The sequence below is a fragment of the Phaenicophaeus curvirostris genome, chromosome 1 (genome assembly GCF_032191515.1).
Source record: "Phaenicophaeus curvirostris isolate KB17595 chromosome 1, BPBGC_Pcur_1.0, whole genome shotgun sequence".
Taxonomy (NCBI): Eukaryota; Metazoa; Chordata; class Aves; order Cuculiformes; family Cuculidae; genus Phaenicophaeus; species Phaenicophaeus curvirostris.
Genome location: NC_091392.1, coordinates 32,834,101 through 32,906,189, shown reverse-complemented (window position 1 = coordinate 32,906,189; position 72,089 = coordinate 32,834,101). Strand labels below are relative to the sequence as shown.

The 72,089-nt window shown below is 38.5% G+C and overlaps 2 protein-coding genes across 3 annotated transcripts; one reads left to right on the top strand and one right to left on the bottom strand.

The window, feature by feature from the left end:
* Positions 1 to 31,383: 31,383 nt before the first annotated feature.
* ATP23 (ATP23 metallopeptidase and ATP synthase assembly factor homolog) lies at positions 31,384 to 37,363 on the bottom strand. 2 transcript variants are annotated; one of them, XM_069852184.1, is made up of 6 exons: positions 37,177 to 37,363; positions 36,612 to 36,657; positions 36,425 to 36,506; positions 36,024 to 36,161; positions 33,034 to 33,117; positions 31,384 to 32,077 (listed from the first exon to the last, which is right to left on the bottom strand). In XM_069852184.1, the coding sequence occupies exons 1-6, from the start codon at positions 37,328 to 37,330 to the stop codon at positions 31,874 to 31,876; spliced, it is 708 nt and encodes a 235-aa protein (XP_069708285.1). In that variant the 5' UTR covers positions 37,331 to 37,363; the 3' UTR covers positions 31,384 to 31,873. The 2 variants fall into 2 exon arrangements, with proteins under 2 accessions (XP_069708285.1, XP_069708292.1); XM_069852191.1 differs by lacking the exon at positions 36,612 to 36,657 and having other exon boundaries at positions 37,177 to 37,215.
* Positions 37,364 to 37,552: 189 nt separating this feature from the next.
* On the top strand, positions 37,553 to 57,663 carry RPAP3 (RNA polymerase II associated protein 3). Its single transcript, XM_069852205.1, has 17 exons — positions 37,553 to 37,666; positions 39,154 to 39,312; positions 39,931 to 40,071; positions 40,553 to 40,675; positions 41,844 to 41,971; positions 42,534 to 42,655; positions 43,025 to 43,095; positions 43,974 to 44,105; positions 45,442 to 45,569; positions 47,127 to 47,248; positions 47,659 to 47,729; positions 47,881 to 47,997; positions 49,410 to 49,621; positions 51,943 to 52,138; positions 52,782 to 52,879; positions 53,858 to 53,958; positions 55,052 to 57,663. The coding sequence occupies exons 2-17, from the start codon at positions 39,160 to 39,162 to the stop codon at positions 55,144 to 55,146; spliced, it is 2,010 nt and encodes a 669-aa protein (XP_069708306.1). The 5' UTR covers positions 37,553 to 37,666; positions 39,154 to 39,159; the 3' UTR covers positions 55,147 to 57,663.
* Positions 57,664 to 72,089: the final 14,426 nt, after the last annotated feature.

The following is a 72,089-nucleotide window of genomic DNA, read 5'->3' as shown; positions in this document are numbered from 1 at the left end:
CTATTAGAGTGAGTCCTGAGGAGGGTGACACAGATGATCAGAAGGCTGAAACACCTTGCATACAAGGACAGGCTGAGAGATCTGGGGTTGTTCAATCTAGAGAAGAGAAGGGTCCAGGGGACCTTATAGCAACCTTCCAGAACTTAAAGGGGGCCTATAGGGAAGCTGAGGAGGGTCTTTTTATCAGGGGATGCAGTGATAGGATGAAGGGGAATGGTTTCAAGTTGAAAGAAGGTAGATTTACATTAGATATTATGAAGAAATTTTTTACCATGAGGGTGGTGACACACCAAAACAAGTTTCCTAGAGAAGTTGTGGAACACCCATCCCTGGAGGTGTTCAAGGTCAGGTTGGATGAGGCTTCAAGCAACATGATGAGGGAAGGTGTGCTTGCCCATGGCGAGCGGGTTGGAACTGGATGATCCTTAGGGTCCCCTACAACACTAACCAACCATTCTATGATTCTGTGATTCTAAAAGGAAATCTTAGTTTAAATGAGTTTAAAACAAACAAATAAAAAAGAATCAAAACTTTCTCAAGGTGTAATGAGAAGAGAAAATGAGAAATGTATTATTTCGCTAAGCTGAAACTCGAATGAAAAATCTAATTGTGTTATTTTTTTTTCAATTTGTAAATACCTTTCATTTAGCAAATTAGCTTAAAATTAATCGAATAGTTTGTATGCTACTAACATAATGTCCTGTAGTTATACAGCCAAATCTATCCTTAAAATAATGGATAGATTTTAAATTAGAGTCTGAGACAACACAAATTTCAGCAGATGGAGAATGTTATTGTTAATCATCAAAACAATTAACAAGGAGAATGAAATCAATGCCTGAGCACTTATCTTGTAGAGATTTATGCACCTTTTTCATTTGTTGTGATGTACCCAAATGACACAATCAAAGACTATGACTTCATTTTTTCAGTAAATGGGAGATTAGTAAATGCAAGAAAAACCTCAGACAAAATAGTAGTTGTCTAACTGGCTAGAAACTGGAAATCCGCCTCTACTGGGAATGCCAGTTACATTTTTTTTAAATTTGTCCTAAGGCAAAAAGAAAACCAAAATCTTTTATTTCCCTTCCCTCTGTTGTATGGCATTTTGAACTGTCTTTAGAAAAAAAGTGAAAAAAAAAATGTTTTACTCCAGGTTTTCTTGATTATTCAAAAGCTGTAGTGGACCACAAAGGTTAGAAGCTGGGAACAGATTTTTCTGGAATTAGCAGCAAAGTTTTGGACCCTGGCTCTGGGCACTTTATTGCAGGACACCCTGGAGTCTGTCAGGCACAAGAGCCTGTCTCCAGGTAGCACAACAGCCAGGGATTTGAGAACAGTTATTTGACTGAATAACATTTTCTGGGGAAAAAAAATAATTTAGCTTATTTTTTCCAGCTGGCAGAAAATGAAATTTCCAATGCCATGTAACACTTGATCACGATATCAGTTCATTATTTACTTCAAATGTTTAATTTTGGCTCCTTCTAATGAGGATTCAGGATGATAACATTGATCCCTTCCTAACAAGGCATGTTTCTCTTTGGATAAACTACCCCTTATCATCTCCTTTATATAAACCGGGAGACTTTAAAAATATTGTTCTCACTTTGGTCAAGATAGATAGGGCCTGCTATGAAAATGCTCATTCTAAAATGTCCAATCCAAATTTCAGCTAAATAGATACCAAATCTTTACTGTAATCTAGCATAGATTCAGGAATAAATGTCAACATGAATTCTAGCTGCTGAGTGCATTGCAACAACGTTTAGATGATTTCAGCATTACATAATGCTTACAAGTACTGAGATGTTAAGGAAATAGTTATTATGCTCTTTAAATCACCTTGTCGTTTAGCACCCATATATAATCTTGACGTTCTTGTATCTTCCAATATTTCTTTTTTTTCTTTGCAAAACCCTAACTGTCCTTCTCTGGAAATTCACACCACCTCAGGACGTCTCTAGTGCAACCTCTTGATCAAAGCAGAGCTGCATCTGATGAGGTTGCTAAGAGCTTTTCAAGCTGGATCTTGAAAACCTCCAGGAAAAGAAACTGCACAGACTCTCTGGGCAACCTCTAACTCTCCCCAGCTGTTGTTGTGGTGATTTTCATGTCATCCCTCCATTCTGACATCAAGTCAGAATGTCAGGTGTTTCAATTTATAATCCCAGTCTTTCAACCTCCTTCCATATTAAGAGATTGGTTCTGTCTTCTCAAAAAACTCCTCTTAGTTATTGGAAATGTGTTAATCCCTCCCTGTCGTCTCTTCTCCAGTTTTAATGAGTCCTCATATTCAGTAACTCTGCTACCAGATGTTTAACATCAAAAATCTAATAGAAAAGATGTTGTATTAATTTTATCAGCATTACAATGAAACATCTGCTTTTCATAAATCCTTCAGATATTACTGAATTATTTTTCCTGTCAAATATTAGGAATAAGATAAAGCAAACAAGTGCATCTTTAAGTTGCTTTTCATGCCTGAACTTGAAAATATGATGCACCAATGAAGATGAAAGAAATGTGTGTCTGTTTCACTGATGCAAGTATTATTGTCTCTTAGTAGACTGCTAAATCCTTTTTAGCATGAGTATGTATTTGTTTATTTGTCACTTATACTTCTGGTATTTCTTTCCACAAGGTACAGGGTCCAGGTATGAAATCCTGGTCCTTTAGATGCTAACAGGAGTTCCGCTGCTGACAAAGGGGAATCCACAACTGAGCCCACACATTTCTTAAAAAAAAATAATACTGGATATTTTTGTGCTCTTGTCTCCTTTTACATATCAGAGTGATTTTTTTGTTTCTATTCTACTTGGAATCCTTGCAGGAAAGGCTGCACCTTAAAACATTTAACTTGAAAAACATAGTATGTAGATAGAGCTTAGGTTATATGTGTGTGTTTTTGATGAATTAGAATAACTTCTCATAATTGTTTGCTTGAGCTTCCCTGGTTTTTTTCAGACAGGGACTTACCAGGAATTCATTTCTCTATGTCTGAAATAATTGCAAGAGTTGATGTGCCAACATTAGTTTTATTGGCAGGAATTCTGGGGAATGGTGTTGCTGGATGACAGAAGAGGTGCTGGTTTTGAAACAGCACAGGTATATGCACGTTTGCACAATTTTGATATTCAGTCACACTGTATTAAGATATGTAACTTTGGTAAAAGCCTAGATGTCTATTTTAAGTTAAATAGGACAGACCTGAATGCATGACACTGAATGCAATGGAATATGCACATATTCACAACATAGTGATTTATCTTTCCAGCTAATCAAAATACCTCTTACAAGAAAATCACCATTCCATTTTCCAAAGTCATTTTTTGCATCTTATTTCCTTAGTTACTTTTATCCCATTACTTTTTTCTCGTCTTGTTATATTTGAGTAAATCTGGAAGTTTATCAAGAATAATTTTTATTTCCTAGTGTCAGACACATTACAAAGCTGATACTAAATCTTTCTTATCTCTTTATGTGCAGTCATTCCTCTTTTCATTATCACATTGCTAGCTTATCTGACTTATTTATAGTGCATTCAAGAAATTTATAAACATAAGAAATGGCAGAAGTAATTTGGAAGCCTGCCGACATCCCACATGGTAGAACTTAAAATGGATGCATCTTCTTCCTGTCAAATAAACTCTTACAATACATACACAATTTCTTTTGCAGTCCTTGATTTTATTTAACTCCTCACTTCTGGATGAGTCAATGTGGAGATCTTTGTCAATCAGCCAGTTATTCCATCATTGCTGATGTCCTGCTCTCCAAAAGAAACCATCTTCAGGGAGAAAAAAATAAATTAAAATAAAAAATTACTTAAGTGCATCAGATGATGAAAAAAAAGGCAAGATATGGATAAAGTTTAAAATCTGATTAGGAAAAGCCCATTCTGTGACAGAAATAAATTTCATATGGGAGAGTTAGCTTCAGTACGTGACCTAGAACCAAATGAGACAGACAATACAATGAACACACAGCAAAAATTGTACCACATCGAAGCTTACAAATGCATCTGAGAACCGTGTGTGGTTTTCTCCTGTTTCCCCTAAGCCAGCCCATTACAAATTCCTCACTGTCAATGTTGCTTGTAAATTGAAGACCAATGAAGGAAGAGCAAGCTCCTTAAAGGTGACCTCAAATACTTTGGCAAGTCAGTAGGTCCACAGACAGGTTTTTCTGTCTTAGAACTAAGCAGATAGCAGGCCATAGCAAAGTAATAATGAGTAACTGCTGCTGTGCTAATTAGAAGTCAAGTTGGAGTTTAATGCTTTAATCAGACTGTAAATAAGTGAAGAAATATGTAGAAAAGCCACCAATAGCTCTTGTGGTGACACTTGTACAGATGGTTTGGGTACTGAGAATGGCATATTTATACATATTTATGTGCATATTGTCCTGATGTGAAGAATAAAATATTTTCTGCACTTCTCTTTGCCTCTGAGATATTACCTTGCCCAGAGGCAAAGAAGGAAATCAGAGAATGCTGCTAGAGGAGCAGCTGAACCTCTCTGAGTAACCTCCCAGCAAGTGACTCAACACAGCAGCCAGGTTATTCCCCAAGAGGAAGGCCTAGTACTCAGTTGTATTAGAGAGGTTCTTTAATACCCTGGTTTGAAAATGTGGGAAGAGAGCATTAAAATCCACCTTAAACGTTCAAGACAAATCCCTGGCAGGCAGAGAAAAAGAGGCAGCAGCTGCTCTTAGCAGGTTTTCTCTCTCAACTCATGCATGGAACTAATCTGGATCTACTAGGGCTGTAGACATAGGCTATAAAGAAAGGCATGGTCTAGTCTTTTAATAAATTTATGTAGATTACTTGTTCTATATGGCTAGGAAATCTTACCAGCAAACAGTTTGGGATACTTTAAATTACTCTTGCAAGTGATCAGGAACATGTTGTGTTAAGAGAAGGGAGTGATTCCAGGACAAACCCTCCTCTAGGTGGCTTGGGAGAGAGTTTCCAATTGGAACTTAAGATATAGTCCTGGCTTCTTTACCAACTACTCTAATTAATAATAAGGAAAAGATAAAAGATGGAGTTTCTGCAGGCAGCATTGAAAGAAGTTAATACGTTTTTCTTAGCCAATTATCATAGGGATATATGAACTGTCCAAACAACTGGGCAGAAGAAGGATGTTGCATAGATCAGACAAAATCTTAACTTAAAAGAAAAAAAAAAGAATCATATGAAATTTTGATAGGAATGGTTGGACTCGATGATCCTGTGGGTCTCTTCCAACCTGGTGATTCTATGATTCTATGATTCTAAATTATCATCGTAATGATCCATCTTTCAATAGTTTCAACAGACTGCTAAACCTGAACCAGGGTTTTTCTGTGATATTTTTGTACAAAAGAACTTTTTCATAATATGTCATGATAACTTTGTTTACATGTATATGTGCGTTTGAGTCCTTTGAAATTAAGGCTCAGGTTCACAGACCATAGGCTTGGGAAATCCCTTATCATTTGTAGGAAACTAGGCATACAAACTCCTGCCTGACAAAAGAGATGCAAGTTTAGGAAAGTCCTCATGGGGATCTCTTCACTAGGATCAGGATGGAATGGTAAAGTCAGGATTTAGAAGGATGGGCACTGAGAAACCTCTGGTGCTGACAACGGTTTCCTTTGTCATCCTTTATGGGGATGTGTGTGCATAGAGAGTAATAAATCCTGAAGGAGTAGATAAGCACTGTAAATTGCTTCTTGCTGTAGCTTTTTCCATCACCCCTTAACAGGTGCTCATCACTATTTTGGACTTATTTACAAAACAAAATTAGACACAGGAAAGAGTTGTGCCTGAATGCAGTTTTATGCAGCCGTCCTCAACCAGCAATTTTACTGGCTTGTAATTCCATTTTAGTAGTACTATACATAGCAAATATCTAACAAGTCAGGTTTCAGTCTATCACTCATTTTTTGATTCAGTTAATGGAATTTAACCTCATTTTGCAGCACATTTTTGGTCAGTTTTCAAAACATACATTTGGTAGTCACTAGACAATAACAATTGTTTAATAACATAATTAGTTAGGCTTTGATTTGCAAGACATATGACTTGAGACCATATGATTTCCACTATTCCAGTAATTATTTTTAATTTAGGGTATAAAACTTCCCTGTCATATTAATCAGTAAGGCTGGGAAAGAAGCCAAAGACACAGTTTAACTTTTTATGATTAAAAGAATATTTTTTCCAAACTCTGTCCAACTCCTGTTTTTGTAGACCATTTTCTATGCAGCTACTTCAGTGTTAAGTCTGTGAAACCTAATTAGTTCATGTTTAAAATGAAACAGTATCTAGGAAGTAATGTCTAGACCATGTCTTCCATGGACCAGCTGCTCCATGGACACAGTCTGAGAAGGTTTAAAAGGCTCCAGTTCCATTTAAAAGGAAAGGAAAAAGGCTCCAGTTCCTTTTGCCTAGGGAGTCGGCAAAGCAAGGCATTGTAAACAGCCAGCTTTGAAAGAGTTAGTTGAATTCAGTAGGTATCAACAAAACCAAGATTTGTAGTATTTCATGTCCTGCTTTTAAAAGTGTGTTTGAATATCTTTCTCAGCTAAGGAGCATTCCCTTACATTTATTGCACACACCTACTTCACCAATGTTTGCTGCTCTTAATCTTATTGCACCTCAGCTTTGGCTTCCCTCAGCTAAATAGTAATTAAAACCCCTGTAACTACTTTTTATTATTATTTACATGAATAACATCTGTTTTTCAGGAAATATTAAAAACCAAGGACTGAACTTTTGGTTTTAAGTGGGCAGCTCCTCAAGTGTTACTTCAGGATGTACAGATGACGGACTTTTCCTTCAGCTCATTCAAACACAGCATTCAGAGAGGCTATTTCTTCTGTCCAAGAGAAATTTGATGTGTTGAGATGAGAATTTTTATGTCAGCCAACACTGTTTGTTTTAAACAACCCACAGGAAGCAACTACTCTGGATCTGGATCAGAACTGTTCAATTTACTTTGTGAGGTTTTCAGCACTTAAAGTATGTAAAGGGAGACTCCAATTCTTTGCACAGGAAGAAAGCTCCGCTTTTGATGTATAATGATTTATCAAATTTGTAAAAATATAATCATAAATACATTTTGAGGTAAACAACTATTTTCTTAGTGCTAAACTTAAAGAAAACAATAAGTGGTTATTTGCACAGGTATGGATCCTGACCAGAAGCTAGGTAAAATCAATTGATTCATGCGGAGTAAATTTGAAAATTGAGCAGAATTCTACCTACGAATGCATCATTCCCATCCATTCCCACACTGCTCAGCTGCAATTTTTCTGAGCCCACTGCATAGGAACAGGAAAGTGTTACTCACTCCTGAAAAGTTTAAGGAAGTCGGTTTGATGTACTGACACTCCCTCATTCACTCACACACTAACACCTACTTACAAGCAGCATAAGTGTACTCCCAGGTAGTTTGCAGGCAATTGCATTTAAGATGTCTCTGGGGCTTTTCTTGATTGGTAATGAGGAACTAGTGTTTGGATAGATCTTTAATTTCCTTTAGGAATTGTTGGCTCTGATGAGGTCTCCCTTAACAATTTTGCTTAGGCCATAAATATTAGAATCACAGAATCATAGAATCATAGAATAACCAGGTTGCAAGAGACCCACTGGATCATCGAGTCCAACCATTCCTATCAAACACCAAACCATGCCCCTCAGCACCTTGTCCACCCGTGCCTTAAACACCTCCAGGGAAGGTGACTCAACCACCTCCCTGGGCAGCCTGTTCCAGTGCCCAGTGACCCTTTCTGTGAAAATTTTTTTCCTAATGTTCAGCCTGAACTTCCCCTGGTGGAGCTTGAGGCCATTCCCTCTTACAAGGGAAGAAGAATTAGAAGATATTGCAGCATATTGTCTGCTTTCCCTTGTTAGAAATATATGTTTAAAATGTTGGCTCACAGTTAATTTTCATGTTGGTCTAGAGTGAAAAAGAAACAGTAAACAGGACATGTAGCAATCTTGTCACCATCCTCCTGGTGCGGGAGTACAAGGATTCCTGTTGGCAAGACATCAGTGCTAGGATTTTATTGGAATGCAACCTGTGTGACCTCAACATAAACATCATTCTACTCAATCTTACTGCTGGGAATAGGGTGCTGACAATAGGGTCCTGGGGGCAAGGCCCCTCCGTGTCAACACAGGCCATTCTTTCCACCTTTATTCTGCTTGGTTTTCTGCTGCGTTCACACATGTTCCTAATTCCATTCATACTTCATTCATATTAAACTTAATATTTGTCTCAGAAATCTCTCCATCTTTACACAATTTGACAAATATGACTTATAAAATGGGAAAGTTTTCTATGGACTAAAGTCCATTGAAATACTAGCCAACACCTAAAATGAGGAGATTGATGATGGCTAGAAGAGCATCCCTTATTCTACCTATCTTGCAATAAGGCTACCTATTTTATTTTATTTTATTTTATTTTATTTTGTTTTATTTTATTTTATTTTGTTTTATTTTATTTTATTTCTATCTTACTGGAACCTACTTTTCAGTTCAAATTGAATTTAACATATATCTTATTTATTTAAGTTTAATTTCCCATGTTACTATTTTATTTTTGAATTCACACTAAGACCTAACCTTTTATAGTCTAAAACACAGATTTATACCTCACTTTTCATCAGCAAAAATATTATGCATTTCCAACTTCAGTTTTTTTCTCTTAATTATTAACAACTGAGGGTCAACACTACCAAAATGCATGTAATCTGTTGTCAGGTGCTTTGGCTTTGATGATGATGAGAGGGTACATCAAATCTCTTGATGAATTTGCATGCTAAAGCACAGTACTGATACAAGTCTTGATGATGATCAGCATCAGCAGACTTCACTGAATCATGTAAGCTGGCAGTCCAAGACATGTTACATACACTAGATTCTTTCTTCTCTGTAACATAAGCTTGAAAAATCTCTATAAGGCAGACTTTGAGCATGGTATTTTTCGTTGTATGATTCTGTCTTGCTCCCTCAACTTCAGGTAGCCAAACTGTCTTTAACTTATCCTCTTTAATTTTTCCAGTGTGACAAAAGCCTTCATAGCTGATTTCTCTCCACTTTTTCCCAGTTTAGATAGTACCTGCCTATCTCTTACTATATTTGCTGAGCAGAATTGAGCAAAAGTTCTTGAATTTATGCACAGAAATTTTCAAAATGTTTTTTTGCAATAAAGAGCTTTATGTTATTAAGAATTGCAAAATTATTACTGTACATAAGTTTTCTTATGTAGCATATTTTAAATGGGGCAAAGTATTTTTATATTTAAGGAAAACATATTTTATAACTTAGAACTGGAGATATATCTGTAATTTTTTCCAAAATATATGCATGAGTAATTTTCAGCTCCATTTAACTAATATGTTTTGGTAAGTCTTTGCAATAGCAAATGCAATAAATCACAGGCAATGTTGGAAGTAATGTTCAAGTGTGGTTAAGAGTAACTTTTTTTTTTCATTTTGGACCAAGTATTTCTTATATAGATAGCCTCAGTATTATTTTATTCTGGAATGTGACAGAGTTATCACCAGTATAAAAATGCAAACTATGTCATAAAATAAAAATGTCCAAACATAATAAACTACTCACAATTTATTTGGTAATGGAAAAAGAAGTGTTTCCGTCCTTGAATTGGCTAGAAGACCCTCTGGGAACAGATTATCAGCAGCTTCACAGGCGGATACAAAAAACTGTGTTGTCCTGAGTGGAATTCTACTAAACGTGGGATGAAAGATAGCAGAAGTCACTGAGAAGAAGCAGCGCATAGCTGGTACTTCCCAGTGCAAATCAGAGTAGTCTATGGTCTGTTAAAGTCTCAGAATCCACAATGCCTCTGGGCATGCAATAGTACGCTGCCCTCAGCCAGTCTTCCACATATCCACAGTGCAAAGTACGTCACATCTTTCCTGTGATGCTATCTAGACAGAGATCAGCTGTGCAGGGGTCTGGAGATTTGTCTCTAGACTTTCTCAAGTCAGCAGGAACAAGTCTGGTTCCTAAAACTGAACATAGAACAACAAATGTAACTTTGCAAATAATTGATGAGATCCACCAAAAGAACCTTAAAGATGCTGTTTGTAACTATCTGCTCCTAACAGGGAAAGTTTTCACGTCAGAAGCATATGGCTAAGGTTTCAAAACTGCAAATAAAAGTCCTGAACCCAGAGTCATCCCACTTAAAATGTATAACTCAATGAAACCAGCTCAGGAAATGAGCATCCCAAATTCTCCGTTTTGACCAATGTCTAGAGCTAATCACCTCCATGGAGCAATTCAGCACACCTGAAAACTTAGCCTCCCAGCATCAGGCTTCCTGGAAGATAAGTGATTTTTACAATAGACCATAGAAAAAAAATTAACCCTGTTCCAGAAAGAGGGAACAGAACCCCTGCTCTGCTCCATCTATAGTGAATTTATAAACATTCACTGAGAAATAAGCCCTCTTTCTCATTTTTCCAGGCCTGTGATTTTTTTCACTTGTGACTACTCAGAAGATTAATTTCAAGAGGCAGAATGATGCTTATTTTTGCTCTGGATACAGTAGGTTTTGTTATTAGGACATACTTCTGGGACTTGATACAGCTAACCCTGGAAAACATTTCTAGGTACATTAAGGACAAAAAAATCATCAGGAGTAGTCAGCCTTTGGAGGGGGACTTCTCCACCAAGGAGAAGTCACATTTCACCAACTTGATAAACTTCTAAGATCAAATGACTGGCCGGGTAGGTGAGGGGAGAGCCATGGAATTTGTTTACCTGGACTTCAATAAGGCCTTTGACACTGTCTCCTATAAGACCATCATAGAGAATCTATTGAAGCATGGGTTGGATAAGCAAGCAGTGATGCGGACCGAAATGTGACTGAATGGCTGGGCCCAGGGGGTGGTGATCAGCAGTGCAAAGTCTAGTTGAAGGCCAGTCACCAGCAGCGTGCCCCAGGGATCTCTACTGGGTCCACTCCTGTTTAACATGATGGGGCATGTTTAATAATATAATTTAATAACATAATTTAATCTATGAGTTACTGTACAAAAAAGTGACGTAATGTTACTGGTAAAAGGGACTGCTACTGTTAATGCTGAACAGAATTTGAGGCTTCTCTGGCAACTAGTGCAAAGTCCACTGGGAGAGTAGCAGCAGTATTTTAAGTAGGGAGAAGGCACCCACCTTTGCAGAACAGGTTGTTCTTGCTGTTCACAGGTTAACTACTGCAAACAGGCTTATCAGGTTTAGGAGATATGTCCTAAGGAGTAGACTGTTCTTACCAGTAACTGTTCATACATAGGACTGAGACCACATCTGCAATTAGCTAACTTAGCAAGTAATGGACTGTCAAAAGATGTCACCATTCAGCTCAGTTCTATGGCCAAATACTGCTCAGTGTTCTCGAGAGAAAGTCTATGAGCTTAAATAAAAGTCTTATGTATTAGTTGTGAAGTTTACTCTTCTGTGTTTCAGTCAGCAACATTTTTATCATCAAGTGCTGTGTAACTGCCTCGCAGAATTTGTATATCTGCAAATATTGTCAGTATATAGTTTTTTTCAATGTTTGAAAGGCTGTGTTGATATATTCTGTTTTCAGATGTTATAACAAAAAAAAATTGAAAAAAATGGATGAGAAGTATAATATTATACTTTACACGATTGGTAGTTTTGAAGTAAAAACATACAGTCATCTTACTTCACTTTAAAAGCCAAACATTACTATTCATGGAAAGGTGGAATTGAAATTACAGGAAACTGAAGTCCAGATAGTAAAAGAAATATTACACACACAGAGGCAATGCACTATTTATTACTTGTTAAATTGCCCCATTGACATGACTTTTTCTGACCTTGAAATGTCACACTGAAGATAAAAGAGTAGTTCTGCCTCGATGTTTGTTGGTTTTTGCATTTTATGTGGAAAATGACAAGATATCTGGAATATCTGGCTATTATAAGTGTATCTATTGCAATTCCTTGTCACAAACATTCAGCATAATCTTCAGATAAGTAATGTGTGAAAGAAAGGTCAACTAAATTAAACAATATTTGAACAAGTGTAGACTACAGATTCATCAAAAATTCAGTTTCCGAGATGAGGAAAACATATGAGGATTAAAGAATTGTAAAGTAGGTGTGTAAGTTATTTGTCACTCCTGCATTTAACAGAAGATTTAAGATGCAAAATTAAAAGTCACCATTACCTAGAACATAGACCTACACATGGTTTCTTGTAGCAATGGGAGATCGGGCTAGTATGTATCACAAAGCCTGTTTGTTCCTCAAAAAAAAACCCAACCAAACAAAAAAAAACCACAACCAAAAAACCCCAAATAAAAAAAACCCACAAATATTAAAATTTACCTCTTTTTTAAATGCCTCAGCTATAATTGATTGTTGACCTCCACCCCATCCAATTTTTAATCCATACAGTATTATCCACCTTAGTATTTCCAAATTAGCTATTTATTCCAGTGTGAATAAATTAAGTGACTAACAATTAGATCAATAATGTTAATTATTTCAGTGCTCTTGAATGGAATAAAATTATGGAAATATTTTGAATCTAATAATTAATTTTATTACCATGGATGATGGATGGTGGTGGTTGATAATTTCTTTTTTTCTTTCCACACGGTAGGCAGTGAAATCCAAGAAAAGTAGCAGAGTCTTGAGGAGCATTTGGCTGATTCCCCCATGTTACCCTCCTCTAAAGACAAAATCAACATTGAGAATTTAAATATAGTGTATGGCAACCACTGGGATGGAGCCAAGGCAAATGTTCTAGGCACATTGCCTAGATATATTCAGATTTCAAGGAGGTAATGTCAACTTCACTGAGTATTTAGTCAGATGCTTATAGTATATTAACAATTTACTCAAATGTAGCAGACACAGAAATAGTATTTTTTTTTAACTATTAAAGCTATCAACAAAAATATTGTTTCATGACAAAACTAAAAAATTCAAAAGTACTTACTCAAATTCCTGCAGTATTACTACTACAAGTTAAAGCTTCAGTCCAACCTCCCTTTCAGTGTAATAAGGATCTTATGTGGGTATGGATATTTATTTGTATCTTGGGGGGGGGGGAGGGATACAGGGTCTGTATACATGCATACATGTGCCTGCATATAAAATAAAAGGTAGATATAACATAGCACTGAACATTTAAAAAATGGGGACACTGAGCTATTGATTTGAAACTCTGAATCTTGCATATAAATATCTTTGGTACCAGAAGAGAGACAATATTTTATTCTGGACCAAAAAGACATACAAGATAATGCCAGTAACAAGACAATTTATTTAAATGTGTATTGTATGCATTCTCTCCCACAAAGGAATTATTTTAATAAGGAAAATATTTGAAAATAGTAGTGGAAAGTAGTTTGCAAATGATATTTTGATATTTTAGAAGTTTTTTTCACAGTGAGAATGAAATGAATGAGGGAGGTTATTCTCCCTCTGTACTCGGCACTGGTGAGACCGCTCCTCGAATCCTGTGTTCAGTTCTGGGCCCCTCACCACAAGAAGGATATTGAGGCTCTGGAGTGAGTCCAGAGAAGAGCAACAAAGCTGGTGAAGGGGCTGGAGAACAGGCCTTATGAGGAGCAGCTGAGAGAGCTGGGGTTGTTTAGCCTGGAGAAGAGGAGGCTGAGGGGAGACCTCATTGCTCTCTACAACTACCTGAAAGGAGGTTGTAGAGAGGAGGGTGCTGGCCTCTTCTCCCAAGTGATGGGGGACAGGATGAGAGGGAATGGCCTTAAGCTCCGCCAGGGGAGGTTTAGGCTGGACATTAGGAAAAAATTCTTCACAGAAAGGGTCATTGGGCACTGGAACAGGCTGCCCAGGGAGGTGGTTGAGTCACCTTCCCTGGAGGTGTTTAAGGCACAGGTGGACGAGGTGCTGAGGGGCATGGTTTAGTGTTTGATAGGAATGGTTGGACTCGATGATCCGGTGGGTCTCTTCCAACCTGGTTATTATATGATTCTGTGATTCTATGAAAGGTATTAAAGACATTAATTATCCTCAGATTAAGATATGGATTTATAAAGGATACAAAATTCAGCTTAGTGAGAAAATGCAAAGAAAATGTGATTGTTGGATATGTACCTTAAATAACTTTTTTCTGCTACCTTACTTATTATTCTAACTTGTAAGAATGGTGATTATTTTCTAATATGAAATTGGCATATTGTTATTCATAAAGTGAATTATTTGGCTTCACTGAAATCCTTGAGAATTTTTATTTCTGACTTGAATAAGGTCATCTCTTCACCTTTGACTTTTCTAACTAAGATACATCTGACCTACAGAGTTACAAGAAGTACTCATTTCACTTAGCAAGTATGTTAATATGTCAATAATGAATTGAATATGAGAGAGGTAGTTTTCTCTCATCTCCCCTATAATATTCAAAAAGAATTAGTTCATCATTCTACACTTAATGAACCACATGAGTAACTTTCTTCTCTTACCATGCTCTACTGACACCCCTGAGTTTTGTACATTTCTTGGACCTAAGAGGTGATAAGATGAAAATAAATTCTTGGCATACTATCACAACAATGAATGAGTTCGGATTCACTAGTTACCTGATGTTTGCATGAAGTAGGAATATTAGCATATTCCTTATAGTAATAGTAAAAGGTTTTGGAAATGGTAAGCATGAGTTTGTCATTTCACTTTTATCCATAAACACCTCAGCTTGAAGCAATTTGTAAACACATCATTGTTCAAATGTCACTAACTGAGATTTGGTGCCACATCTCACATAAATGACTGAGCCTCAGAGCCTCAAAATGCTTGATTTGTGGCAGAAAAGGATCAGCTTGCTCTTTGATTATGTTTCAAACTGCAACATACATATATGAGGGTATTTATACACATATATATGCACACATATTAACTTGTTTATAAGCAAATACTTCTTATAACATGAATATTTCCACTCTCCAAGTCCACTGTTCCCAGCTACACCTCAGAGTCCAGTCACAGATCCAGTTCCTCCAGAAGCATCTTCAACATGCTGAAGCTCTCAGTACAGCCACACCAGGTAATGCACCACCTGAAAATTCAAAGTTCAGTATGTGCATCTTGCACACCTGATGGCACAGCCCTCCTCTTGTCCATATAGACTTATAAATTCCTTTCAAATAAGTGTATGGCAATCAAATCTGGCGTTACTTGCAATGTCCTACTATTCACAACATAAACCAGGGGAAAGACTGAAGTAGAAAACCAGACTAAATTGCACCATAACATTAATGGTGTGGCCAGCAGGTCCAGGGAGGTTATTCTCCCTCTGTACTCGGCACTGGTGAGACCGCTTCTTGAATCCTGTGTTCAGTTCTGGGCCCCTCACCACAAGAAGGATGTTGAGGCTCTGGAACGAGTCCAGAGAAGAGCAACAAAGCTGGTGAAGGGGCTGGAGAACGGGTCTTATGAGGAGCGGCTGAGAGAGCTGGGGTTGTTTAGCCTTGAGAAGAGGAGGCTGAGGGGAGATCTCATTGCTCTCTACAACTACCTGAAAGGAGTTTGTGGAGAGGAGGGTGCTGGCCTCTTCTCCCAAGTGACAGGGGACAGGATGAGAGGGAATGGCCTCAAGCTCCACCAGGGGAAGTTCAGGCTGAACATTAGGAAAATTTTTTTCATGGAAAGGGTCATTGGGCACTGGAACAGGCTTCCCGGGGAGGTGGTTGAGTCACCTTCCCTGGAGGTATTTAAGGGACAGGTGGATGAGGTGCTGAGGGTCATGGTTTAGTGTTTGATACAAATGGCTGGACTCGATGATTCGATGGGTCTTTTCCAACCTGGTGATTCTATGATTCTATGATTCAATTAAGGAACAGATTTGTCCACTTCCTCTCTGACTTGTTGCACAAGTAGAATTATGGCTATTCTGGGACATATCTGCGGGTGCTCTTTGCTGCTAATCAGTACATGCCTAGCAAGACTAGTTAAATGCAATTTTAGGAGATCCACGATGTGAGAGCAGGTGGTCTCTGCAACACCTACACACCAGTCAGCACGTTCACAACGCAAGTACGTACCCAAGGGCTGTCAATGGGACTAACTGAGCATGCAAAATGTAGATGACCTGGACATAGACAGCTGTCCTTTGTCCTGCTACTGTTTTGAATGGACTGCTGGGCACCCAGAAATCCCAGAGAAAATGGTTAAAGCTGATAGGAGAGCAGGAGGTGAGACATAGAAGCAATCAGCTACTGCCAAAAGCAGTAACACTAACAGGTGCATATTCCCTCATCTGTTCCTAATGCAACCTGGATGAGCTCATTGTAAAGTTATAGACATGACTCACTATGAAGCTGTAGCACAGTAATTACTGTACAATACAAAATCTTGTATTCAGTCATTGTCTCAGGCTCCTGTGGTTCTCACTACAAAGTGAAAAAGTAGTTAAAAGTTAAAGTAGATATTAGAAACATTATCATTAATTCTCTTTTGTGGCAAAAATTACTACATAGTATTTACCTAGAGCTCTTCGTGGCTGTCTAAGAGAAGAATTTGGCCTATTATGTCTCTCACAAGTATTTGTCTTATGTGCTCTATGCTTATTGTTTCACCTTTTCTGATTGATTTTACCATTTTATTTAGTGTTCACCCCTAGATAAGTCTTAATAACAACCTCCTGGCACAGTACGGCCATAAAATATTTCTCAGAATTTGTTTTGTTAGATTAAATTTTAAGGTCACTATAATGCTTCCTATTTTCTTTATCAGAAGGAGAACTGGGATGGCAAACCCCGTAACACGCAAGCATACATGACTCCAGTATTTATGTAGATATTAATGTATTTTCCAAATAAATGACATATTGAAATGTAACAGAGCACACAAAAATATGGTAACATAATAAAAGACGTAGTATCTATTTTTTAAAACATTCAAATTGCATGTTTGTCTCAATAGGCTGCAAACAGGTGTTCTTCAGAGTTTCTAAATCTACCTGATGGGAATTCCATTACCTGCACCAGCTGTACAGGTGACCTCTTTGACTTCTGCTTGCCATGCTCTGAATATATGAGGCAGTGTTGGCATGCTTTTAAAATAAAGTATATGCAAATATGGACATATTTGACATGTTGTTGTAGCATCTATTTAAAATGTGTGGTATCTAGTTTAACCCTTGAACCCATAATTATAAAGTGTTCCAAACTGTCTATGCAATCAAATGTTTTTATGTCTTTCTCTTAGTTAATCAACCTTACTTTTTTCCTTAATCAGAAACAATTAAGGTTTCTTTTCACATGTAATTAGTATTTTTTGTTTCACTTAACTATGGAAAGCTACTTCTGCACTCCCAAGGCTGAATTTTCCAGGCAATGAATATCTACTTTCCACCCTAGGTGGCAAATGGTTAGGATGATCTTGAAAGCCTTCCATAATATGAGCCTTATTATACAAGAAATAAGATATATTTCTTGTTTTGATACAATCATAGCACATGAAATATTCCTTCAGTTTCTCTCTCATTTATTTCAAAATACCAAAGTGAACACATCCATTACATATCATTAAAAAGATGCACTAAATCCCATATTGAAAAATGTCCAGTAGTTGTGTTGATTTATAGTTATTTTCCAGCTGAGAGTGACCATACACTTGCAACATTCAAGCTATTGCACAAAAGACAAAATGTTTCTTTCCTAGGAGTATGAATAACTTGCATAAGACAATAAGCCTAATTTTAAGAAATAATATACCTAAATCCAGGTGATTTCCTTGTGTTTCAGTTGCTCACATGAGCATGGTGTTGAATGAGGTTGTATGGACCCAGTGAGGTTATGGTTGATAAATAACATAAAAGTTAGTGAAAACGTGTGCCTCAGCAAATGGACCAGCCCATGGGAAAAGACTCTGTTCCTCCACTTGAAGCTGGTCTGTGAAAGGGCTTCTGAAAGCTAAGCAAGCTCAGTCATTTATGTGAGATGTGGAACTAAATCTCAGTTACTGAGATTGGAACAATGATGTGTTTACAAAATGCTTCAAGCTGAGGTGTTTATGGATAAAAGTGAAATGACAAACTCATGCTTACCATTTCCAAAACCTTTTACTATTACTATAAACTTCTTTAGTTCTTTGAATTATGCCTGGGATCTTTTTCCATATCCAGTAATTAGTGTATCTGTGCTCAAAATTTTATCTGAAACTAAAAGGAAAACATATTTTAAATATAAAGCCAAGAATTTCATCAAAACCATAACTGTGTAATCCAAGAGACGTTATTTGGTTTAAATCTAATTATTGCAGAAGCAGACAGGCTACTTTTCTATTGGGAAAGGTATCTGTAATAACACTACTAACAATAACAATAAAAATAATGTTTTTATATACTTGGTTTCTATCCCTTCTCCTAGTACTATCCCCTCTCCTTGCTGCTGCAGGTCCAGAGGTCAGGAGCTTCAGCCTAGTGACAGTGGTGAATGCTATAATGAGTGTCAGTATCTGCAGTCTTTCACCAGGAGGAATATGATGTTCATGTCAATAGTGTCGTCTTCTTCCAGTATACCTGGGGACATTTTTATATGTTTGCTGACACATTTTTACACTTTATTCTTTCGCCACCAATCTGAAGATCTACGTTACAACCAAATTTACTATATAACAATGATTTTACTTATGTTAGATACTATTTATTTGTTGTCTTTGTTATCCCTAAAAGCAGCTTTGTTCAGCTTCAGGTCTTCCTTTGTTTAGCTGACCATGGGTGAGCTACTTATAGTCCTAGGGTCTCCAGTACCAGCCTGTCCTCATCTCTTAATATCTCACGTCTGCCCTCCTCTGTGCTGCAACCTGCATCTCCAATACTCAACGACATTGCTGTTCTACTAGGCTGATATTTCTGACTACTACATCTTTATGGCAAAAATACATCATTCTACAGAGAAAAACTGCTTATTATTGTTATCTCAATAAAACTATGATCATACTCTACAAAGATAAAGGGAAGTAGAACAAATTAGCCACAGCCACCTAGTCACTAGGAAAATTCCTGTTAAAGCTAACCCAAATAAAAGTAAAAATCCCTGCTCAGACAGGATAAGCCTGACAAACCTCTGTCCTGGGCCCTGCAAGCTCAGTGCAAAACCTGTGTCCAGATACTAGAAATGTCAATAGTGAATTGAAAGCCTACAAAGTCACAGAGTTGAGCATGTTTTGTAACTACAAACATACCTCATGAAAACCCACTGCAGCTTATTTTCATTTTGTGTCATGGCAGTTTCCTCAGATCATTCTGCATTGTATCAAATTCCCCTGCTGAATTATTGTCTGACAGACTTTCATGCTCTGGATGCTAACAGAGCTCTTCTGATCAGTGTGCAAAATGCATCCTGACCCAACACACCCCCTTGCTGCCTGGAGTCCTCTTCTACCTCCAATATGCTGTATGTCAGAGACTGCTGCTGCACCAGGTCGGACTAGAAATTTGCACAGTAAAGTGAAGACAGGTACTATAGGCAACTTTAGGATAGAATTAAAAAGGAACTGATGCAAGGCAGAAATAGGATAGAATTAGGGATTAAGCAGGTTTTAGGTATGGAATACTGGAAACAGTTGGAGGTGGAAAAGATTCTGTGCTTTCAGGAGAGGAAAAGACATGATCAGCAACAAAGCAACTTGGTGTTATATACCTGGAAGAGAACTCATAAATGCAGAATTAGCAACATGTTTACCTTCAGCTTCACAAACTATATCACTGTGAGAAGTACAGGGTTAATTTACATACCAGATGGCAAATAATCTTCATGAAGAGGCTAGATGAAATGTCAGATTTATTTTCTACTAACTACAACAAATTCTACAGACCTACCCAAGACCTGAAACATAATACATTTCCCCTGGCTAACACTAACCGTCTCTTTATATTTTTCAGCACTGGTGAATTTAAAAACTGTATTTACTTTCAATCTTAAAACTGTCTGGCAGTAATAACTCTAATGTGAATTTACAAGGATCGAGTAACTACTTATGGAAAGTGTTCTACAGGTATTGCAGAAACCGTTCATAGTTTACAATGATCTAACAAATGCAACAAGAGGCTATGCCTGCACACCATAAAAATGAAGTAAAAACTTAAGATTGCTACCATGAATTTGAACTGTTGATATCAAATCAGTCCTTAGCCATCTAGAAAAGTGATTGCAACATTTTTATTATAAAGTCAAGATATAGCAAAAGTTTTGCAGAGTTTGATATCTAAAAGTGAAAACCATAACTCTTTAATTTACTTTGAAAATTATTTTTATTTTTCTGTCAAAAAATCAGCTGAAATGTGCAAGGATTTATTTGCCTTTAAAAGCAGCTTTGAGCATCAGCAGTAATCCCTTCTTAGATGGAGAACGCTGAAGCTACCTGTAAACCAAATTGCATTTTCCACACATGACAAGGCAACTCAGTATAATGGAACCCAGGTGTTAGACTAATTTCTAATTTAACCATAAATGAAGAAAAGAGAAATATTAATCCTCAATGCAAGTTGTTGTGGTATTACAGAATCCATCATAATGAAGAAATGACCCCTCTTTGCACAGAGGTCAAGTGTACAAATGGTACTGCATTGACAAAAATGTTAATGAGTTTGTGTGGCAGCAGGTAAGTAAAAGCTGGCAAAAGGAAGCTGTTGTGATAGGCAGGTAATTACAATGGAAGTCATGTCTTTGGTAATGACTAGGATTCACATCACATATCTTTTCAGTCACAGTACAATTTCACTACCATTGTTTATGATAATCTATGGGATTATTTGACAGCAAGGTGACACTTCGACTTTGGAACAAATTTCTTTCATAGACAGCACAATTACTGATAATGTGACATACAATTAGATATCTCTCTGCTGTATAATTTTGATTTTAGAAAACATACAAGCATAAGGTGCATTTTTCATTACTGTGTGAAGTTCTTTGGTTCTCAATTTGGGTTTTGTCATGCTAAACATTTTGATCTTACTAATGTGTAGAAGTTGGGAGAAATTTAACAGCTGTGAGTTTTTAACCATTCAACTGCAGGATTAAAAAAGAAAAAGGGAAATTCATGTATTTGAAATATATTATTGTCTTAAAGAGACAGAATATTAGTTTCCAAGCAAAACTAATATCATAGTTTAGGCTCAGCCAACAACTAAGTACCCCACAGCTGATTACTCACTCCTTCCCCACTTGGAGGATGAGGAGGAAAATCAGAAAGACAAAAGCAAAACTCATGGGTTGGGATACAGACAGTTTAGGAGAACAGCAAAGGGAGAGGAAAAAAAATAACAAGAACAAGAATACGCAAAGCAGGTAATACACAGTTCTATTTCTCACCATCTGGAAAACAATGCACAGTCTATTCCCAAGTAGCAATCCCCCATCTCCCAGCCAACTCCCCCAGTTTATATACTGAGTATAATGTCATAATTATCAAATACTCTCTTGGCCACCCTGGGTCAGCTGTCCTGGCTGTGTCCTCTCCCAACTTCTTGTGCATTGATATGGCATATAGAAACTGTAGTGATTATGTCATACAGTGGCAGGGCTATTTAGTAACTAAGTAACACCATACAAGCTAATTCAGCAAGTAATACATGGTGCAATTTCTCATCACCTGGAAACCAACACTCAGCCTATTCTTGAGCAGTGATACCCCCCACCTCCTGGCCAACTTCCTCAGTTTATACTCTAAAATACACTGATCATGACATCATATGTTATCAAATACCCTCTTGTCCACCCTGCACTCCCCATCCTCTCATTGACCGGCCAGTATGAGAGGCTGAAGAAAATTAACTCTCTCCCAGCCAAATCTAGGACAGCTAATCTGTTATAAATTCTACTATATAACAACAACTCTGCAATATGCTTTCTTAAAGGCAATTTCCTGACAGTAGATACATGTTACATCATATTCTAGGCCAAATCCCCAGCTAATCTATTTATCTCAATCTCACAATTTCAGATGAAGTATCAAATCTATGTCACACATTCTTCCTTTTGTGGAAAGAATGTGAAATAACAGGGAAAGGACAAGACTGACAGCAAACGTGGTGAGTAGCTCCCAAAGTTCCACCATATCCTTGGCCCATGACAACAAGCAATGTCTTAAAGTGAGCATTTCGCTGGAAGACCAGAGACTAGAGCACCCTGCCAGCACCTGTATATAAGTAAAAAGTCTCCTACATTCACAAGTGATAAAAGATGTACTTGGGCAATCAGACAGCAGTTTTTAAGGAAAAAGTTTTCCTATTGAAATTCTTCAAGAAATTTTTTGTGTGAGCAAACTTTGGCTCCTGGGACCCCCATCAACAGTTTCTCCTTGTATCTCATGTGCATTCTTCTGTGCCTGAACTTGTGAGACTGGTTACCTAAAGCACATTTTGTTACTTGGCTGACTTTAACATCCACCTCACCTAAAATTTCTCTTGTTTCATAAAGATACATCTTCACAAATACAGCATTATAAATATTAATTTTATGGAAAAATGAAACAAAGGAGATTATAAAAGGGGTATGAATATATTGGAAGCAAAAACTCATCTAGAAGACAAAATACTTTCTAAAAATACATTGCCTTACTGTTATCATGGCTTTTATCATACTAGTGATTTTTTCCCCCTTGATTTAGGTTTTATAATCTAAAGTTTATGTATCTGCCTTCTTTGTAACTCTGAAACTATGCGAAATGTTCTTTATTTTAAGATCTGGGATCTAAGCATTAATCAAAGAGCAGTGTTAAGGAACAATAACTACTCTTACTCTGCATGATGTCTGAATCATTCCTTCCATTGAACTTAGGTGTAAACTTGTCTATAGAAAGTGGATTAGAAAAGTTGGCTTAGGTAACTTATTTACAGTCATGATGTGGAAAAAACCAATTTGCTATCAGTATCCTATTATTTCTACTTCTGCTTAGTAATTTGTGACTTGAATGAACAAACCCAAAGGCTTAAATGGGATGAGAATGCTGCTAAGATTTGTTGGAGCAGTCACATTTTCTCTCTCCAAGGAGACAAGTTGCAATCATAATGATCTCACATTTGCAGAGTGGTTTTCATGCCAAAGGACCCTCAAAATGCTTTAAAAACTTGACAAATTACAAACAGGATTCTTAATATTCACCATTGAATTTCAGCAGCCTCTGTTGTGAAAGGTTTTTAACAACACACAGTAAAGTCTAGATCACTTTGTGACATGACTATTATAAAGCAGAAAGAGCCTCAGCAAGCAAACAATAACACTTCAAATGGAAATGTAAAGAGACCACTGAAGTTAACATACTCCTTATGATGTGTGGCACATGAATTTAGTGACCTTCTTTTTGTGTTTTGAGAGGACCATACATCCAACAGCTTGTTAAGCAAGGGCAAGTGCACTTGATATACTTAGAGCACTGTTCTTCAAGGTGCTGAGTACTGTGGTTCACAAGACAACAAATGGTAAATCTGTAAAAATGACATGATTAAATGTAAGTAAGTGCTTAAGTGGTTTACTGATCAGAACTTCTAGAGCTGTATAGAAGAGTCTGTGTCCCTGAAAGCCCGACACTCACATCTTGAAAGCAGGATACCCAAAGGAGAAAAACAGAAGCAGTGGGAGTCACTGGTATTTTTCATTGGCAGAGTTTACAAGGACAGAAATAGGTCATTATCTTCTAAATCCTTCCTCTCACTCATTCCATGAGAATTTGCTTTATGAGGCTACAGCTGAAGAGGACAAGGGTTCTAACAAAAAAACCCCAGGTCACTAAAAATGTTCTGCACAGCTGTTAACCTAACTGTACAGATACCTGTTTCTACAGACACTTCCAGTGTTGCACTGAAGGTTGAATAAGAAGAACTAGTTTAAGAGGTATCTCAGGTGAAGGCAAATGATAGCTGCTACAGCCACAGCTGCTGAAGGTGCATGGTATGGAGAGAGCAGGCAGCATTCTGATGAGACTTTCAGGAGATAAGGAGCATGTCTGAGGGTATCGAAGAAGTAAAAGGGAAGTCACCATGGGGAAGGATGATTTTGAATAGGAAAATCTATTATCCTTATATTTTCCTAAAGTTGACTCACAGGAGTCTCGGCCATTCTTGAACAACCTCAGACAACCTGCCTCTGGAACCACAACTGCTGTTTTTTATGCCAGTATTTGGATTAGAATTAAGTTCCTTATGTTAAAAATGTCATGATATATAACACTTACATGTCTCAGAAAGCATCAACACAGGCCTGCATGGCAAGACAAAAGCAACCTATGCTTATATTACTGATTTGTAATACTTTCTAAAGTCAAATCTAAAAGAAACATAAAAGGAAGTGTTGACAATTACTTTTTTTCCAAGGTTAAGACACACTGTTTAAGTCTGTAGCGCTGCATATGCAGTCGGTGCATCACTTCATGGTGATATTTGCAGTATGCAAGTTACATACCTGGCCCCACTGAGAGATGTTTGTGGATTTCTAGAAAATGTCTTCAGAAAAGCCCATTATCTACCTAAGATAGGCAATCAAAAAGGATTGTGAACAGTACGGTTTCTAAAAATCTACCTTCATCAGAGACTCAGATACTCAAGATTCATTGACTGAACCCAGGAAGGCCTCCTGAACCCCTATGTCTGAAACACAGAATATTTCTCCTTTTCTAAGCAAAAGTCTGAGGCAGTTGAAAACCAGACTTCCCACCTCTTGGGAAGTGTCCCATCAGACTATTGGTACTCTGAAGTGGAGCAAGGGACCACCCTTGGCATCTTTTTTTACATAAAGTAAATGTATAGGAATCAGAAAGAACTGAAATAGTAACCAGTCCCCTTCAGTTAGTGGCTAGTGAACAAATTCACTCTATTGGAGACATCCAAAGAGCAGAGGGAGAAGGCTGTTGTGTTAGAGCTGGCCTTTTAAGTCTACTCTTACCCAGTAGTCAGAAAAAAGGAATCAAGATGTAAACATGTACCTGTGTCCTTTTCTTGTATTCCGCCTTACAGGTAGTCTCCTACTGTTCATATCAGATCTAAGGCAGAAGGCATGAAACCTAAGGATAATATATATATTCTGTGACACCCAAGAATGCTTCTCAGATCCTGGGAGTGCATATTCAGGACTGCCAGGAGCTCAGCTCAATATCAGCAGCGGGTCTGACTGATACTCCCCACCCCCTGCCACAGTTCCTATGCTACAGGTACATAGTTCCAAATGGTTTCCCTAAAGAATTCCAGCAGTGTCAAATCAACAGACTAAAGCCTGATAGACCATCAGCTGGCTCCAGCAACCATTCACCATGGATGTGAGGAGTGTGAGGGAGCCGAGGAACAGAAGAAGGCAGTTGCAGGAGCTGGGGTGTGGGAAGAGTGGGGGAGATGCACCCAAAACACACACACATGTCTATTCACTGGTATATGACCGGAGATGAGAAGTAATCTCAGTACAAATAAAACTAGGGGAAGAGGATTCACTTCCCCATTCACAATCTGCTCCTGGGTATTCCCAGCTTGCTCCCACCAGACTAGGTTGAAGCAATTAGAACAAAAAAGTCCACCATTGTGGGATAAGGAGGTGGAAATTGAAAGAGGACACTGGGAGGAAATATCCCTCATTCTCGCACATGCAACATAGAAGACTGGTTCCCTGAATGTATTTTTAATATCTCTTTTTCTCTTGTGTGCATTGGAGTAGCACAGCGGGAGCAGAAATACGTAACTGGTAACAAATGGAAAAGAATAAAGGACATCCTTTACTTGCACACACATGCGTGGGAGGAAGTTGAGAAAAGAACAAGTGTAATGTGTTCATTGAGAAGAAACTTCCTCAAATAAAGAGAAAACAGCAGGACAAAAGTTAAAATGAAGGAAACCCATTCAACTGTGAAGCATTTTGGGGAGAGGGCAAGGTGTCCATTAGGCTGCTGTGCTGCACTGGGAAAGAGGGAAGGGAACTAGGCAAAGCTACTGACTACCACAGGCTTCCTGCTCCCTTTGCAGCCATCCCACTGCCCAGCTTGTCACCCAGCCCTGCCTTGTTTACAGCCTTTCCCCCAGCTGATACCTGTGATTGGGGACCAGTGGTATAAATCCAGCAAGCAATACTTTTTGCTTAGCGTTCAGTAGAGCAGGAGCTGAAACCAAGATCTTTCTTCATATATTGGTTCCTTACCCACCAGCATGTAGAATCTTTTATGCATGTCCTTCCCCCTTTTCTTCTTTCCATTGTCTTTTCAAGGAAAGTGTGAGTAATGGTTTCTCTCTTTCAAGCTCTAAATAAATTTTTCATGTCCCATTCAAGATCTACAAATACGCAAACCCTATTGAGTAAAGATATGACATAAATATTTGTTTTCTAGTTTGATTTTTTGATCAGGTTTATAGGCAAGCTAGAAGACAAATGCTTATTAGTGAACTTAGGTGGAGATCTTGATGGATTACAACCTCTCAGGGCTGAACTCTTCAGTATTAGCAAGAGGTAAGACTGCCTGCATATGTCGTGAAAACTTCTAAATTTTCATAGTATCAGTTGAATTTTTCTGCTTACTGATGATATTTGTTGTTTTCACTTATAATTGCTAGTGTTCTCTAAAACAGTTTTGAAAACAGAGGAAGGCTCCTATGGTAACTGGCGTACATGCAATACAACTGAGAACTAGGTACTACAAACCTTAAAAATGTTCTGCCAAGGAACCGTTCAGTGAAGTATGTCTTGGCTGGTGCTTCTTCCCTAGGAAAAACAAAACACCTAAAGACTCTTTTCCATTGTTTTAGTTTTGTGAAAACTTCAAAATCTAGGAGACAAAATAAAAAGGTAGTAGAAATTCAGGACAATTCTAAGAAATGCAATTCCTTATAAGAAATAAGGAATTGCACTAATTTAATTTACATGATTCTAATTCCTGATGATGGGTCTTTGTAGCCTGACACTTTGGACTGCTGCATATACCCTAGCACATGCGTGGCACAAAGGGCAAAAGTACCTCCATGCATGTTTTGAGGTGGTCTTCCAAAGGACACAAACTATACTGCAGAAGCAGAATAATGCAATAGATATAGGTTTAATTTTGAATCTATTTTAACGTTAGAGCCATGCAAATTTGTTGAAAACAGAGATTTAAACCAACACTGAACCGCACACGAGCAACAGCTGTGGATGGTCTGCTGGTGGCTTCCACGGTAGCCTCCTGTTCCACGGTCCTTCAGCTCCCTCTGCTGCTTAATCGATTCCCACGTTTTCCGTATTTGCAACGAGTTTTTACTTATTTTTTTTAACCTCTGTGTTGATGAGAAAAAATGATGCAGAATTCAACTGCACCTAAAGCAATGAAATGATTGCTTGAATTGATAAACAGTGTGCCCAAAGTTTCATGTAATTATTGTTCCTTCTTTCCTCAGGGAATGACAATTAGCCCATCAGACTCTTCCGACTGCCTTCTGGTGACTTGTAGTGCATATATTCTGCTGTTACATTTTGACTTAGCATAACTGGAATGTATCTGTTGATTAAACTGGCATTTCCTGGTTATGCAATTTTATTTTATACTGATCATTTTTTTTAATAATTTTGTCCTTATATAGCTCAGTGTGCTCTTCATTATGAATGCCTCTTTCAGTGGTCTCAGGAATACTTTCTTTCCTAGATTTTGATGGTGTTCATCTATCAACAATGCTAAAAAGAAGCAGCAGCTTGTATGTTTGTATATTTTAGTCTTTATTGCTGTATTTTCCATTTCTACACAGACTTGACAAAGCTTATGAGGTAGCTGACAACTGTATATATTCAAACAACAAGTTGGTCAAAATGCAATAAAAAAACCACAAAACCACACGCATTCATTACAGAACACTAGTTAATAAGATAAAATGAAGGGAAGGAATTACTTTCCAGAATATGTGTAAGAACTATTATAAAAAGCTGTGTCATATGTTATACTGACTAAAATGGGTATTTGAAAAGAAGTAAAGGTTAAGGGAATATTCATACACAAGGTTATGCTGTTTCAAGGCATGTCTGATCCTCAGGGGATTTTAGAAAACCTAGAAGGTCTACCTAGATTATATCAAAGATGGGAAGCTTAGAATGCAATGTGTAATTTTCTCCATAGGTATGTAGGGTATTAGATTCATTTTTTTCTGTTCAGACATTCAGCTCTGTGATTACGTCACTCATTGATAGAATTACCTCAAGAAAATAAGATTATGAAACCCCCATTTAAAATTTCTGCCAAACTATCGAAAGCATGGGTTAAAGGAATCTTCACCAAGACATTACTTCCTCCAAGACAACTAGGATGACTTTCTGGGGGATCTGCATTATTGCTGAAGCGATAGTACTTGTGGGTATGAATTGTGTTATACCTGGGAATAAATGCAATCCACTGTTGCCCAGCATAAACAGAACAACTCAGACAATTTAGGCTTGATCAGATCTCACAGGCGGTGCTCAGATGTGCTGCTTTGTCCTTTGTGAGGGCAGTGCTTATGTTTGAATCTTTCTAAAGTGTTTGCTGCTGTTCACAAAATGGCAACACACTACTGGCTCTGCTCAGGGGACAGGGGTGTCTTTCTCTGCTATCACCTTCTTTAGGCAGTTTGTTCTTGAGCAACATCTTAAGCTGCGTCAGGGGAAGTTTAGATTGGACACTGGGAAAAATTTCTTCACAGAAAAGGCTATCAAACACTGGAACGGGCTGACCAGGGAGATGGTTGAGTCACCATCCCTGTAAGTGTTTAAAAGGCAGGTAGATGAGATGCTTGGGGATACGATTTAGTAGTGGACAGATATGTTTGGAGTTGATGATCTCACAGGTCTCTTCCAACCTAATGATTCTATGATTACATGACCGAATTCTTCTCAGCAGGACCTTACAAATTGATGGTCAGATCCAAAGGATGTAGGCATGTGAAATAAATAGGTGGAAAGCTGCAGTCAAACAAGGGCCTTTTCAGAGACTGCCTAATTCTGGAGGTACCTGGGAGGACTGCTCACTCCCGACCTTATTGTCTGTCAGCTACTTGAAATCCGTGCACGTCTTGACCTTCCCTTCACTGAGCAGCTGAGCGCCTCACTCCTGCTCAAGTCTCACCGGGGAGTCTGCTGCTCCACAGCAGTCAAATCTCAGTTATGCATTGCCTGAAAAAGCTTCGTACACTGTCAATCTTGTCATCTCAAAATATATAGGGACACAGAACAGAAGAAGGCAACACTGATCATCTCGCCAGTTCTTCACCACCAGAGACATCTAGACGTGAGTAGAATTTCAGGGCATAAAGGACTCAAGTCATAAAAGTTTTCCCACTTACGACAAATGTGCCAAAGGTGGGGAAGAGATAGCATTCAAGGTCATGCGAATGAGCTTCATCTCTGCAACAAGAAGGACCATTGCTTAATATGAAATTCTCAGACGATTTGGATGGCTGCTTCCTTCACGTCTACCTTTCTTACTGACCCCTCTGGCTACGTGGTCACTGTAGGCTCAAGAAGCCTAACTCCCTACCAACATCCCAGTTTCAGAGACCGTATCAGATTTTATTTCCAAGGTTCAGACTCACTCCGCCTTGCCATTGTCACAGCTCAGCACAGGACTTGTCACACAGGACTCTGTTCAGAGCAGTAATAGCAGACTGCATATTTAAAACTGTGCCTGAACAGCACAAAATAATATCCAGATGCTCACTAGTTTAAATCCAAAGAATGCATCAACAGCTCTTTATTATGTGCATTTATTTAAGTTCTTATATATTATATCATGCCATTTATCCTACTGTTCCTGGTCTCCCCCAGGCATTTCTGCTCTGCTCACACCTCTCAGTACACATGCAGACACTAGCCATCAGCAGCACTATGTTCCACTCATGCTATGTGCTATTGTATGTGAACATCTTTCTCCACTCAGTCTCATGGGTGACTGCTGCAGTCCTTAGCTAGTCCTTCAATTCAACTGCTTCCCTCCCTGCACACTATCTAGTTTCTCATTCCTTCAGTAGGACAGCTATAGTAACTAGATTAACTCCTCTTCAAGCCTTCAGATCATCTCTTCCATCTCCATACTAAGGAGTAAGGAAAAAGAAGTATCAGTCATCCCTATCACATTAATCAAGGAAAAATTCCTTTTTGATCCCAGATTTGGTGATTAGTTTAACCTTGAACATGAGTAAAATACTCTAAGGTGGTACTAAAAGAGTTTACGATCTCAAAGGCATCAGCTGATCCTAACACAAGCTTACTCAGCCTATTACTGCAGCCTCCTCACTGCCATAGGGGAGGGAACTGAAGAACTGGAAATCAAAGTTACATGACATTGGAGATGGACAGGATGATAGAGGCAAGATAGCCCTTGCCTTTACAAATTTTGCCAATGATCAGGAAAAATCTTTAAATATAGGATTGCTACAACAGAAGTAAAATACAAATAAATGTGAACACACAACAACCTAGTTTCACTTCATCTTTTTGGAATATAAAAAGACTTAACATTTCTCATTCTGGGATCAGCATTTTCCCTAAATTTTTCATCCTCAGTATAAACAATGCATACTCCTTGACCTCTGCCTGATAGCCAAGGAGAGAAATTAAGGAGATGGAGAGGAATGGCAGTAGGTTCCTGGCTGATGCAGCAAGTGTGTCTCCCCTGTGCAAGACTCAGCCTCCCAGGTTCTCTTGAGCAATAGATATGAAACTCTACAAATGGAACCAGATCTCAATGAGGATGGTGGGTCCCACAGCCTAGAAATGTTCCCTAGGTTAAGTGTGGTTGAAATCCAGAAGTACCTTCCAACCTCAACAATTCCATGCTTCTGCAGTTGTGAACAACTTTAGCACAGGAAAACTAACACCACCACTACTCAGAACTAAACATCCTATGAAGTTGAAAGCCTGTCTAAAATGTATTGCATTGCTTATGAAAAAGTAACAGTAAGGTCACAATTTCTTCTTTTGCAGAACAAAATTTCCTATTTGAGGCTGGATCCAGCAACTGTTACATCTGCTGTTCCTCTAAACCTTCAAGTGGGAAGCCACATCTCTGCTACATCAGTGAACCATACCCATGGTTGAACTGCACCTTTAATTTCAAGAGAAGGAAATGTGGTTCTCTTGCATTCACAACAACAATCATGATACCCTACATTTGGAAATAATGGAGGAATGAAGTAGTTTCTCTCAGACTTAGCTTCTTGCTTTCCTCAGACAAACTTACCCACCTAACAAGCATAGGAAGTAGTCCATAAGCTACACCAATATTCTGAGCAAGGCTCAGCCTGGTGGACAGACTCTCATCAATGGTTATCCAGCTTGCAGGTTTGATCTGGTAAGCAGAATTGTCAGTCAAATTCCTAAAAAGCCAAAGGGTTTTATGTACCTGTAAAGTTAATGTTATATGGGCTGAAACACCAAGAATTTCAGAGGTGCTCAAAAATATATGTGGTAGTTTATTAATAAAGTTTTGGTTGAGCCATAATTATTAAATCTAAATCTAAGAGTTGCAGATCAGGGATGATGAAGATCATCAAGTTTACAACTATGTATCGAAGACAGTGGGAATTTAAAAATCCTATGAAAATATTTATTCAACAACAAAACTTAGAAACCAAGTCCTCATCAGACTGAGCAGAATTAAATGCGCACTGAAATGTGCAAACAATTATTTGACGAGTCACTTCATGTGCTGAATTATCTTGCTGAAAGGAAACACGGGTTTTAGTCTTGTTCATTTACTTTGTTTACTTCCACGGAAGTTGTCTCCTGGAAAAAGTTTACAAAATTAATTGACACAATTGATAGAATTAGCTTTTCCACCAGCCACAGCAGCCACAGCGTGCATAGACTGTAACTCCAGCTATTATAGAACAATCACATATTAACATAATTTTTCACATTTTTTTTTCCTTTACAAATTAGCATTATAGCGATCTCTGTTCTGAAAGTCTTTATAAGCACGTTTTGCATCTGTTTTACTATGTGGGATTCTTCCAAAAGGTTCCAGGTCATTGAAGCAGGTATCAAAAACTTCATCCACAGCTTTTTCTGCAGTCTCTTTGCTAACTTTTCTAACAGCCAGAATGGAACGAATTGCTCTGTCTCGTACACAAGTCTAAAGTGGGAATTAGATAAAGAAAAATATGTCATTATAAGCATAAATAATTTTTTTTCAGATTTTGTCAAGTATTAACTCCTACTACATATGAAATAATTTTGTATCACAGAAGAGTCAAAAAATGCCCAAAATAAGTGTTAAAAGTACATTTTTGTTCCATCCTGGTTTAGTTTCCCATGGGCAAATAAACCATAAGATAAGTAAAAGACATTCCTTACAACAGGAATTAAAACACAATTTGGCATTTGTTGTAGGTGTCAAGTATTTGTACAACTTGATTTGGATGCAAGAGAAAATATGTCAGAAAGAAATAGACACAAATACTGGCTAGTACTTTTTCAACTGAAAGACTATAAAACATAAAGGAATGATTTCTCTACTGGTCTTCATTTCAACACTTCTCTTCATGGCAACTTTTGCTTACATGGTTCTTCTACCGAAAGATAAAAAGAAAAAAATAATATGTAAACTTCTCCAGCTAAAAGCTAACTGCCATGCTAACATGAGCAACTACTTGGGACTCAACCCATAGCTTCATTACTATTAAATAATAAATAATTCCTGTATGACTTAACACACATGGTTATTCCCTTGTCATTCTCATTCCTCAAGTTTTCAAAGACTTTTAGAGTTTCAGCCACTTAAAGTGGCTAAGGTATTCCCAGTACACTTCCTGCAAACTCTGTTTTTTATTTAGTTCTTATTAACCATCCACTGTCAGTGGCAATGCTCTACAATATAACTAAGCATTCAGGTGTTTCACTCCAACAAAAACAAGATGCAACAAATATTTATCATGAATCATTAGCATTATTAAAGCTGAATTCAGAGAAAGCAGCAAGTCCACAGCATATACTTCTTTTTCTGATAATTTCAGCTATGAAACCATAGAAGGCTGAGATCAAATAGATAAAAATGGCTCATAACGAATCAGTAGACTTTACAGTCTTTACCTGATGATGTCCTTTTAATCCAAATTTAAACCTGGCTATTTCATTCACCATTGTACAGTCTCCACTGAGATTAGCAGCTCGAATCTATTGAGAAAAAAAAGCCACAGGTTCAGAGAAACACATGGAAATACAAAGTCAAAAAAGCTGTAACAAATTTTTTAATTCCTCAATATCTTTCCAGTGACTGCTGGCAGAGAATATTCCCAGGGCCACTTGTATTTATTCAGCCCCTATTACCCTTTATATCCACTCTCTCAGCCTCAACGAACTGCAAAGTATTACTATAAAAATCCTGTAAGTTTATCCAGGGACCAAGTCTCATATATTCCCAAAGCTTAAATAAATAACCAGAAGAGATATGTGTGTACAAATACATACAAAGTGCTAAAAGATCATAAGAAGTAATATTCTCCTCAATCTATATCAGAAGCTGATACAAGAGGCAGATACCTTTCACAGTCTACGGCTGCAATACCCAGCAGAGTAGTAAACCACCTGCTTTAGGAAAAGGCACATTTAAATTAGTATGTACTTTTCAGCTTAACTGTCTTGTCCTGTGTATTGTAATTTCTTTTGTCTGCCAAGCGTTCCACATCCTACACCCTCAGTTAGGAAATGTAACTAAAACTAGATTTCCTATAATTAAGTACAGAGCAAAAATAATAAAATTTGTAAACACCAGATAATGAGTATCAAACAACCTAAAGCAACCAAACAATCTCAACAAGAGCAAGAACAAGCACAATCTTGTTTTCTATATGTTCTCCAATTTTATGTTTGAGGCTTACAGGCTTTATTCTGCACTGTATAAATGCTTAGACAAAAAAAAAAAAAGTAGATGACAGTTAACGATTCTGAATTATTGTATTGGGGTTAAGTGGCAAGATGTTGGCAGCAGGGGGCCTGTTGGGATGGCTTCTGTGAGACAACACAAGGGGTTGCCCCTATGCTGGATAGAGACGGTTTCATCTGGCTCTAAAATGAACCTATCACTGGTCAAAGCTGACCCCATCAGCAATGCCAGTGGAACCTGTCTGATGACATACTTAGAAAGGATAAAAAACACTACATAGCAGCTGTGACAGAGAGCTGCGAGAAAAAACATGAGAGAAACAGCCCCACAGACACTAAGGTCAGTGAAGAAAAAGGAGAAAGAGGTGGTTCAGGCACCAGTGCAGATTCTCCTGCAGTCTGTGGAGAAGACCATAGTGACACAAGCTGTCTCCCCATAGCCTGTGAAGGAACACAGTGGAGCAGATAGACATCCAGCAGCACAAAGAGAACCCCAGACCAGAGCAGATGGACACACCCTGAAAGAAGCTGTAGCTCATGGAGATGAGCCCATATAGGAGTAGCTTTTCTGGCAGAAACTGTGGTCCATGAGGGACCAATGCTGGAGCAGTCCATTCCTGGACTGTACACTGTGGAAAGGACCCAAGACGGAGCTGGGCTTGAAGAACAGCGGCCCATAGGAAAGACCCACACTAAAGCAGTTCATGAAGGACTGTATCCTGTGGGAATGACTTCACATTGGAGCAAGAGAACTGTGTGAGGAGGAAGAAGCAGCAGAAACCAAGTGTTACAAACTGACTGCAGCCCTCATTCCCCTGTGCTGCTTTGGGGTGAAGGCGGTAGAAGAGTCAGGAATGAAGAAGCGAAGTTAAGCCTCAGAGAAGAACAGGCAGGAGGAAAGTATTTTTAGTTTTATTTATCACTATCTTGGTCTGTCATTAGTTTGCAATAAACTAATCTTCCCCAAGTTGTGTATATTTTCCCCATGATGGTACCAGGTGAGTGATCTTCCTGCCCTTATCTTAATGCACGAGTGTTTTCATCTTATTTTTCTCCCCTCTTCTAATGAAGCTGACGGGGAGTTGCAGAATGACTTGGTGGGTGCCTGGCAGCCAGACACAGTCAACGCCACACAATTATAAAAGATGGCTTTATTGGTGTCACATAAGGTTACTTCATTAGGTTTTATCTATAAATACATAAAGATAACACCTGACTGTGACTCTCTTCCAAGGCAGGTATGAATTAAATTAATTAATTAATTTTAATCAAATCTAATTTACTCTGTACCAAACTCATAATTTTGTTTCTTTCATATACTGTTAATAGGTGAAACCTGTGCACATCTTGAGTCTGGAATCGAGTATATTCTCCTTAAAAAATCCCAAACAAAGAAAAAAAAACACAACAGAAACAACAAAGCCTCTATAACATTTTTATATAACTTTATATATTTTCAAGAAAGTGAAGTAGGAAGTACCTAATTCATAGAGTCAAAAAAATGTACTTCCATAATATTAATTGTAAGGGTAAGTTTTTCTGTGGTCAAATGACATGGATTACATCAGAAAACAATTAAAAGCATGTGAATACACATAAGCCGTGTACATAAGAGGAATCCCGACTAGTCCGTGCTCCGTTTAATTCCACCTCCTAATGCATTAATTTTTAAAGCCTTTCAAGTAGCAAATTCCTATGTCCCATGTCATCTGAAACGGACATAGATATAAATAAAATGTAGCATTAGCAACGCTGCCATTAATCAAAAAGTGTATACTATAGGAAAAGACAAGTTTCTTAACCAAAAAAAATCCAAACAAAAATAAGGTTACCTTCCTACCAAGATAATTACCCAAAACATGAAGATTTGCAGAGAAGAAAAACCCTATAAACATTTGATTAAGATGTGAATGTGTTTTCATCTGTAATTAGTCTCATTTGTTGATAAATTCTTTTTACAGTTATACTCACAGTGATAACATTCTCCTTAATACGACATTGACTTGTTAATATTTGTGAAAACTGAATATTTGTTTTCTGAATTAAACTATTTAGGCTGACCTGACAGAAAGGACAAATGTATTAACATGATAAAGCCAAATGAATTCTGTATAACAACATGTCTATTTACACATGACGCATCCCTAATAATCAGCAGTAAATAATATAATGACCACATTGGAAGCATTTTAACTAACCTCTGAACATGCTAAGTGTTTGACATTTTTAAACCAGTCAACATGCGCACGGCAGTGATCAAAAGCATGGATCAATTCATGTGTGACCACGCGGTTCATGTGGGATTGGTGGTGAATGTTGTTCTGACACAGAACAATCTGTAAGAGATAAGACAGAGGCAGTCTTTTCACCAGATTTCAACATTTTTTATTTCTCAGAGACCCAGCACACATCACCTACAGGATTTAGACTCTAGCTCGGTGTTTTTCAACATTAACAGCTTCATCATTCTGCAGTGTACAAGTTTCAATATCACAGAACATCTTTCATTTATCTTATTTTCATTATCACCATTAATCCTACTAACAAAACACTAATAAAAACTGTGGCCCTTTGAAAGAGGACAATGTTCAGTGCCTACCTGAGATGTGGCAGAATCGAAACCTCCACTGACACAGCCATCACAGTTTTCACAAGAAAAGTGCCGGTCATTGAAGACAGTGCTGAAAGGCCCAAATACACAGTTAGCATGAAGAACTTGCAAAAGACTAGCAGCTCTGTCTGACAGTTATGTTACTACACAGAACAAGATGAATTCGTTTACATACCAACCAGATTGTTTCATAGCCTCAAGAAGAAGTTGAGCATACGGATCTAGAAAAACATTGCTGCAATCAATTTCTCTAGAGAAAAGTTTTGAAAGTCATCTATAATCAAAATATAAGGACAGTCAAGAGAGGAAAAAAAAAAAAACACTACACATCTAAATTCACACCTTGCAGTATCTAAACTTAATGCAATGCAACTAGCACCAAATTGTTACAGCTCAGGCTACGTTAAGTGAGATATCAAGAACTATTTGGGGATCAAGTCACTTCTGATGTTTTATTAGCAGTAGACATCAACGGAAGGGCCTACGCTGACCAACGTCTTCAGTAGCTTTCAGTCAATATATGAACCAGAAAACGGCAAATCCACTCAAATTTTCAAGAGAAATAAGTACAGAACGGCCTTCCGATAGGATAAAAAGCAAGCCCACGGCCGCTTTTAAAACAGTATTTTGTGTCAAGGCAAAGCAGGGCGCTCCTCAAGCAGCCGCCCCGTCCCGGCAGGGGACTCGGTGTCGCCGGGTCTGCCCCGGCGCCTCAGGGCCGAGCCCGGGGCCGCGCTTACTCGTGTCCAGGGTCATCCTCAGCATCAGCTGGCACCTGTTGTGGAAGGTGAAGAGGCTGCGGGCCAGGAAGCTCTGCGGCTTCTTGTTCCGCTCCGGGAAGAGCCGGTAGCCCAAGTCATCCTCCTCCTCGCCGCCCTTCTCCCCGCGCTCCATGGCCGGGCCCGGCCCGCCAACCCCCGGCCCGGACCCGCGTCACGTGGGGCAGGGCCAGGCGCGGTCAGGGGGCGGGGCGGGGCCAGGCAGCGCGAGGGCGTGGTTATATAAAGTAAAGGGGCGTGGTCTATGGGGGCGTGGTCAAGGCAGACGGAGGGGTCGTAGCCAGGCGGCGCATGCGCAGTCCTTGCCGCCGGTCCCTTCGTCTCGCCGCAGCCGCGGGGTCGCTGGAGCGCGGGTGTCGGCCCCGGCCCAGCCGCGCTGCACCCCACACGGGGGCTCGGCCGCCCGCGGAGGCCGTCTGGCAGCGGCAGAAAGCGCCGGGACCCGGCTGAGGTGAGGCCGCGGCGGAACGGCGTGAGCGGGGTCCGGCGCGGTGCGGGAAGGAGCCGCGGCCTCGTCTGTAACCGCGCCGGCGTGGCGGAGGCGGGCGGAGGGAATGGTTTTGCCTCGGGGGCCTCTCCGGCCTGAGCCCGAGCCTCCCGCGGCGCCGCTGCGGCCGTGCGGGCCCTTCCCCTCCGGGAGCTGCTGGGTCGGGACGGCGCTGGGTGAAGCAGAGCCAGGCCGCACTTTGGAGGCTCGAATAGAACCGCCCTGGAGGGCGTAAGACCTGTGCTGCCAGGGACTCGTAGACTCATAGGATAGCTTGGGTTGGAAGGGACCTTAAAGATCATCCGGTTCCAAACCCCCGAAATGGACAGGGACATCTCCCACCAGACCAGGCTGCCCAAGGCCCCGTCCAACCTGGCCTTGAGCACCTTCCCTGGGCAACCTGTGCCAGTGCCTCACCACCCTCATGGTGAAGAAATTCCTCCTCATGTCTAGTCTAAATCTGCCCCTCTCTAGTTTATACCCATTCTCCTCGTCCTATCGCTGCAAGTCTTTGTGAATAGTCCCTTCCCAGCTTTCTTGTAGGCTTGTTTCGGGTACTGGAAGGTCGCTATAAGATCTCCTCGGAGCCTTCTCTTATGCAGGCTGAACAAGCCCAACTCTCTCAGCCTGTCCTTATAGCAGAAGTGCTCCAGCCCTCTGATCATCTTTGTAGTCCTTCTCTGGACCTGTTCCAACAGTTCCATATCCTTATGTTACGGATTTCAGAACTGGCCACACTACTCCAGGTGAGGTCTTGCAAGAGAGGAATAGAGGGGTAGAATCACCTCCCTCGTCCTGCTGGCCATGCTTCTTTTGTTGCAGCCCAGGATACCCTTATTCTGGGCTGTGACTGCACATTGCCAGCTCATGTTGAGATTCTCAAAGGAACCTCACAGCACCTGGGTGAGCAGGCAGTGGGTAACAGGAGGAGGCTTATGTTACACGCTTGTGCAAAATGTTTAGGACGCCAGAGAACAAGCAGCTGGATTTAACATTAGATTTTCATATGTGTAAGAACGTTTGTTTTAGTCGGTGATAGTAAAAAGAAAAGTTCAAAAGGCTGCAATGTACTTTTTGCAATGCATTTTTTGAAGCCTATTGTCATGGCTACCATTGGCCAGGGTATACTAAGCTCTGTGTAGTGTTTGGTGCGTCCATGCCCAGGTTTCATGGAGTTAGCTCACTGAATACTGCAGAAACAGTTCAGTATGGGGCAATAGTTATAGGTTTTCTTCAGATGATCCTAGGGGTCTTTTCCAACTTAGTGATGCTGTGTGATCTGAGATTCACAGTAGAAATCGCTTTAAACTAAGATTATCTTGCTTTCACTGTCAGGATTTTCATTGACTTGTTGGACTCTTCAACTGACACTTAATTAGGAAAGCAGGAGTTACTGTTTGTTCTGATATACATTGTTTTATCTAAATAACATCGGTTTTTGCAATCTGCAGGTTACAATGAGTGCACCAAATAAATCGCTAGAACTACAGCTGCAAATGAAGCAAAATGCTGAAGAGCTGCAGGATTTTATGAGAGAATTGGAGAGTTGGGAAAAAGATATTAAAGAAGTGGATTCTGAACTAAGGAAACAGAGTGGTGTCCCAGAAGAGGTAAAAACCACATGTCCAGTTTCAAAAGTAACTCAGTTATTCATAATGTGATAGTTTTTGTAAAAATTGTTCTTTGTTTCAGCAGAATTACGTGTGTTGATTTAAAATTTTTGAATAAATGTTATGAGCTAATGCAGCTGACTTCTTCCTCATCTAAAGTATACCAAAGGTTCCTTTGTAAATTGGCCCACCAACAGAGCTGTGGGGTGGTAGGCCTTGGAGGTAATGGGGCCAGTAAGTTTCTAATTATTTCCAGGTAGATCTAGGAGAATACTTATGTCTATAGTGTCAGCACTTCTTAATTATGGCTTGCTTTTAATATATTGGTGTTATTCTTCAGTCTTACTCTGCAGAAAGTTGTTTTCTGAAACTTAACTTTGTATCATATATATATATATATATAAAAATGAAAAAAATATTTGCTGGTGTTACGTATTGAAAGATTTATACTTGCTGTCTATAGTAGTTTTGTAGAGCTCCTGAGAACAGCTTACTGAATGGATTCCTAATATAAAACTAGCGGGTAGATAGGTACTGTATTTAGATATAGATATTATAAATTTTTTAACAGAAGTGATTTGCACACATCTATTTTATAAATAACTTATTTCAATTTAGAATTTGCCACCGATTCGAAACAAGGCTTTTAAGAAAAAGAAAAAAAGCAAAAATAAAGTCCCTTCAAAGGTAACCACTGAGGAGAATAAGAAGAATAAGATCAAGTCTTATGATTATGAAGCATGGGGAAAACTTGATGTGGTGAGTCAGAATATTTGCTTATTAATTTCGTATTGGTTCTGTCTTAAATAAGATTTTTGTACAGTCCTAAGAGTTTATTTTGGAAGTCAATATCTTACTGTGCTGGGTCTTGTATAAACATAGAAAATAGCCTTCTCTTAAAAAGGTTGTGTTTAAAATTTGGAATGTTGAGAAATATTTGAATTTCCTATTGGCTGTGCTGTCACCCAGTGGATTAAATTTGACTTTAAAGGGAAAAAATGGTTTAACAATATGTCTACTAAAAGGTCATAATTCTAGCAGAATACAAGACTAAACACAGCTGGCCGTATTTTATAGGACAGATCTCTCACTTCTGAAGTGTGGCATACTTCTTAGTAAAGAGGACTTAAGCAGTAGAGGTTTTTAAAAATGCACTACTTATTCCTTAAAATTCTTGCTTGATTTATTTTGTGTTGCTAAATTATAACAAAGATAAAAGTTTATTTTTAACTGATTTCAGGATAAAATACTTGAAGAACTTGACAAAGAAGATAGTACTCATGATTCCGTATCTCCAGAATCAGACTCTGAGGAAGATGGAATTCGTGTTGATGCAGAAAAAGCTCTTGCAGAGAAGGAAAAGGTTATAGCATTACAAATGTTTGTTATTTGCAAAGTAGAACTTGGCTATAGGAGCATTTGTAGGTTCCTTTAAATGATTGCTCACTGAGACTAGTCTTCTGGTGGAAGAAGTGCCTGTTGGGAATTTTTATGTCTGCTTTCTTGCTCATTATTCCAACATACACAATTATCACTACACTTCTATTCTCCTCTTCGCTGCTTGCAGCCTTACTAAGTACTCTACTTAATGTACTACTCTTGTGATTAATATCTTGATGGCTTTTTGCTTTGTGAAGTTGGATTGCTGTATAGCGTTGCCATATGGATCGAACTGGCGTTTACTGGAACACAAGGTCTGAATACCTTAATTAAATCTCCTGAGGATTTAAGATCAATCCCTTTGCTTGGCCACTATCTCTGGGAATGATGGGTGAACTGATATGTCTTCCCTGCTTTGCTAATGGCAAGCTAGTACCAGTTCAGCTTTACCTTATTTTGCAATTAGAATACAGCAAGACCTATGTTATGCTTCATTTCCACGTGTGATAGATGGGCTAAGTTGTATAGCGCCTTCTGTGGTTCTGAAATATTATTGTTTACAATCGCCCAATGGCATCTGTCAGTCCATCCTTTTCTTCAGTGGACTCTTTCTTTCTTTTTTGTTTGTTGTTGTTGTCTGCATGGGTGACATCTGCCTTCTTTCCCTGCTGCTGTAGAAATTCCCGACGTGTTATCTGCAGTCTGTACTGAGAAACTGAAGTGTCTTTGACCAGTATCATCTTGGTTGCAGTGAAGCAGCCAAGGGCAAATGAGAATATACTTTGGAAATTAAAGGTGCCAGATCTAGTTATTAAAAACTCAGACTTCAGTAATTCTCTGTGGCAGTTTTAAGCAGCCATGTATGTCCTTGTTACAGGTTTCTGAAAATGACCTACAGGTATTGAAAGTCAGTGTATAATTAAGCCCTCTTATTATATAAATCATGAGAAATATTTAATATGGGATACTTAGGATACTTCAGTTAAAAGAAATGTTCCCCTGTAAGGCAGTACTTTGAGAGGTTTTAAACAAAAATATTTGAGCGTTCTCAAATACAAGCTTTGATTTTTTTTTCTTTTTTTTCACCAAAAATTAGTAATTTGTCTATCAGTGTACAGTAATTTGCTAATAAGGGTTTCTTCTATTCACAGGGTAATAACTACTTCAAACAAGGGAACTTCGATGAAGCTATAAAATGCTACACTAGAGGAATGCATTCCGATCCATACAATCCCGTATTGCCCACAAACAGAGCATCAGCTTTTTATAGAATGAAAAAGTGAGACTTGTATTGTTAAATCCTTAATATTTTCTTTTTTGAAATGCTACCTTCAGATTTTTTTTATCTGCTTTTAATTTTTGATTATATTATTTATTGTGCTGCATTACAGTCTAAGACTGCTGTTGCAACCTGCTTTGCAGTTTCAAAGTAAAATAGGATTTGTCAGGATAAAGTATCTGGTAGTCTCTCTGATCTTGTTTTCCTGCACTTGTGCTGAGAAGTTCAACATCTCTTGTGTTACTGTGTAAGACCTCATAAGAGAAAGAAGGTTTGCTATCTGATTTGCCTTTCAGATTCTGTGAGCTCTGTTTCTCAGGCTTTGTTTTGGAGAAAGAAAGGGCACAGGAGAGTTGATTATTCTTTCTGTTGCAGTAGAGATTGTTGACCTCTGTTTTCCTTTCTTATTTTAGTGTGTTCTGAGTTGAGAAATGTTTAAATATTTGTTATGTGTTGCTTGTGAAGCATAAAGCTTCAAAGTAAGCTAACTTGCTGAAGTTTTGGGCTTTGTTACCTAGATTGTTAGTTTGTGGCCAAACTAACTTGTTCATATTTCTGATAGATTTTCTGTTGCAGAATCTGACTGCAATTTAGCGCTTGCTTTAGATAAAAATTACATAAAGGCTTATGCCAGAAGAGGAGCTGCTCGCTTTGCTTTGAAAAACCTTCAAGGTGCTAAAGAAGGTGGGTCTCTTTAAAATTCTTTCCTTAATTTAGGTACAGATTTTTGATCTATCTCTTTAATCAAAGCTTGTGTGATTTGCTTATTTGGTGTAGAAATTTAATTTTCATTTCCTGTAAGCAAAGAAATTAATACCATATTGCAGATTCTTCTGACAAGGTTAAATTATAGCAGCAAGCCTAAATTATTACTGTAGATATTAGTAGTTCTAGAATAATTCAGTTTTAACTGCCTTAGAATGACATCTGTAACGTCTCAGGCTTTTTAGGTAACTACAAAAAAAGTGTTATTTCAAAAGAAGCCTTATTTTATATTCTGATTAACTAGCCTTCAGTTGTTAGCTGAAACATTGTTTTCTGGTCTTCTGATAGATTATGAAAAAGTTTTGGAGCTGGATGCAAACAACTTTGAAGCAAAAAACGAACTGAAGAAAATTAATCAGGTAATAAGTTGAATAGGCCCTAACATAATGCATCCTGTTCAGTTTATATCTGTATCAACTTATTTATAACAAGAACTGAATTAAACAAAGTATCTTTTGTTTTTTCTGACGTTTGAAGTTTGCTGAGGTCAAAACTGTAATTGAGTTTTTTCTGGATTAACTAGCTTGCATGCAAACATCAGTGTCATAGTGGATTGGTAGACTAAAACTAAATGTTTGCACCAACATCTGTGGGTTTTAAGTCTTCCATCACATGTTTTTTCTACCTCTAGTGTTAATTTTTTTTTTCAGTCATTCTTAGTGTTTCAGTACAAAGTAGCACTTCATGTGAAAGAGATCTGTGTTCTTGACTGTAAAGCTGAACTGCTCGCCTGCTTGTAGTCCCACTGATTGCTGTGGTCTACCAAGCAGAAAGCACGTTTAAGCCTAGCAGAATATAATACTCTACTGCTAGTCTGATCCTTTTCATGACAGAGATCTTAGCAAATATAAGCTCAAGTATAACTACTGTGTGGATATGCTTATACTTTTTCAACTGTAGTTTTGAAAGTGCTTTAAAAATTTTTTTTCAGAATAATACCCCAAAGTCTTCAGTAATGGAAGAAATAAATGGTTTGCAAATTGCATTGTTTTACATTGTGCTTCAGAAATCATGTATCTTTTATTTACCACTTAATATTCTGACTCGCAGTCCCTCATAGAAAAATTTTCAAGAAGAGTTTAGAATGATCATTTCAATTTGCATTCAGATTACGATGCGGGCACTTCTATTAAAATGGTTGGCAGATCTTAAAAGTTTAGAATTTTTTGTAATTTATGTTATAAAAATGTCTAAGTTGGGGGAATATTTACTAAGGAAAAAAATTACATCTTTGTAGGCTTTGTCATCAAAAGAAAGTTCAGAACAGAAAGAATTCGAAGATGCAGCCAGACCAGAACTAACGGAACAAGAGAAGAAGCGCATTGAAGACCAACAGCTCAAGCAGAAGGCTATTGTAGAAAAAGATCTGGTAAGTCACAAGTTGCGGTGGAACAGGAGAGAACTGGCAAAGCTGTGTTCTGTTTTGTTATTAGTTGTGCAAATATGTAAATTAAATTAAATACTGTCTTGAACTTCATAAACAGAATGTCCTCGATATATCCTTAATTGTTTCCCATTTCGGGCTCTATAAGGAGGGAAGGGGACAGTGAGTTCAACTTGGACTCTTCTGGAGAAGTAATTGTACAAGACAGTTTTTACAGCCGAGTTGTATGTGGTAACTTTCAAATATCTGGGAGGAAAAGTAAAGCTCAAACTATATGTCAGAGATATCCCATTTCTCCAGTATTATATCCATCTTGACCCCTGTTTGTCCAAGTAGAATTGTGGGCTGTTTTTGTTTCCAAACCTCTGATTACACAGTGAAAAGTATTTACAAAAAGGACTTCAGAGAGTGCAGGCCACAGTGACAATAAAAGTGTATTTCTGGGTACGTGGTCTTGACTCACAGTTGGCTTATTGATTTCTCCCTACTTCTGCAATTAAGTAATCACGCCGTCAACTAGAACATAATTTTCTTTCTGTTCTGAAGCTATTTAACTTCTGACTTGTTATCAGTATTCAGGTTTCCTATATCGATTGTAAAAGGTAATTAGTAGGAAAATAATTAAAGCATACATTAAATAGGTAAAAGGAACAAAAGATTGAAAAGTACACAGAAAAGAAATTTTGGTCTAGTGCAATACTTTATTGATAGCGGAGTTAACTCACTGTGGGCCTGTTCCTAGCAACATGGACCCTGTCAAGTCTGAACTGTGACTTTCACTTTTTATTAGTACTGAGAAGCAAAAGGTAATTTTAGTCTCTTGGAAGCAAACAAACAAAATAATGTAATTTGTTTTATGGAGCATTAATTGGAAAGTAACAGCAACATTTAGGCCCAGTATTTGAAAATAAGGTCATGGATGTAGCAGGATAAAGAAAGATTTGTGCAGCACAGAAAGTCATCTTGAAAGGGAGAATTTTAGAATCAGCTTGTGTTCAAATTCAGGAGATACAGCATGGCTTATCCAGTACATCAAGAGTAAAATGCAATCACACATTATAGACTTAAAAGTCTGCACTGAAGCTATGCATGTAGCAATTTTTTTTTTTTAACCTTGAAGTACTAGGAAAAAAAATTGTTATTTTTTGTGATCTGCCTTCAAGCTTAGATATGATGAAATATCCATAAATGTCTGCTCTGATGTGGGTGTTCTTCATATCCGTTTTCTTGATATTGCGACCCTGTCTACTAAAAAGGATAAGAAAAACTTAATGCATTAGACCTTTCTCAACACTATTTTTTTCTAACCTAAATATTGTAGGGGAATGGTTATTTCAAAGAAGGAAAGTATGAGGCTGCAATAGAATGCTATACCCGTGGTATAGCGGCAGATGGCACCAATGCACTTTTGCCAGCTAATAGAGCCATGGCCTATCTAAAGATTGAAAAGTAAGTAGAATTTCACATGCTGTACTGTTTCTTTAACGATCCAGTAGATTTTCACTCATGGTCAGTTACTGTCACTTCTAATTCCTTCTAGGATACAGTATGTAGTAAGTCATATCAAAAACATTAACAAAGAGAAAACAACTCAATGTATGTCATCTTGCAAAGCATTTTGTAGGAAAGAAATACTGAGAGAATAAAATAGCATCAGTATGAAATTACACTTTATAAAGTTTGATTTCTTTATTCTTTTATGTGTGTAAAGTTCTAGATATTCCCCTTTCTCAAAGGACCTGCACAAGTCTTTGTCTTTTTTCTTTTTGACCATAAAGCAAAGTCAGCTACTATGGTGCACTGTAAAAAGAAGTGGATTATAACTCCTGAGTTCAAAGGGAATGGATAGGAGCTTTTCTGAAATCATAATTTTAAAATATTTTTCTGTAATTTCTTTAATGGAGACATGTATATGTAGCTTGTTTATTTTGAATGAAGCTGTATTAAAATAATCCAGTAACAGTAGGAAATGCATGCTTTTTAGCAAATGAGGGAAGCTCCATATGACCATTTAAGTCTGTATTTTTCTTCCCTGATGGTAGTTTTAAACCTTTCAGCCTGGTAGCATAAGAAGCAGAGAGCTGAGCATTAGGTTGGTCATATGTTTCTAACGTGATGTGTCTGGGTTTCTATAGAAACAATAGATTGATCTCAAATTATGTGGTTGTAAAATAGGTTGCCCAGGTAGTATTTCTAACACAACGTTTTTTAATTTAGTACTGAAGCCATAGAGGACATGATAATGTTCTCATAGGGTCCAAGGAAGTGATACTTTAATTGAAGACCAAGCAAGAAAATTGATTCTGTATGATGAATCAATGTAATTTGGGTCTTTACATTACAAAGAGGGGCCCAAGCGTAAATTGCAGCAGAGTCTCTAGAACTGAAAAAAAACCAGCTTCTGTAAATTTAATGATAGATTTAACAAGAAGATGAGTGAATGAAAATACTTAAATATGCTCATAGTGGAGTTGTGATTTAGTGTAACTGGCATAAGGAAATTTTGGTCTGACGCAAGTTACAGCAAGCATTTATTGACTTCTTATTCTGAAATAGTTAAGGACAAGTTACAGAAATTCAGATGCTGAGATTTATTCTTGTATGTGCTTGCATTCCTTGTTTGTTTGGGTTTTTTTGTGATGATATTTCTGGTTTTGAGAAGTACGAAGCTATGATGCTGACTTGGATTTTTAGCAATTTAGTGTTTAAAGTGGACTCTAGTCTGACAGGCTTTACACATTTATTTTCACAGGAGTGAATTTCTCTGATAAGTCAGCAATCTGTCATGAAATAACAAAAGATTTGGCTGAAATTTCAAGATGCTGGGAAATCGTATTTTATACGTTTACTTCTATTTTACATTTTAGTTCAGTGGAGTGTATTCATACGTATATCGATAATTAAGATCTGTGATCATATTTTAATTGTTTTGGGTAGATCTGTGTTTTCAGTTTAAATTGCTTCTTTTGAAACTGATTATTAATTTTGTACTAATCTTTTGCTGAGATACGAAGAGGCAGAAAATGACTGCACACAAGCTCTGCTCTTAGATGCCTCCTATTCTAAAGCCTTTGCCAGAAGAGGAGCTGCCAGAGTTGCTCTTGGAAAGTTAAAAGAAGCTGTTCAAGGTAGGACTTTGAATTAGCTTAAATGTCATAGGTAAGACATGAGTATGAAGACATCCTGATATTTTTTATCTTATAATAGCAGTTCAATCAATTGCTGACTAACTGAGGATATTGGTGCAAAAGTTAAGAAAGGTGGGGTTTTGTTGTTTCATTGAATATGTGTAAAACCTTTTGTGTTGGTACCAACATAATTGGAAGACAGTTTTTGTGAAATTACGACTTGTTTCTTATAATAAGTAGTAAGAAGTAGTTTGCAAAATGTATTTAAAACTTGGTCATGATATAAGCATTAGGATGACTATCTGCCCTTAATTTAGAGTTCTGAGAGGAAAAGAGAAGGTTTAAAAATTTGCCAGTGGTACTTTGTAACTTGAAATGTCTCCAGTTTTCCTATTTTGTTTTTTACTCAGATTTTGAAGCTGTTCTGAAGTTGGAACCTGGAAATAAACAAGCAATAAATGAACTCACTAAAATAAAGAAGGTATGTGTACTTGGTTTTTGGGTTTTTTTTTTTTATTTTTTTGGTAAGCCTGTAGTAATAGCATGTTTTCATTCTTTACTATGTAATTTTTAATGTATCTTATAATTATTCCTCAAACTTTGATCTTTTGGACAACTTGCCTTTTTTTCAGGAATTAGCTGAGAAGGATCACGGGACTCATCAAGAATATCCTGCAGTATTGATAAAAGAATGGGAAATAAAAAATATAGTGAAAATGATTGATAATCCATTGCATCTGAAATCAACAGTAAGTTTTGGGGATTTTTGTGAGTTGCTTTACATAATGATGGGGGTAGTAGATCTTAAAGTTAAAATCCACTTCTTGCTTACTTGTGTAGACTAACTCCTGGCAGACAGATCTTGCCTGTGAAAAGCTCAAAATTTACAGCTTTAACCTCTTTGATACCTTTCAAGATCATAACTTTGGCCTTTCCATGTTCATGTAACAGTAACCATGGTTCAAGCATTCAGCCTACAGTTCCACATGTGAGGAACATGCTGTATGTATATATATACACTAATAATAATACTAAATGAGGAGGCAACCCCACAACCCTCTCCTGGGTCTGTAGCAAACACTGCAGTTGACGGTAAAAGGGAGGCAGGTGAGTCTCATTGTTTGACTGCAGACTTGAGAACCTCCCTTCTTTTGATCTGCCGTTTACAGTTTCTGTAGCAGCTGTAGTGGTAATGAGACATGTTGCCTTCCCATGTCATATATTGCTGTATTCTAGGGCTACAGCAAGAGTCTTGAACCTGCATTTTTATCCACCTAAAATGTAGAAGAACTGAGTATTGGTTTTCAAGAAGCCATTGTTTTTGGCAGCAAACTGTCAGTGGTTATAGTCAGATTAATGAGTTACATATGTCAAAATATAATAATACAGAAAGTAGTGCCTGCTTTATGTGTTAGCAGTGAGTTGTGCAGATACAAAGTGTGCTCACACTTCATGTAGAATACTTTAGTGTTCTGCTCTCAATGATTTTAAACTGCTTGTTTACCTCAATTAAATGTATCATTGAGATTAATGGTTTTAGTAGAAAATTTGTGGTTATTTTTATCCTTTTTTTGAAGGCAGGAAAATATTATACACTATCTATAACCAGATAAAATATTTTTAGAAAGCTAAATGAATTTGTTGTGAAGTAGCTGAAATAATATAGAAAATTATATTCAGTTTTCAGTTTGGCTGCTAAATAAAGTGGAGATACTATGCTGATTGTGTTTTCCATGCTATTATGCTACCTTATGATGGTTGTAAGTTGGTCAGCAAACAGGACTAAGTTATCAGTATTTATCATCTCAGAATTTTAAGTTGAGGGTCAAGGCCTATGCTGCTGGATACCTAACTTGTTTAGTGAAATTACAAAACATGACTAGGTCCATGGATCAAAACATACGCGAGTCTTTGTCTATTGAACCTTAGTAGGGGGAGGAAAAAAAATTATTATTTTTTTAATTACTGGCAGAACAGAATGCAGATTCTTAGATCCTCTAGGATAAGGATACACTGGTTTATGAGGGTAAGGCAAGAAAATGATCATATGAGGCTTCCTGTAGAATATGACGATTTTTTTTTTGGCATTTATATTTATTGAAAGTATCTGTTTCTCTGGGGCCTCTATATACACTGATGCTGAGCTACGTGTTCTGTTCAGAAGCCTTTGCGAAGAATACCCATTGAAGAAATTGATGATGACACACCAAATAGTGATTTGCCCAGTACTACTTCTTTAGTCAATAACTGGATGAATTCAACCGGGGTTGAAACAACAGAGAATCTAGATCAGGATGATCAGTCGACTACAATGGATATTCCAAAAGCAAAGCACTTGAAGATAGAAGAAATCAGTGATACGTTACCAGTACAGTAAGTATAAAAATTATGGTCCTCTTTTTAGAAGGTAAATGTAGTTGAAATGTAATCTTGATTTCCAGATTTATGCATGTCATAAGGTGTCTTAAACTAAAAGGGGGTAGATTTAGGCTACATATAAGGAAGAAGGTTTTTACAATGAGGGTGGTAAAACACTGGAACATGTTTCCCAGAGAGGTGGTATATGCCTCATCCCTGGAAACATTTAAACATTTTCCTGCATGCTGTACTCTCTTCCTTGTGCATTTCACTTTCCCCATCTGTGATTTTTGTCATGTTTTAGAGTAGATTCTGAGTAGAATTCAAACACTCCTTGTGTACCGGTCATGTGAGAGAAAAGGAGCAGGTGAGAGCTGGCAGCCAATAAATCCAGTTTGCTCAAGGTTACCATGTTGTACTGTTTTAGCTAGACAAGCTCAGATCTGGCTGTCTGAAACTACTCTGAAGTACAAAAGCCACTATCCTAATTTTATCCTTGCTAAGCGTTACAACCCTTTCTGTTTAGGAAAGCTCTGTATGTGTCAGCATCATCTCATAGAATCATAGAATCACTAGGTTGGAAGAGTCCCACCGAATCATCGAGTCCAACCATTCCCACCAATCTCTAAACCATGCCTGCAGTACCTCATCCACCCGCACCTTAAACACCTCCAGGGAAGGTGAATCAACCACCTCCCTGGGCAGACCGTTCCATTGCCTAATGACCCTTTCAGTGAAGAATTTTTTCCTTATGTTGAGCCTGAACCTCCCAAGGTGGAGCTTGAGGCCATTCCCTCTTGTCCTGTCCCCTGTCACTTGGGAGAAGAGGCCAGCTCCCTCCTCTCCACAACCTCCCTTCAGGTAGTTGTAGAGAGCAATGAGGTCTCCCCTCAGCCTCCTCTTCTCCAGGCTAAACAACCCCAGCTCTCAGCCATTCCTCGTAAGACCTGTTCTCCAGCCCCTTCACCAGCTTTGTTGCTCTTCTCTGGACTCGCTCCAGAGCCTCAACATCCTTCTTGTGGTGAGGGGCCCAGAACTGAACACAGTATTCGAGGAGTGGTCTCACCAGTGCCAAGTACAGAGGGAGAATAACCTCCCTGGACCTGCTGGTCACACCGTTTCTGATACAAGCCAAAATGCCATTGGCTTTCTTGGCCACCTGGGCACACTGCTGGCTCATGTTCAGTCAGCTGTCAACCAACACCCCCAGGTCCCTCTCCTCCAGGCAGCTTTCCAGCCAGACTTCTCCTAGTCTGTAGCACTGCTTAGAGTTGTTGTGCCCCAAGTGCAGGACCTGGCATTTGGCCTTGTTAAACCTCATGCCATTGGTCTCTGCCCAGCGGTCCAGCCTGTTCAGATCCCTTTGCAGAGCCTCCCTACCCTCCAGCAGATCCACCCAGCTTAGTGTCATCTGCAAACTTGCTAAGGGAGCACTCAATGCCTTCATCCAGGTCATTGATAGAGACATTGAATGGGCTGGACCCAGCACTGAGCCCTGGGGAACCCCACTTGTAACTGGCCTCCAGCTGGAGTTAACTCCATTTCCCACCACTCTCTGGGCCCGGCCATCCAACCAGTTTTCCACCCAGGAGAGTGTACGCCTGTCCAGGCCAGAGGCTGACAGTTTCTCAAGCAGAATGCTGTGAGAAACTGTATCAAAGGCTTTACTAAAGTCCAAGAAGACCACATCCACAGCCTTTCCCTCATCCAGTAGGTGGGTCACTTTGTCATAGAAGGTAATCAGGTTAGTTTGGCAAGACCTGCCTTTCATGAACCCATGTTGACTGGGCCTGATCACCCAGCTCATTGTGCTAATAATAAATGCTTTTTATTGAGTTATGTTTGAAAGATTTCTGAGAAACACTATCTTGCACCGACTTTTTCCAGCTCAGTCAGATGGATTTCCTCTGAAGTGCTGAAGGAAGAAGGTGTATTTTTCAGCCATTTTATAAGTTCTGAAAAATAAATGGACTTAACTGACAAATTATAGGACAAAAAATAGCTCCACTGTAATCAGTGTTTAAAACAGTTTGTTCATTTGACATGGTTATTGTTTTGCATTGTGAAATTGTGGAAAATATGTTCTTGTAGCTGTGCAGCTATTTGTAGAAATAGGTTGAGTATGTCTCTTAAGGTTTTTTTTAGAAAAGGTGAATCAAGTATAAAGCTCCCATAATTTGAAGGGGAGGCTTTTTAGATACCTGTTTGAACTAAAATATGTTGTTTTAAAAAACTTTGATATTATTTTAAATTTTTAAGGAATTAAAATATAGTTAGATCTCAATGTAGGATTTTCTTAAATGTTGTCTTGATTGCGTTTCAAAATCTCTCTGCAGGCTTCCTGATAGCATGAAAGGAATTTCATCAGTGTTGCATCCATCTTTACCCGTGAACAGACAGAGAGAAAAAGAAGTCAAAAGGTCATCTCAGTCTGCAACTCCAGTCCCCCCAATTCCTGCAAATTCTTTCCAGCTTGAGTCTGACTTCAGGAAGTTTAAAGACTGCCCAGAAAACATGTACTTGTACCTGAAGGTATGAAACATTGTATTGATTGTAAGTGCTTGAGCAGTTTCTTCAACTGATGTTGAGGAAACAGCACAGAAGTAGGTGGAAAGGGTGGCTGTGTTTAACAATAGTCCTTTTCTTTAATTGCCTTCACGTAATACTAATTAGTTTGATCAATGTTTCAGTATTTCTTCTCTTGTGCCTGACTCTTCACTTACCTCACTTTGAGTGCAATTTGGGCATAATCTGTCTCTTCTTCAAACGCAGGCCCTGGCCCTGCTCTGGAAACACTTTAATGTTTTACTAACTTAGTTAAAGTCTATTTTTTCAAATGATTGCTTCTAGAGTAATTAGACATAGTACCATTCTTATCTCTTTAAACTGAAGAAATGCTTGAAACACATCAGTCTACCTGATGTGTACTTGTACTTATTTATATTTTGCAAAAAAAATTGCTTAGAAACCTTTAAAAAAGCTAGCAATCATTGTCGCGTGCAACCAGAAACCCCCAGAATTAATGTTCAATGTCAAATAGTGCAAGTGATTTGGTTTTAATTTTTTTTGCTCTATGCCCTTCGGCATTGCCTAAGACCTCCTAAAAATTCATGTTTAATTCTCATGACTAAACTGTATCTTTTTGCCTAAAAATGAGGTTTTATTTTTTCCAAAGCAAATAGAGCCTTCACTTTATCCGAAGCTCTTCCAGAAATCCTTAGATCCAGATTTGTTTAACCAAATACTGAAAATTCTACATGATTTCTACATTGAGTAAGTTTAACTCTTCCTTTGTTTTATATTGCTTGTTGCAGTTCTGGGTTGTTTTTTTTCCTTACACCCTTGGGATTACAAAATTCTTTCCAGTGCACAGCATTACACAAGTATGATGCAGTAATTGGAATGATTCAACTGTTCCTTAAGAAATTAAAAATGTCTGAAAAATTAGGTAGATAAGAGGTAAAGAAATAAATAGTCTTTACTGTAGGTTGCTGAATTCAGTTCTGCTGAATAGCATTGGAAACGAAATATTATTAGTCTGTATGAAATAATTTTTGTTTATGTTACTTTGTACATTCTGTTATTACATGTAATTGCATGGTGTTTGTTTTCTATATGAACTATCTAAAGCTGAGAAATACAGAGGAATTAATTTTTGTGCAATGCTTATCGTGATACACTCTTTTTATTTTAATTACCTGCTAGCAGGTGATTTTTACAGCAGCCAGGACAATTTATGAAATAAAATTACTATTTGTTGTTAGCATTTGTAACAAAAGACATTCCCTGTTTACTGTTGACCAAAAGAATGTCAAGTTTTCTGTATGGATAAAAATGATGGCAACTGTAATCTGATGAATTTTGCTGGGCTTCTTATGACCACAGGTGCTACTTCCCCTCCCACTCCAATATATATAAAAATGATGAAGCTATGGCAAGTTGCAAGCATAAAATCATATAATAACTATTCTGTATGTGAATAGCAGTCAGTTTGCATCAGTCTAGATCAATTTCTTCAGTCTTGTTCTGAGAGAACAAGGAGAATGCTTGCATAAAGATTTCTGGGTGTTAACCTTTTGTTTTGTGGTTGGAAGAATGAAGGGAAAAGATGAGAAAGACAGGCAATAGAAGAGAGAAAAGGGATTTCCATTGGTGCCTTAATTTCTTGTTCTTGAAGTCTTTACTGCTTGCAGCTATTGAATCTTTCTAATCAACAGTAGTTATTTTTATCTTTCTAATAATCTTTTTCAGGAAAGAGGAGCCATTGCTCATCCTTGAAATCCTCCAGAGGCTATCTGAATTGAAAAGATTTGATATGGCAGTAATGTTTATGTCAGGCTCAGAGAAAAAAAGTAAGTAATTTAGTAACATCTTTTTAAACTTCATTTGTGATACTGTAGGTTCTAGCAAGAAGTACATAAAATTTACTTCTGTTCTTTTTTCCATGTAATAATTAGTTCAGGTTGGTTGTCTAGCTTTTTGATTGTTTTAGAAATTAATATGAATATTATGTAATTTTTCTTATTTTTTTGTTTCCTTATTAATGGTTAAAACTTGAAAACTACTGCTATTTCCTTTTGGTTTTATCAGTAATATCACTGCATTTTAGTCTGATAAAGTAAGCATTATTAGGATTTCAATTTGTAGCTGATACTGTTATAAATTTATGAATTTGTATGAAGTCTTATGTGTGCCAGGTATCCAAATTACGCATTTTCCACAATTTACAACCATTTCTTGCACTCCTGACTTTATTGTTGGCAAAGAGAGCTCAAAAGTCTTTAAAGTACTCAGCCTGTCAATCTCTCCTGTTCTTGAGGCCTCAGTTTGAGTCTGCAGTTCAAATTAATAGAGGCTGGAGCTCATGGTTTATAGAAGTCTCAAACATTTTCTTTATTCAGCACACTGGGCAGGTTGTGTAGCAGTGAGATAGAAGCAAAACATTTCTTTGAGACCAAATGTCAAATTTACTATGTACAGCTGAGTTTCGTTAATAACAGCTATACTTTCAAAATTTTGACATGTGCATCTCCTTGAAATAAAATTGCTTGTTTGACTTACTGGAGTGCAACTAAATTCCACCTATGAATTGCCTTCATGCATTTAACCTGATGTAAGGTTTATCTGCCATCTGGCAGTAACTTCTCTTCTTCATTTAATGGCAGAGTGCCAACATAGTAAACAAAATAAAAGCTGTTGTCTGGGTTCTGTACCTGTTTAAGGAAATGTCGTTAAGCAGCTCGTGGGCATCAAAACAAAGTGAGAGCTTGCCTTTGCTACTTTTTTTCATACTCTCAATATGAAAAAACTACTTGGTTTTGAGCTATATAATCCAACTATTACTCTCACTGAGGAAAGAAACTAATTACTTTAAATTTTAATAAGTTGTGCCTTAATAGTGTCAATAGCTGAAATAACATTTCATGTTGTGATTTTCTTTTACAGTTACACAGGCATTGTTCAATCATATGAACCAGATGGGATTGAAAGATACTTCTGTTAAGGAACTGGAGAAGAAATATGGCATTTTCTCTCAATGAGGAATTACCTACATAAAAGTTTCTGTTTCTGCACTTCTCTTATGTGAAAATCAGCTGAAGAAGCCTGTAAAGACTGCAATTTTGTTGCTTTTGTATAAGTAATGAAACTCTTAAACTTGGTTTAGCCAAATAGCAAGTGCCTGAATAGATAATTTAGTTCTTCAGGTACATTTGCTTTCTAGCACCTGAAACAATACAGATCAACGTTGTCTTCAGTGAAATCTGTTTGCCTCAAAGAACAATTTGGCAGATTCGCATTCAGGATTGGGACTGTAGATAGAGATCTTTATAAAAAAGGAAAAGAACTATTTATAGACATGTCTTTGGTAAAACTCAAATGTTGTATATTATAAACAGGCATGTTTTTTTTATTTTAGAAAATAAACCGAATGTTGAATTGAAGGTACTAAATTTTTGAGGATCTTTTTAATTGAGGTGCCTCAATCACTATTTTCTAAGGATACACCACATCAGAACATGTAATTTAGAAAAAGAAAATGAGGTATGATGGCCAAAAAATTCCAGAATTCTTTTTCTTGAGTTTATCCAAAAGCTGAGTTTTAGCATTGACAGTTAAGGTATTCTTGTAAGCCTCAACTGTAATTGTAGAATAGAAGGAATTAAATTAAAAATATAATATAAACTTTTTGTCATCTTTGGAGAATAATTTTAAAATAATCTCATGAACTACATCTTTTGGCTCCATTGTTCAGAACCAGGTAAAGCTCTTAAACCTCAGAAAACAAAGTGGAATACCTTTCCAGTATGAGGAAGACGAAGGCATGAAAGCGCCTGAAATTCTCCAGTGAGATAAGAAATGATGTTAGTCATAATAAACTATTTGTACTGTTCATGTGACCAGAAGAAGGAAATAATAGCACTTGTCAAGTATGTTGTATGATGTATAACTGTAGCATTCTAAATAGTGGCATCTAAAAATTTGCCTGTATCTCTAGGCTTGACCACTCTCTCTTTTCATCCTGCTGATACTGATATTCTGTCAGTTTGCTTTCATCAGCCTTTGTGCTTTACTGATCAGACCACAGAAGGTTTTTGATACTAATGTTTCTGTTTTGGTAGTTGTGCTCTAGCGTTCAAGAAGACTTCAGCCTTCCAAGAAGGGTTAGCAGGAAAAGGTATAAAATGTTACCTTCTAACATAGTCAGTATTAGAAAACTAATTTTAAATCATTTGCAGCTGTTTAATATCTTAGTTCAGATAAAATCTGGGTTGAAAAAAATAAATGTAACTGAGCTACATCTTTGGACTGGGTAGCAACAGATGTGAATGGAACACAGGATCCCTAAGGTAGCTTTCAATTAGCCCTGGAACTTCAGCACTAGAATAGCCAGTGTTACTGGGGAAATGGGAGGGTTTTTATAGAACACAGCTTGTGGTTTACCTGCAGTATGAACTGTTAATACTAGGTGTGGCCCAAGTTACTTGATAACTGGCTATTTCTTCCCCATGTTGTAAAATACTTTTGACAATGTATTGGGACTACTGCCGTAACTCATTGAAACTGGAGGAGGACTAGTTACCAAACTAATTTCATACAGATTTTAGATAGAGCATAGTCTTACAGACTGCTATGAATTGTTTAGTGTAGAGCAGAGTTGTATGCCTGACTAGGTTATACTAATAAAGCATTTGGTACTTTCTCAGAAGCTGCTTCTTGAAGAGGCTGTTAGATAAAAACAGGTGATTGTAATATGGATCCTTGACAGTAAAAGCAAGATGATAGCAGAACAATTTGAAAACTGTAGGCCGGGAGTCGCCTACAATTCCACTTGATTCAGTCTGCTATGCTTCTAAAGAGAATAAGCTGCTATATTTGGTTTCTGGTCCCACTCCTACTTTTATGGAGATTTCTCTTAAGCATTCCTGTGTGATAAGGAAGGCTGACTAAGAGGAAGCTATTGAGTCATGTAGAATTTGCTGAGATGGATGGGTAGACCTGATTTATGTTGCTACTTAGGACACCAAGATCTATCTTGCAGGTGGTACTGTGCTGTAGCTTTTTGTTTGCATTTGTAAGTGCAACATCCAATGGTGACTTGTGAAGTCCCTGAGGTTACTTTTCAGTGCACAGAAAACAATGCAAGACCAAGAGCAGAATACAAGCATTCAGACAACTGCTGGTTTCACTTGCTCCAGGAGATGGCACTGTATTTCCCATCTAAATTGCTAAAGCTCGACAAGTCTCTGAATAGAAGAGCTTAATGAAATATGGATGAAATACATAGCTCTGAAGCCAAAAATCATTTTGGGGGAGAGAAGGGGATTATTTTTTTTTTAATCAAACACCCTCTCAGTGGCTGTATTTATATTATTTCAGGGGGAAAAAGTCTAAAGTAAACAGTGTGAGGCAATTAAACAACGTGAAATGCTTCGTGACCCTGTGCTATGTTATGACATTCAAAGAGTCAAACTGGGTTTATGTTCACTGTAGTGACTGGTTCAGACTTGAATATTGAATGATTCCTTTATCAATATTAAATACAGTATTTTTCTAGACCACTTTTTAATTTGTCAAGATATTTTTTTTTAATATGAATATTGTCCTCCAGTAGATGCAGAGCTCACTATTGTCTATTGTTTTCTGTGTTAGAATATCAGTGAACCTCATATTAGGACATACTTCTGTGGAATGTCCTTGCAGCTTTCTGTTTTGACAGTAGACTCTGATAGACTGACTTTTCTTTTTTTTTTTTTTTTTTCTGATAACTCTAGCAATGGTATGCGGTTCAACAAGGCCAAGTACTGGGTCCTGCACTTGGGACAAAACAACCTTGTGCAGCACTACAGGATTGGAAAATAGTGGCTTGAAAGCTGCCTGGCAGAGAAGGACCCAAGGATGTTGATTGACAGCTGACTAAATATCAGTCAGCAGCGTGGCCAAGAAGGCCAATGGCATTTTGGCCTGCACCAAAAATGGTGTGGCCAGCAGGACCAGGGAAGTGATTTTGCCGCTCTACTCAGCATTGGTGGGGCTGCACCTCTAATACAGTTTTGGACCTTGCACCACAAGAAGGACATTGAGGTGCTGGAGCATGTCCAGAGAAGGGCAACAAAGCTGGTGAAGGGGCTGGAGAAAAGCCTTGGGAGTGGCTGAGGGAACTGGGTTTGTTTAGCCTGGATGAAAGGAGGCTGAGGAGAGACCTTATTACTGTCTACAACTGCCTGAGAGGAGGTTGTGGAGAGGTAGGTGTTGGTCTCTTCTCCAAAGTGACAGGCAATATGGTGAGAGGAAGTGGCCTCAAGTTGCACCAGGGGAGGTTCAGATTGGACGTCAGGAAAAATTTCACTGAAAGGCACAAGAATAGGCTGCCCTTGGAGGTGGTTGAGTCACCATCCCTGGAGGTATTTAAAAGACTGGTAGATGAAGTGCTCAGAGATATGGTTTAGGAGAGGACATGTATGGTTGGACTTGATCATCTCGAAGGTCTTTTCCAACCTAGCGATTCCATGAGTCTAAATCTGCATTCATAGAGTAATAGTTCTATCTGAGCTGTTTCTCTGTCTTGGTTATAAAAACGTCTGGTGAACAGACATCAAGGTGAAGATACTTCATCCTCTGATTTTTCATTATATTACTATGGAAGAAAGGGGTTTGACACAGCTTGTTCTTGGCCAACTAGTGTTGCATTGGAAAACATAAGTGAGTACAGTTTAAGTACTTTTTCCAAAGTATTTTTTAGAATTAAAAGTGAGTAGTCTTGACTCTAGTAAAGACATTCTTGCTGCTTTTCTTCCCTGCTTTTCTGTTTAGAGTAGACATTTCAGCTTGCCAGTTCTCAAATATAAGTACTGTTATTGGTTTTGAGGCTCCTTTAACATATCTTACTAACACCTCAATCTTTAACAGGTCTTATAGAGGAGTCTTTTGGCTCCTGAGAACCTACAAACATGTAACTTCAGGAGACTTACTCTCTAACCCATTCCATTCCTTTACTAGACAAAGGTATTTCTTTGTCAATGATAGTAGTTGCTTGTAGTTGCCATCACTGGGGAATACAGCATGATGCGAGTCTGCCAATGCAACTGGAATTGCATTAGGGATGAATTTGACCTTACCTGCTTTGATGGTTAGGCTTAGAGAAAATATGGCATTTGGAATAAAAGGTTAAATGATATTTTTCACTATTGTTGCATCTCATAAGTATGCAGTTCAGCCTGACTGCAGCAGTGAAATTGTGTGAGTTTTATGCCTCTTTCTGTTCCTTTTTCTTTTCAGGAACTTGCATAAACTGGTTGTATCAGATTTTCCTCATTACATCTGTCACTATGTGCTGAGTCCCTTTCTGGATTTTAGTCTGTATTTTCACTGTGCCCTTTCTGTTGTCTGTCAGGTTCCTAACATTGTGTTTTCTACTCCCTTCCCTTTCCTGTCATTAGCTGCAAGCACTGAAGTCTCTAAAAGGATCATTTGAAGGCTCCCTTTAGTTTTCTAAAAATTTCTGCTCAAGGCTCTTGTTTTTGAAAGCTCCTTTCAACAGCTCTGTTTCTTCAGGCTCCATTTTGTAGGAATATTCCACTCTGGTGTCTGGGCTTATAAACTGAAGCAAGTATAACATGTAAACCAAGGGACTTTTTTTATGTATTTTTTTTTCTTCCTTCCTATTCAAGTGATTGCTGAGTTCGGTTGTGGTTGGATACACAAGAATATTTTGCTTTCTTAACAGTAGCAGAAAGTAGTGTTTGTTTTCCAGACTTCAAGCTTCCAACCTTCTGGTCTCTCTTAACAGCTGTTAAATTCCTAAGGTTTAAAGTGGCAGGGTAAAATAAATCTGATTCTTTATTCCTTCATAGCAAGTAAGTCTACCTGGGTTTTAAAGCAAGAAGTGCACCATTAGGCACAAATAACTGATTACCTCAACAAACAAATGAGTAAATGAAAGTCTTCCTTGTTCTGATGCCTGATGAGATATGACAGATTAACATTCTGTATAAACTATTAAAATCAAAATCCTGTCTTGTGGCTACACGCACACTTTGACAGAAGATGAGCAGTAGATCAGGGTCTAAATGAGGAAAAAACCTGCAAAAAATAACCTCAACCAATCAAAAACCAAATAAAAAACAACCAGATTTTTTTTTTCTTGTATTACAGAAATGTCTGTTTGTACTGCAGGTTGCAAGGGTATTCTGGTTTGAGCTAAAGCAGAATCAATTTTCTAACTTTGCAGCTAAGCCTCATCTAAGTAACTTCATTTTCTGAAAGTTAACAATATGTTCTTTCAGACAGTGTCTGTCTCTAGAAATGGCAGCACTTAAAATTTATGATTGTCACCAAAGTAACAGGGCAGTGGTAAGCAGAAAGGTCATTGCTTAAACTTATTTACATGGATACCAAGGCCAACCTAGAGTGTTGGAATGCCATAAGCAGAAGCAGTGAAAAAGGGTCACACCTGCAAGGAGAAGCAGACAGGACAGGTGACCCAAAACTGACTTATAGAGTATTCCATTCCATATACATCATACTCAGAATAAAAGTGAGGGGTCATGAGGATCAGGCCTTCTTTGATGGCTGGCATTCAGTAAGAATTCAGTTTGTCCTTTTGCCCCTTGATCCCAGATCTGTGTTCCCAAATCCAGCTCCCATCTCCTGCTAGTCCAGTTCAGGACATTGCCCCATGCCTGTTCTACAACATCAGTGGTGACATGGAGTCATGGGGGGGGGATTGATTTCATATATTTGTAAGTAGTATTTTCTTATTATTTTCCTTTCATTATTATTGTTTCATTAAAGCTGTTTTAGTTATAGTTCCCAGCCCACAAATTTCTCTCTTATTTCTGTAGTTTTAATAGAGGATGGGGGATGACATGATTGAGAGCTGCCCTGCAGAGAAGAACTTGGAGGTGCTCATTGCTGAGAAGCTCTACACGAGCCAGCAATGTGCACTCGCAGCCCAGAAGGCCAACCATATCCTGGGCTGCATCAAAGAAGTGTGGCCAACAGGTCCAGGGTGGTGATTCTGTCCCTCTGCTCCACTCTTCTGAGGCCCTCCCTAGAGTATTGTGTCCAGTTCTGGAATCCTTAGCATAAGAAGGATATGGAACTGTTGGAATGGGTCCAGAGGAGGCTACAAAGATGATCAGAGGGCTGGAGCACCTCTGCTATGAGAACTGGCTGGGAGAGTTGGGGCTGTTCAGCTGGGAGGAGAGAAGGCTCCAGGGAGACCTTATAGCAACCTTCCAGTACTTGAAGGGCATGTACAAGAAAGGAACTAGAGAGGGATTTTCTACAGAGGCATGTGGTCATAGGACAACGGGGAATGGCTATAATTTGGAGATGGGAAGATTTAGATGAGACATTAGGAAGAAATTCTTCATGATAGAGGTGGTGAGGCCCTGGCACAGGCTGCCCAGGGAAGCTGTGGCTGCCCCATCCCTGGAGGTGTTCAGGGCCAGATTGGATGGGGCCTTGGGCAGCCTGATCTAGGGGGAGGTGTCCCCCATGGCAGGGGCGTTGGAACAGGGTAATCCTTAAGGTCTCTTCCAACCCAAAGCATTCTATGATTTCCCTGGGATCAGGGGATGAGTCAGTGGGAATTGGGGCACAACTACCTGTGTTTTTCTGCTTGTCTGGCCAAGAGGGTGGCCAAACTGTGACAATGGGCATGTAGTCAGGGGTAATTTCCTCCCTAAAGAATCAGCAGTCTGTACAAATATCACTAAAAATCAGAGAAGGATTAAACAGTTGATCTTCCCGGCTGTGATTGTGATGAGAGAATAGCATCTGATTCCTTGAGTTGAAACCTGGTGCCTTTCTGTCTATGCCAGGCTCAGTACTCTGTTTGACAAGTGGTGCTTGAACTTGTTTTATAATGAATTGCCATCACTTTTGGAAAAATCAGGAACACTTTGCTGACTTCAGAAGAGTGTACTCCAGAGTCTTCATTGGGGAATGGAAATGTTGCCAACATTTTCTAAAATAGCCTGAAGTTCAGATTCTTGAAATAAGAAGTAATGAGCTACTGCTGTATGCTGAAGCCCTGTGGGTAATACCATGAAGCGCGTGAGCCTTGAGGACTCCAATTCTGTCCTCGGTGTTAAGGTTTCTATGTGTTTTGTGATTGGATTGTGGTGGTTGTGGAAATCAGCAAGTCTGTTACAGGGTTACGTAATTTTAAATGCAGTATTTAAGTGGAAATTTATATTTTCAGCAGTTGGGTAAAAACATAGTAGGGAATATTTCCTGTACAATCTGTAACAAAGAAAGGACATCAAATACGTACGTAAGAATTTGCCAGATCTCTGAGATTTTCTTCTGCTTCATGTTTCATTCTTTCGTGGTCAGGCTTGTCTGGTTGACTGGAAAAGCCAGCATAACAGAGCTGAAGGAGAACACCTTTATTTAAATTTTTATCATCCCTAGACATTAAAACTAAAGCAAGAGAAAGAAGTAGATTCACTCGTTGCACTGGTTTGTAACTGTCAAGCTTTGGCTTGATTGTATGACATTGAGAGAGCCCTTGTCCTGCATCCCACCCCCAGCTGGACTTGAAATACTACTGTGAGTGACTCAATACTGCCCGAAGATGTGTACGGACCACAGCAAATGTAATCTTGCGTGACTGAAGCCTTTTTCAGGAGGTAAGGAGCAATATCTGCTTCATTTCTTTCTTAAATTTCAAAGGTGTTGCAGGGTGAAACAAATACTTTGCAGCTTGATTAACTATTTTGCCTGCTTTGTTCAGGCTGTAACTGTGTTGTGCCTTGTGAAATACAGAACCTTGGGAGGCGCTGGGGCTCTGCTTTCTGGTTGTCTTTTGGCATTCACAGAGCTTGGGGTGAGGCAGACGCCCTGTGGGTGTTGTACCAACAGCTTGTGGTAAACCTTTTCTGCAGGGGTTTGCCTGAATGGACAACATGTAATGTAGTCTCCTCACTGTTTTGAAATGTGGGATTGAATACCTGGAGAGGCTGAGGAGAGACTTCCCTTTTCCCAGTAGAACCATTTCTGTGGGTGGTCTGAACTGATTCGATGATTTTCCCTGAAGTGGAGTTTCAATCTCATTTTCAGTGTTCAGTGTTTTCAACATTTCCCTCTACTGCAATTAAGCTTAAACATTAATGAGTATTTTTAACACGAGATTTCATGAAGCTAGGAACCGAGCAAACCCTGCTAGCCCTTTTTGAGCCCTAGGTATGTTTTAGTAACTTCAGCTAGCTTTCCTTTTTCACAATTACATTTTGTCCCTCTTCTTTGTCCTTTCATCCTCTTGCCTATCACATACTGGGTTTATGTGAAGCCAGCTGTACTAAGGACAGATTCTGGCAGTAAATGTTTCCCTTTATCAGGTTCTATCAGGAGAGCTCTACTGGTTCACAAATCTAGTTTGATCAGGATTCTCACAGTGCTGCATATAAAACAGTTTGTCTTGCTCGTTTCCTATGTGGTTTGCACTGACAGAAAAAGGAAGCTACTGCACCAGACTGCCAGAGATCCAGTCCCAACTAATTTCCTAAGGTTTCTTTTCCTAACTACAGTAATGCCAATGCAAAATAACAGTATAGAGATAAGCTGCCGTTTTCAGAGGCTGACTAGGGGTCTTGTTTGTTCCTGTTCAGCTAACTAGGTTAAAAATAGAGGGCTCTTCACTCTAAGACTCTCAAGCCTTGTAGCTTGATAAAGGAAGTTTGTTTATCATTGCCAGTTTCCTAATGAATAAAACTGAGCTTGTTCTAACCTACACTCCTTTCTTCTCCCTCTGCTGATTTCCTCTAGGCTGGTACTTGCCATTCTACAGCCTACCTGTGCTCTCTGTCATTGCCAGTTCCTGGCTAAATACAGCCCATGACATTTTGGTTTGAATTGAATAAGAAAAATAGACTAAAGCTGCATTTCCAGGCATTTTAGTATATTCAGCCTCCCTCTGTACAGGATTCCTTCCAGGTACAGTACTGCACATTGACAGATTTCAAAATTTAACAAGATGGCTATTTACAAACTGATGAGCATTTATTGAGAAGTTGCCTCTGAATATTGGGGAAAAAACCAGCTGCATTATACAGCCTGCGGGAGCAGTGCTAAGTCAGCTTCATTACAGACTACAGGGACACTTTGAATAATCAGTGCTTGGGAAACAAAGGGGAAACAAGGAGACGAAGTGAGTGATGTGCAAACACTCTCCATCATTATCTTCCATGATTATATGAATCACTTCGTGCTCAGAATTGCCTCACTTTTGTGCATAGCCCCATGCCTCAGGCAATTTCCTTCCTAGAAATCAGTTGCCATCCTACAAGTTTAAGATTTGGATTTTTGGTTTTTTGTTTTCAAATGTATTGGTGAGATATGGCTGTGCTATTTTATCCTTCTGCTTAGGCTTTTCTCCTATAGCTGTTAGGTTCATGAAGAAGTGAAGCAGGTTTGATAAGTTAGAAAGTCATGTGGAAAATTGAAAAGACACTATCATAGTTCTCTTTTTCAGTAGAAATTGGCTGTGTCACCCTGCTAACTAGAAAAACTTTCTCAAAGAGCTAATTTCCAGGTGTTGATAGTTTGGGGTCTTTTATTATTGAAAGCATTCTGGGTTTGCCACCCCAGTGTCTCAAGCAAAAACTTATTGAAAGAGCTTCCATATGTCATCTATGACTTGAGCCATTTAGAGAGAACTTGATTTCCCTCAGGAAATATTTTTCAGATAGTTCTGCCTGAAGATAGACTGGTATGTGATGACTTTGTGGGTTGTTTTTCTTGATTCTTATAAATATTCTTCCCTGGAGAAAATAATATTTCCAATAAGTACTCTCTTTCCCAGCATTGCTCTCTTCTTTTTAAGCTTGTTCTTTATTTCACCTACTGTATGCTGCCTTTCTGTGTTTGGAGGTCTGCCACGAGCGTCCTATTTTGCCCAGCCAGCTCCTGTTACACCTGCCTGTCTTTCAAAATAGCAAGGTGGGCCCTGCCTATGCTTGGAGGGTGCTGTGCTTAAAGGCTTGCCACCTCTCCTGAGATCCTTTTAAAGATATTCTGGCAGATCCTACCTACCAATTTGTTGAACAACTGGCAGTCTGCTCACCTGCAGTCCAGGGGCTGAGCTGCACTCCTTTCTCACTTCTCACAGGATCCTGAACCTCACTATTGCATGGTCACTGTAGCCATAGCTGCCACCAGCTATCATGTCCCCAGCTAGCTCTTCCCTGACAGTGAACAGCAAATACTGGAGAGCATTGCCCTGCTTTGCCCACCTGGTAGATGTATCAAGAAGTTCTCCCCAACACCTCCAGAAATCTTCTTCAGCACTTGTGTCCTGCTATGTTGCACTTCCAGCACTTAAAAGGAGGTTAAGGTGGCCCAAGAACAATGGCTTGAGCTGTTTAGAGACATTTTCGTGTTTGCCCTCACCCTGCTCAGGTGAGGTGGCACCCTGCCACTGTGTTACCACTCTCACCAGTATTCCTTCTGATCATGACCCACTTTTTAAACAAATAAGGTTTCCTTTATAAACCTCAAGTGTTTGTTTAACTGCAAGCACAAATATCAGGTTTTCTTCAGGTTAAGTTCCTTTCCTGAGTCTTTATCTGCTGGCACTCGGAAAGATAAACATGATCACGACTTTCCCAAAGTGACAACTGAAGGATGCTGAGCAGACTCAAAGCTTCTGTCATGTCACCGTACCCGTACCCCTCACTCACGTCTTGGCACTGCTGCCTGAGAAACAAGTTATCAGCATGTGAAATTGCAATGCAATGGGAAACCGAAGTCCTTGCTGAACAGAGGAAGTGGAGCATATGAGTCTGTTTCAGAGATAATTAAGAAGACTATCTCCTGAGTATAAAGATGAGATTCTCTTTATTGGCAGGAGAAAGTATAAAATGTTTTCTCTTGAAGGGGAAGACAGCTCTAGGTCTGTAGGAGAGCTGGGGCACTGAACCTCTTATTGGGGCAGGAGAATATTGTAGAAGCCAGATGAAAACTGAGAATGTGGAGGGGAAAACCTCAGAGCAGCTTTTGGGCTCATGTTATACCTAAGGGTGCTACTCATTGAAGACTGTATTTGATGAAATTTTTATGAAATATTATTTTTTCTTCCTAATTATAGGGCTAGTGTAATGATTCAAGAGTATCCACAGACTATTTATGAAGTGAATTTTGTGAAGGGAAAGCTATGAACTATATTTGATTTGTTTAATTTATTTGACAACTCTGAGTTTAACCTAGCTTGAGGGCAAAGAAACGCTGGCAGGGCGAGAGCAAAAGGCCTTTATCTTCACTGAATTATTTCTGCTAGCAAAGAAAACCTTTGGGTCTTCCATTATTTCAGTCCCAGTCTGATGTTTGTTTCTTATTAACCAGTCCCAGATCATCTGGCTTGTCATACAGGATTGTGTTGCTTTTTCCTATTCAACCTAATGCTGAAAATGGAGTCGTGATTCCCTGCCTTACCCAACAGCCTACTGTCAAGGCGTGTTTTGACAGGAAATTTTGCAACTGCACAGAATTGCTATAAAAACCAATATAAAAGGAAAATTATCACCCCTCACAGCTAGGGCACAAACTGGAAATAGATATTTCAGGCTAATGTGTCTTGAGACATCACTGTTGCTATTAAAGAGTATCACAAGACTGTTCGGTATGCGGGGAGTATGCGAACACCCAGTGTAAACAGACAGATAGAGACAGTGCATTTCTCCCCTGAAATGATTCACTGGTACTATTCAAAGGAAATCAAAAAGATAGAAGAGAGCAGGAGCCTTCTCCTCCAAAATAAAGACCAATTTGCCACAACTCTTTGCTGTTTCCGCTCTGATTTATCCCAGAATCATTGAGATGCCATAATAGCTGATGCAGAGATTTCTTCCGATCAGTGGTTTATTCTTATAGACAATGTGGTGTGTGTTTTGATTAATGGAATAATAGGATGCATTGGCTGTACTGAGACTACTAATGTCCTTGTATAAAATCATGGAAACAATGCTCTTTCTTAACAGAGTATGAAAAATTGCAAAGTCAAGCACTGAAAAAGCTCAAAATGTCAGTTATGGCCAAAGTGAGACTTAGCCTTTATTCATACCGTGGCATAATTTTTACTTACGTTCTACACTCAATTTCTTACCTTTCAGCAGCAAGGCTTGAAATGTATTTATCTTCCTGTGGTCAGTGGATTTTTTTGATGACTATGGCTTTTTCCCAGGAAGATTTTTGGTGCTGATATTGAGCTGTTGAGGTGGCAACCTGTCACTTCTGCAGCACAGTTCATGTTTTTCAGGTTCTCATAATAGAGTTGTGCAAAAAAATCTAACAATAGGCTGCAGCCAAAAGGAGGGAAGTAACCTTCGACCAGTGGCTCTTGTTCAGCCAGTTGTTAAAAATTTCATGAGAGCTGCAATGACACTCCCACACACAGTTACTCTTTCTCCCTGTTGAAGTACTTTTCTGCTTCCTGGCTGTTTGGCACAAGAGAGGTACGTGTATAAAAGGCAGACTCATGCACTTAGTGTGCTGGTTCAACTGGACTTCATGCCATTATAGTATTAGCTTTGTGTTGGGCAGACTAGGAATGAAAAATCACTAGAAAACCTACAGCATCAATATATATTTTTATTAATTTTTGAGTGCTTTGCTCTCATAGACTTACATTGTTTTTATTCCAGTTCGTATTTGTTGTTCTTGCTCCTCTAATTTTCCTTCCTACTTTTCTTTTATTCATAAGTGCTAATTAACTGTGCCAATGAGCTGGAACGCTTTCCTAATGAAGAAGTCATGGGCTTACCTCAAAAGACATGGAAAGAACGGCCTCTAGCTGAGCCAAAACCAGCACATCTCCTCCTGTTGGCTGGATGGGGAGAGAGTGGTGCTATTTAACAGCCTTTTGGAGAGCTGCTGCTGCTATGCAATTAAAAGAAAGCCTGCAAGCAGCAAGAGCATCCATGCTCAGCTGTGGCAGCAGCAAGGGGGTGAGAACCTTGCTGTGTCTATGAAGCTGAGAGTACACCAGGAGGAGAGGCACTTCCCAGGAGCCTACTGAAGCAACATCAGCCCCAGCTCCCAACACTGTCCTCCAGTCTTGCTTGAAAATACACCAAAAATTCAAGATAAAAAGAAAAATGTCTGAGCACAGAATGAGAGGAAAACGTGGCAGGGAAGGACCAGCAGGAAGATGTTGTGTTAGTGTAATTGGAGATGCATGAGAGTGCCTTTAAATGGAGGAGACTTAAAATGGAAAGGAAGGATTTGTCCTTTCTGGTAAAAGGCAAAATGGGACGAGTGAGTTAGTTAATTTTCTGCCTCTGCTCTATCAGTAAATGAGATGGGTCTGTATTTCTATCCTTTCTTTTGTAGGCAGAGTCAAGCACAAAATGGCATCATGCACTTTGGTGCTTTCACATTCTACAACATAATAGCCAAAAATTGTCACTAGGAAGAAATCATCTAATTCACACCATTTCCTTGCTTTTTATGCATTTTAGATGAAAGTTCCCTTGTTGGACTGTCTTTACAGTGTTAATTGAAAAACAAATAATGAGAGAGAACAGAAATGGACTTTCATTTGGAGAAATTAAATTCTTTTTCTATTATACCAAATGGAATTGTTATGAATCATTGTGTAACAAAGAAATAAAGAAAGGATGTTTGATTTGCAGAACTTTCTGCTTATCATTCATAGCAAATGAAGCAAATGCAGTTTTATTGCATGAAAGAACAATCTTCAACTGGCTTGAACTATTATACACTGTTTAGCCTAGAGGCTAAATGAGACTTGCAGCAAGAATGAATGTTATGTAAAATAGGCATAGGTTGAGGGAAAGCTGCAAGAATGAAGCTGCATGGGGCTGAAAAAGGCCATTCCTAAATGTTCCCACTTCTTCCACTTTGCCCACAGTACAGGGCCTGGAAGAAACCTCAGGCTGAGCTCACTTTTCTATATGGAGAGCAGCAAGGAGGGAAAGGAAGAGCTGGTGGGGTATAAAAGAGCACCAGTACCCCTTCTTTGTCTGTCAGACCAATATCTGACTTTTTGTACTTCCACACTTGTTGAAATAACAATTCCTTCTGTGGAAAGGCGAGTTTGCTAAACAAGAAGAATGAATGAAAAGCACTGCTTTCAGACATAGAACAGTATACGTCACACATTCCCCTTCCCAGCTGAGAATATCCAACAGCATATGCAGTACACATATTTCACTTCTATGGTTTCAAAATTGCTTTTCTTCAGTTAAATTCACCATGTGAAAACATGCCATATGTGAATTTTTTGTGATTATTCGGTGCTTTACATTACAGTCTTGTTCATGACACAAAGAAAACAAAGGTTAGAGCAATACTGATTTTTCTTCATAATGCCCTTTTATCTGTGACTATAAAGGGAAGCAAAGCAAAACATTACATGGCATTATAGAATAGCTTCCACTAATGGCATCTTTACACCAAAGAATAAAAGAAAGGCGAAGTTAAGAGTCTGTGGTCGCACGAAAAAGTACACTGTGACTTTCTGTTTGATTGGTAGGCAGTGCTGCAAAAGGCAGCATTACACTTGATTTAGAAAAGAAACGCACAGAGAGGAATATCTAGTCAGAATAACCTGACTGCCAGCATCATGATTACATTTGTAGACTGTAATTTTTTTTCTAAATCATGTTTAAGGACAAGAAATATACAAAAAATATCATTAAAAACAAAAATAAAAGGAAAAAAGTGCCCAAGAAAAACTGACATAAAGAAAATAGCAACAAAAATAATAAAAGTAAATCAGGCTGAGCACAGTGCAGTGTGCTGAAAAGCCCAGGCTTTGAAAGTAAATTAGGAGCAAAATTAAGTCTGGCTTTTTCCTTTACCAACTATTCTACACTTGGCTTTCTTGACTTGTACAACTTGCACTTACGAGCACATCTAATGCTGTTTTATGTTCTTATTTAAGAATGCTTTTTATCCTAAGGCATTAAAATTCCAATATTCCTGCTGGAGTCTCTTGAGTAATTTAATAATTCTCTAGTTTAATTATTTAAATGATTACAATCTACATTCAGTAAGTGCAGCGGTATATTGGTGATTTGGAGAATGTGATATATGTGTATTCTCAGCAGTAGAGGAAACATAAAAAGTCATCAGTCATGTTGACACTTGCACATAAAACAATGATGGGGAGAGAGGATTTTTGGACATCTAACAACCCAAAGAAGATTTGGAACCTAAGTTCCTGTATCGAATCCTCTTTTCTTCCCCACTATGAGGTAAAATTTTTTCAGCACTTCAGTTTCTGCTACTGAATTTTCACAATCATTTTGTGATCCTCCCAGTGGCTACATGCAAATTGCCAAACCCAGGGCAGAATAGAGCTGCATAACATTTACCTGAAGCTGAATCCAGTTTGGGATATTTCTTTATCCCCCCCTAACAATAAGGCCTGATCCTTTATTTTAACCATACCTCAAGGGAAAATGTTATGTGCCCGTGCATTCTCTAAGGTCACAGTGGGTGAGCATTAAAATGGGAAACTCTGGTTCAAATTCTTTTTTTTTTTTCATCACTATAGCACAAGCCTGCACCCTAGAACATCCTGGGATAGTGGGTCCTAAATCTTTTTGAAAATTCCACTTTGCATGATGTTATTAGATGTCATATAAAATTCCTAATTTATATTACAATAAGAATTGAACTACCTCACATCTTCTCTTTACCATTTGGTAAAAAGAACTTCTCTTACTCACATTTTTACACACAGACAGCAGAACTTTCAGCAGCCAATACAGTTTGAGCTACTTTTCTCCTCCTGCCACCTGAAGGTTACTGTCCAGTCTGATGGGTGACAGCACAAATTGTAAGCTTGGGTAGATGGAAAACCTGAAATCAGTTCTATAGCATCCCAGGTATATTTTACCTGACTATTAGGTTATTTACTATGTTGAAGAGAAGATATCCTACCTTGACATCCTTTTTAGAAAGAGAAAGAACTCCTATAGAGGGGTTTTAATGGCACTGAGCGTTCACAGGAAACAAATGATTGTAACTCCCAGGCAGAGAAGGAATTCCAACCAAGTGCAGTGTTAGGTGGTGCTGTCTTCAAGGAAGTGGAGCTTAAGATATGACTCTTTCTACACTTTTTAAGAATTGCTTGAGAAGTTTCTCCTCTCATACAGCCCAGACAGGACACAGACTGGTGTCAACTCATCTACCAGACAACATAGAAAATACTGTCTGCACGGGGAAATTGTCATTACAATTAAGATTTATGAAAAGATAGGACTACTAGTCACCTCAAGCACTTGTAGGTTACGGATCATTGCATACTTTGAAAAGATGTGGAAGAACATGGTAGAACACAAAGATATAAAGCTTGTTTTCTGTTCGGCTGCTGAAAGCAAGTTTCATAAGAAGTTCATAACTGCATAAATGCTGGACTGATGGCTACAATAGAAGTCTCCAAATGTGGGCCACATATCATGTCTAAAGTACTGTGCTAAACTGAGGCTACTGATGGAAAAACCCCCATGATGTGATCTGCAGAACACCCCCTTCCCAATATCAACTGTACCTGCAGCAAATCTTGGTGTGCATGCTGACTTTCTAGCTTGAGTGTGTGTCACACTCTCTTTCCCTCCCATCTCACTCCTCCTTCCTCCTAGGGAAATAAAACCCAAATTCAAGGGAAAAAGAACATACAGCAGCTTCCAGGCAGGTCTCCAGTCTGGATGGTCAAATTCCAGACTACCAGGTTGCAGTGGTCCTTTGCTGGAAAGCCTGTTAAACCAAGTAATTTTTTTTGAGAAATCACTGAGGTCTCCACTTGTTTTGTAACACAAAATCCATATTCCCAGGGTGGATTCCTATATCTATCTCTGATAATAGAGAAGGAAGGAGATTAATGGAAAACTGACAATGTGCTGGTAACAGGAGTATCTGTTGCCCAGTGTGGTATTAGGCACAACAGGAATCCATGAACAGACATAAATTACCAGAGAGAGAAAATGCCTCAGCATCAATGCCATGTTCA

Excerpts from the sequence above, each read along its gene's own strand:
- ATP23 (XM_069852184.1), bottom strand. The coding sequence starts at position 37,330 with ATGGAGCGCGGGGAGAAGGGCGGCGAGGAGGAGGATGACTTGGGCTAC. Across the intron at positions 36,658-37,176 it reads GAGGATGACCCTGGACACGA|ATCCGTATGCTCAACTTCTT; the intron begins GTAAGCGCGGCC and ends ATGTTTTTCTAG. Across the intron at positions 32,078-33,033 it reads GATTAAAAGGACATCATCAG|ACTTGTGTACGAGACAGAGC; the intron begins GTAAAGACTGTA and ends TTCCCACTTTAG.
- RPAP3 (XM_069852205.1), top strand. The coding sequence starts at position 39,160 with ATGAGTGCACCAAATAAATCGCTAGAACTACAGCTGCAAATGAAGCAA. Across the intron at positions 40,072-40,552 it reads CATGGGGAAAACTTGATGTG|GATAAAATACTTGAAGAACT; the intron begins GTGAGTCAGAAT and ends AACTGATTTCAG. Across the intron at positions 52,139-52,781 it reads ACATGTACTTGTACCTGAAG|CAAATAGAGCCTTCACTTTA; the intron begins GTATGAAACATT and ends TTTTTTCCAAAG.